Here is a 60948-nt window from a genome sequence, read left to right on the forward strand (position 1 = left end):
CTGAGTAAATCTGCTCCCATTAGCACTCCTTAGAGTCAGAGGCTTCCCCAGGTCCTGGGGTTATTCACCTTTTGAAATTGTTTAAAGGACCACATCCGATTACTCAAAACTTGAAGGGAAATCTCAGACTCCTAGGAAAAACCGGCCAGGATTCCAGCAGTTAGGAAAAACCCTAGCCCAAATACACAAACCATCCTGTCTCAGGATCTGATCCCATTAAGCCACCCAGTACACCCACACTTTTCCGGAAACCTAGTTTGGTTAAAAAAAAAAAAAAAACTAGAAAAAGGAGACTTTCCAGCCCACCTGTTGCTTCTTAAAAAGAGATGGCACTTCAAGAGATGGAGGTTGTTTATTTCTAGTGGCATGGAGCTGAAAATTTATCATAAAAACATTTATATATACATTGGATATTCCAGATTGTGTGTGTGTGTGTGTTTTGTGTGGGTTTTTAAAAAATTATTCATTAAGTATTTATTGAGAATAACCTTGTCAGGCATTATTCTTTTGATTTTGTTTTTGCTAAGCACTGATTGTTGTATTACATTTCAAAGATTTAGATTTTATACAACCTTAACATTCAAACATGTAGTGGAACACTGAGGTCCTGCTTTGCCTTTATCTTGGTTTCTTCTCAAGGATTTCTGATCGCTACTTTGAAGGCATTTCCAATAGGCATGTATAACATGAATGCATTTCTACCCTTTAAAATGGCTTTGTGATTTTTATATCACTTTCTGAGATTTCTGGTTTTATAGGTCTTTGTAAAAAATCTCACTGGTTAATATTCAGATTCTAAATATTAGAAAATTTCAAAAATAAAAATGCATCACAAATTATTTATGAATTCTTATATTTGAAGTGAAAGCATTAGTGTAAATCAGAGCTCATCCTATTAAAACCAAATTCCCTTATGCATATTCCATAATGTAGTACTCTTAACAACTTAACTTGCTTCTGTAAATTAATAAAATTCTAGAATAAAATTTAGCATATGATACCTATGAAAATGATGGCTTTCTCAGAAATTTCTGTTAGGTAGCAAATAAGTTAGATTTAGATACAGCAAACGGAAAATTATATTTTGGCATGTGGTAGGAAAATACTGTGTAGTTTGAAATTTTATCATGAACTTTTCATCATCTAATCCTAAAGAGATACTAACTTTTGAAACTAAAGAAGACCCAAAGTGATAGAATTTATTACAAATAAATGCTTAATAAATTTGCTTACATCTTTCCACCTCATACCCTTTAGATTAAGCAATGATATTAGCAAGAGAAGTGTTGTAAACCTTTATCCCCTGGAATCAGCAGAAGCCTTAGAATTACAAGATTCTGCACTAAAGTACGTTTACCTTTTAATGACAAAAACAGACTCCTCCTTTTTACATTGAAGCATTTGTGCTTTAAATTCCCCTGCTATCTTTTTTCGTCCCTTGTTCCTACAGTGGTCAGATTCAGCTGGAGACGTTGCCAGGGTGTGAGGTAAGGGTGCTCTCAGACTAGCCAGGGCCTGCCACGGAATTCTGGCTGCCACGTTCCCTGAAGATTCATGGGTGGTGGTGGTGGGTCGGATGGAATGGCCTGTCCTTCTGGTGTCATTTTTTTGTAAGGCTAAAACTTCTCTGAAAATCAAGTTTATTATTACTTAAAAAAAAGAAAAGAAAAGAATATATCAAAGAGAAACTACCAGAACTATCTGAGAACAGGGAAAGGGGGGTTTGGGAAAGTTACATGAAGTAAAATTTGAGTGGCTGTGGAGAAGGCAGTTTTGACATGAAAGTAGGGATGAACCTAGAGGGGCTTAAAAAGATGAACTTACCCTGGTCATAGGGAGGGAGGTTTGAGTGAGGAACACTCTTTAAGTCCCTTCTTGTCGAATGGGCTTAGAGTGGCCAATGTCAAGGCGGGATTGTGCACAAGCCAAATTACATACCCTGAGGTGTCAGTCCATGTGCAGTCTCACACTGGTAAGTCTCTGTGCTAAAGAAATAGGAGAAAAGGGGGCAATAAAGGTCAGAGCCTTGTCCCCTGAGAGTATGGGTTAGTTGTCGAGCAGAGTGACTTGCAATTGCTTTGGGTATCAGTCATTCCCAGCTCAAGGGTTTACCATGGGCCAGTTAATTGCCCTCATTTTCTGTTAATTGGGGTGAGAATAACAGCTGTTATAAAAATGGAACGAGATGATGCAGGAAGGGTCTTGCCACACAGGCCACACCATAAATGGTAGCTGTTACTGTTCTCCTGGTCTGTTATTGCTAGGGGGTGGTCTTAGACAGAATCCGGGCACCCCGCCTTTTGGTGGAGACGTTGCTGCATCACCCCATCATGGAACAGCAGAAAGCCTTTCATGTGCAGGCTGCCCTGGGCCCACTTCATCAAGCTCTCCATTCCAGACACTGCTGCTGCTGATTCTGCACGGGCACATTTTATTTTTTAAGGACTTTATTTGGAAATCATTCTAAACTTATAAAAGATTGCCCCCCCCCAAAAAAAAGCCATTTCAAGGAACATTCATATATTCTTTTTTTCTATTTTTTTAAAAGAGACTTAGATTATGCAACTGTCACATAAAAATGTACAGGATTCCCATATGCCCCGCTCCCCACCATCCATTTATTCTTTCACCCACATTTGCCTATTATTAACACGCACTCCATTTGTACTGCCATTTACTCCATCTCTACTTCCCCCTTCCCTCTCTTCTCTTCCCCTCCCTCCCACACCCACAACACATACACACAGAGTTCTTTTTCTAAACCATTAGAGGGTATGCTTCTTACACCACAGCCCTTTACTCCTCACCATTTCAGTGTGGGTTTTTTACTAACAGGCATTTTATCTTAGAGAGCTACCTTTCAATATTACCTTCATACATCTACATTGATAAAATACTTCCATCTAATCTTCCTTCCATGAGGAAGGAAGGCCCTTCTTAGCCTTGCCCCCTCCAGTGCTGGATCTAGTCTAGGGATTGGTGTTGCATTTATTGGGGGTGTAGCTACAGCTGTGGAGAAGTAGGAGCCTGTGACCACCCCCACCTGAGAGGAAAATTCCACAGCCCCCTAACCGCATATGCCTCGCTTCTGTAACAAGCTTGCTGCACTGTAAAACTTTATCTTAAGGCCTCCTCCTGTAGAAAGTGTCATCAGGCCCTAGACCAAACTGACTCAGACCCTTATAAATAACAAAAACTCCCCGTTTATCTCCCCTGATAGAATTCCCAGTGCTTGATTAACCGCAAACACCTGCTTCTGTGCGTGCTTGCTTGCTGAGCTATTGCCCCCTGCCCTGAGCCTAAAGGCCTATATAAGCAAACTTCCCCCGTAACCTGGGCTGCTCTCCCCTCTGCGTACGATGAGGCAGTCACTGCGCAGCTAATAAAGCTCTCAATTGGAACTTTATTCAGAGCCTGAGTCCGGTCGATATCGCTGATGTATAACATTTGGAGGCCCCAGTGAGACTGATCGATGAGATCCCCCACTCCAGCGGGGTTGATCTCCTCAGACTCAGGGAGATGGGTACGTTCTGGGGATGGACCGGCGTCTAGGGGAAGGCCTCAGAGAGACGTTCCTCTGCCCAGATGCCGCCTGGCCCTGGAACTTGTCTCCACCTAAATTCTATCTAGAGAGTGTCAGGAGTTCCTGGGCCCAGGATCAGCAAACGCAAAGTCCCTCAGTGAGTCTGTTTTCTGGAAAACCTCTGCAGAGTCTGTGGATTGTGGGGAAATGGATCTGCTGGATGCAGCGAATAGATCCACCCACCAGTCAGAGCAAGACGTCGCTCTTGACTGCAGTTCAGGCTGTCTGGTTTGTCTCTTCGTCTGTCTTAATTGTTTGTCTTTTTGTATTTCTGTTCTGTGTAATTTGTGAAGAATTATGAGTCAATTGTAAACTGTCTGCTTCTGCTAATGTGTTGTAATTGTTTTGTATTTATCTGTTTGTTCAATGTCAGTGTGTATTTTGATACCTCTGGATGGTGATATAAATTAATAAATAAAGATTTTTAAAAAGAGCTCTATTCAAATGGCCAAATATTAAATAAGCACTTATATTAAAACATAAGTTTGAATGTTAATGGGATTTCTACAATAACAAACATTGTAAGTCTTAATAAAATTACTGTGTCTTTTCATTAAAAAATAGTTCTTGACTAAATTAAAATGAATAGTTTATTTTTCCTCACAGAATAAAATAAAGGATGTAAAAAAATGAATATTAAAAAAAGTCAAAAATTTGTGGAAATGCTAACTGAAATTTAATAAGTTTTTCAAAAAGGTGTGTTTTGCCCTAAAATAGGATGGCTAATTTTCATAAACTCATGAAACTTAAATACATGTGGTGAATTGTAGAAGATATTGTGGTAATTTTAAGTAAGAAAATGTGTTCTGTGAAAATAAAATTTGTCTTAAAGTGATGTGGGCTATGGGTGGGAGGCTCTTTGTCTCTTCAGAGATAACCTTAACCTAGACTGTCTGTCCTGACTTGTGGATGTGGGACGGTGAAAGGCTGCAGTCCTGCCCTTGGTAACCATGGCAATGACTCCAGTCCCAGGAGGCCATTTAGCAACGCAAACTCTATACATACCAGTCAGTCCAGGGAAACTCTGGTGGTGGTAATGCCAAAACTTAAGGGAACTTGGACTTGGCCTCAAATAAAAAATATAATATAGCCTGTGCACAAATTCAAAATCATCTAATTCTATATCCAAGTGTGCCTAGTCTCTAGAAATCCAGTTAAGTAATATGGGCTTTGAATGTTCAGAAAAGATGTAAGACTGAATGTGTAATCAAAGTTGCATCCAGACGGAATGTGGGCAAGATGCTGATTCACGCTCACCTGAAGTGTGAGCACCTGCCTGGTACTCAGGCAAAGAATTAACTAACAAAGAAAATAGTTTTCTTTAATTAAAAGCACCATTTGACTCCCCACCCTGTATAAAAAGAACTTAAAAATCTTGTTCAGGGCTGGGGTTTGAAACAGAAAGCACCTGAGTCCGGCCAGCTGTCAATAAACCATTTTTCCTTCTCAAAATCATTCCTGAGTCCTGGCCTTTCTATACACGAATAATTGAACCTCTCTCAAATTCTACAACAAATGCAGTATAATTATAGTCTATATAGTTATAAATGATTATAAAAAGTTTAACGAAGCATTGTTTAAATTAAAATGTTTAAATGGCTAAATCCAGAAAGTCACTATTAAACAAAAACTGAATTGATAATAATAATAAAAAGTAATTTTATAACAGGAGGGCTTGGCGGCGGCCAGCCTCCCCTGACAACTTGCTTCAGGGAGACTGTTTCTGGTATTGCATGTTACTGAGTTTAAAGTGAAGAAAAGTTTAATGTTGATGGTAATTATAGGTTATAAGAAGTTTGCCTGGTAACTTATGTATGTGAGATGTATGGAATGTGTTTTTATTGTTAAGGAAATAGGAGAAAATTTTGTCCTGAGATAAAAAGATTGATTATTGAGAACAGTAGAGTGGGGAATGAAGCCTGGGTGAATGCAGAAAGTGTAGGTTTGTGAAGGGGAAATTTTTGTGATTAAGGTTGTGTGAGATTTGGTGGGTCTGTCTGTAAAGTTTTGAAAGGTTTAGTATCGGGTAGTATACTGATGCAAGGTTGGAAATTTTGTTCTTTCTCAAAATCTCTCAAGTGATTAGTCTGTTTTGGTAAAAGTTTTCTGAATAATCAGTATACAAAGAAAATCTGTTTTATCAAAATAGCTTCTTGTGCTTTAACCTCATCATTTCCTCAGTGTTTGAAGAAAAAAAAAAGGTCTTATCTCTTTTAAAAGAACATAATGTTCAAACCTTCTTTCTCAAAATCAAATCCTGAAAAATAGCTTTTTATTTCAAACTAATTGCAAGAGATTTATTCTTTTACCTTAAAAGAAAAATTAAAGTAATAGTTGAGTTCATTTAATATGTTATAAGTCAAATAGAAAGTGTTTAAAAGTGTTATAAAATTAACAGGTTTTTTTCTTTAACCCTCTGTTAAAGTTGTATAAGTAAAAGGTTCAAATGAATACTTAAGAGTGTATAAATTTACCAATATTTCAGCATAATACTAAACAGCAGTACAATGTGGTTAATTATGGTTTTAATTATTATAAAAAAGTATGTGTCACAGAAACAACCTCTTATCATAAATTAAAATAACACTGTAGTATGCAGCAGTCCAAATATTTCTAGTCTGTTGCAAAAAAGTTAATATCCAGCTGTATCGCTATCACTTTGTTTTAAAATTTGCTAAAACTTTCTTTAATGTCTTCTTAAACAAGTCAGGCCAGCCTGAATTCCTCTATCTGTGAAAAAGCCAACAGTGGACTTTTGCAGCGCTTTTCGGGGTTATGTGCATAGCCCAACCATCTCTCCTGGCATGGTAATAATAATCTGGCTGTGTAGAAAAAATCTGTGGCTAAAACCCTACTGATGATGATACTAACCAGTAATCCTTTTTTCAAAATTAAAGGAAACATCAGAGACAATAGTATCTTAAGAGCCTGAACTACGCAAACAATTAAAACAAACTGCAAAGTCTCTGCTGCTCTATCAAATTCTTAAGTGTTGTTTAGTTGAGTAAAATAAAACTATACTTTCTGCTGTAATTGATAAAGTACAATGTTTTCTCATGTTAATAAATTTGTAATATTATTAAAATACTAAAAATCTTTCATCCCTCATTTAGCTCAAATATTGAAGCCGTTGTGTGTATTAATTGGAAAAAATTCTTCATAAAAGTGGGAAAACCTCCAGCAAGCTGCTTTAAATGATAGAAAGAAAGGAAATTGTGGACATTAACTTAGCCTATAAATTAAATGTAGCAAGCACTGATATTTGGTTTGAGTGGAGTTTGTGGCAAAGGCAAAATTCCAAACAAGTTCCCCTTGGGTTTTAATCACAATTCGAGAAAGAAGCCAAAAGTACAATATAAAAAAAGCAATTATGTGCAGCATAAAAGGTACTGCTAAAAATAAAAGATTTAATCCAATAGTGCCTGGTCACTCCAAAAACTGCCATCCCTATCCAGGGGTGGATTGCAGGTACTAAAAGCAAGACAGAATAGTAAACTGTTATAAATCACCCTAAAATCTATGCAGGAACATCCGGGATGCCTGCTAGTGGTAACAGGTGACTGTCTGTCATGTCTCTGCCCACCCCACTAACATCCCTTTTAAAACTGTTAACGAGATGACTTTGTAAAGATCCAGGGCCCTACCGCTGAAACCTGGAAAAAGGCAGAGTGGCTCCACTGAAAAAACAGGCATCATGAGTACCGAACCTTGTGGTGTCTAGCCCGGCAGTTCTAGCTGCCTGTTACTCGCCAACGCCAATAACTAACATCGAGTCCCTCCTGCTCTTGAGAAGAATGAGCCCTCAGATAACCTGTGGCACTTGCTGCCATGCATCACCTTGGCTTTGCAGATTTCTGAAACTGTGAGCCTGCAGCTTGTGTCTGCCTGTGGGCTTTGGACCTGTGTGCTCTCTCCTTACGCTATTGTAGCAGGAACTGTTGACATTGCAAAGAAAGGTAAATACTGGCCCCTTGAACTAATAGCACTCATAATCATAACGTGCAGAAGAGTTTGTGGAAAATATTTCTTGGAATTGCCCCTCCGTATGAATGGCTAAAAAATAAAAATAAAACACAGTATTTAACCCTTAAACATATCATTTTAAAGCCTGTGTTAAAAATCCATGTGTTTTCATGACTCGTAAAGTAACTATTAAGAATAACTCCCCGCCGCCCGCCACAGCCTGCGGGAGGGACGCTCGGAGGCCGCTGCAGCGGCGGCTCCGGGGCCGGGACGGGCCTGGGCACCGGGCGGAGCTCCGCGGCCGGGCGGCAGTGGCGCCGAGTGGGCACGGCGCCTGCAGCCGGGCCCGGCCGCGGGGGCGCCGCCTCCGCCCGCGGCTTCTGCACGGCTGGGCTGCCGCCCCTCCTGCTCTGATGCCTGGGCAGATCCGGGACCCTTCCGTGACTGCGGGCTCTCTGCCAGGGCTCGGCTCAGCCTGAAACACGCCGACATCCGCAACAGCGGGGCCATGATCGCGCCCTGGCACTTCCTGGAGGTGAAACTGGGCAGGAGACCCCAACCCGTGAAAAGTGAGTGGTCATCCAGAAACGAAGAGAGGAGCCTGGCAGATTTTGTAGGACACTGGAGGAACTGTATGGGAGGAACGGCGGTTTTCCACCCTGGCCTGGGGACATTTACAATATACGGACATGCTGCCCGGAGAGTCTGAGTCATTTGGGCTGGGTGGGGCCAGCAGGTGGTTCTGACTCGCAGCCGTTGACTGAAACCCCTGGTACAGCAGAGACCTGTCCAGGTCTTTGAAGGAGTGAGGATATCTGGGTGAGGAGTGAGGACAGACGGTTCACAGGAGCAAGCTAGACGAGGGAGAGGAGCGAAGGAAACGGCGCCGGAAGAAGAACAAAGTCGCAGCTGCGCGGCGCCGGAACCGGAAGAAGGAGCGGACCGAGTTTCTGCAGCGGGAATCTGAGCGGCTGGAGCTCAGGACGCGGAGCTGAACACGCAGATCGAGGAGCTGAAGCAGGAGCGGCGGCAGCTCATCCTGATGCTGAGCCGGCATCGTCCCCCCTGCATCGTCCGGACCGACAGCGTCAAGACCCCCGAGTCAGAAGGGAACCCGCTGCTGGAACAGCTAGAGAAGGAGTGACCATGGGCCGGGAGGAGGAGGCGGAGGAGGAGGAGGACGTGTGAAGAGGGAGGAGGAGAGGTCCGGAGGGCCCCGCCTCGATCCGTGAAACACTGTACAGCGAGCCTCGGCCCCGCGTCGGCGGGCTTTGTGTGTGAGTGGAACTCAGATCAGCCGCGCCAGGGGCCCGCGGAGGATGGCCCAGCGGGACGAGCGCTGAGACCAAAGTCGACCTGCGGGGGGGGGGAGGGTGCTGGCCCGCTCGAGGGAGCAGGACGGGGCACCCCGCCAGGCCGCCGCGGGCTCTCCTCCTGCCTCCCGGCCGGGCACCCACCCACAGGACCCCCTGGCCACCGGGAAGAGCCAGGCCTTGGAACCAAAACGCAGCTGGGGAGGGGCCGCGGTGCGAAACTGCGACAGGCCTGCCCCCAGCCCGCAGCCCCGACCCCGATGCCGGGCTGGAGAGGGGGCGTGCCGCGGGGCCCAGCTCGGCCCAGCCCTGCCCTGCCCTGCCGGGGAGGCCGCGGTCCCGGGACGCCCCTTCGCCGACCCTGCTGGAGTTTGCTGTGGGCACTGAGGCGCGGGCGCCCTTCCAAAGCACATACTCACTCGAATGTTTACAGACTGGCTGACCTGGCACTGCTTTCAAATGCACATGTTTTTTTATACGTTTTTTTTTTTTTTTTTTTAATATTTTTTACCAAAAAAAAAGATTTTATACGAGCAATATATATATATGGATTTCTATAATCACTCGATGTGATACAGTATAAATATGCTATGGTTGGTTTGTTATGAACAGATAGATATCCACCAGTAATGGCCGTTGTGTGTAACTCCTAAGTACTGTAGTTTCTGGTGTCGGGGTGGCCGGGGCGGGGGTGGGGTGCAGTCCATCCTTGTAAACCCTTCATAGTACTCAGTCCTGTATCGCTCAGTAAACGTTACTCTTACTTAAAAAAAAAAAAAAAAGAATAACTCATTGTTTTATGAAAATGGTGCCTTGTATACATGTCTACCAGCAAGTGTGTTGCAGGATGGAAAAACAGTAACGATAGCCAAAAAAAGAAAAGGCATCTAAATACCTGTGAGAATAATGCAAATTTGGCAGTCATTTCCTAAAAGTCAGTCATTGCTACATATGGTACAGGAATTCTTAAAATAGACTAAATGCTTCATTGGACTGCTTACTATAAGCATTTTGAGACTGATTAGAATCATTACAGCTGCTGCTACTGCTATGGTAACTTTACGTTAAAGTACAGACTCAACCATACATGGCATGATTAGCATAAAATGCTAGTGATTTATAGCATAGCCAAGATCACATTAATAAACAGTTAAATAATTGAGTTAATGGATTAAAATTGACTGTTTTGCATATTGAAGATCAATTGTATAGTAAACTTGTTAAAAAGATTAAAGTAATTAAAATGAAAATTTCTGTGTAACTATCTGCATGTAATTCATCAGATACAGTATAAAAAAAGTTGAGAATCATTTGTTAGGCCATAAAAGTAGTATCTCTCTGAAAATAGTGGAATTACAAAGAAAAATATTTTAAAAGTCTCAAAATCAAATTCATGTAGCCAATGGTAAGAATATTTTCTCAGATATAATTTCACATATTGCAGGGTTTAACCCAGGCGATTAGTGGAGGTCATGGCATTTCCTGTCAGCTTTGAAAATAGGGCTGATCATGTTTGTTCTGTTGCTCATAATTTTCACCTGTGCCAGACAGTGTTTTTGGAGAAAATTGCAAAGAGTAACAGCTATGGAACATGTAAGTGATCTGGTGCTAGCAAAAGCACTTCAGTAACTTCCCCAAGTCAAAGAGTTGGCTGGTAGTCAATGACGGGTAAGACTCTCAAAGAAGGGCAACCTAAGACAGGCACGGTCGCCTTGACTAAAACAAAAAGGGGGAAATATTAAAAACTGAGGCATAGTGGCCCATACATTACTTCTCTCAAAAAACTGAAAGAAAATATCTTGAAACATCGAGTCTTGAACACCACTGGTACAAGAGGGCCCTAATCCTAGTTCCCCTTCTAATTGGGCTGAGCATTGCTGAGTCAACTGCCTTAAGATCAGCAGCTCTCATAAAAAATTCACTCTGATGTCAGCCAATTGTCAGCCCTAGTTACCCAGGACCTCAAAGACCTTGAATATCAAATTTCACATTTAAAAGAGGCACTTAATTCCTTAGCCGAGGTAGTCCTCCAGAACCAGCGGGGACTGGATTTATTATTCCTCTTTTTAGCTTTAGGAGAAATGTATTGCTTTTTTTTTTTTTAATATTTATTTATTTATTTAATCCTCCCCCCTCCCCCCCGTTGTCTGTTCTCTGTGTCTATTTGCTGCGTCTTGTTTCTTTGTCCACTTCTGTTATCGTCAGCAGCACGGGAAGTGTGGGTGGCGCCATTCCTGGGCAGGCTGCACTTTCATGCTGGGCAGCTCTCCTTACGGGGCATACTCCTTGCACATGGGGCTCCCCTACATGGGGGACACCCCTGCGTGGCAGGGCACTCCTTGCATGCATCAGCACTGCGCATGGACCAGCTCCACGTGGGTCAAGGAGGCCCGGGGTTTGAACCGCAGACCTCCCATGTGGTAGACGGACGCCCTAACCACTGGGCCAAGTCCGCTTCCCCATATTGCTTTTATGCTAACCACGCCAGCATCATTAAAAAAAGGTTAAACTTAGTCTGGAAATGATTGAAAAAACGAGAAAAGGCTCAGTCAGCCACCAAAAATTAGTAAGCTTACAACCCTTATCACTGCCCTTTCAGGCCCCTTACTCCTCCTATTATTGCTGTTAACCTGCGGCCCACTCATAATCATTTAGTTCGATTTATCCGAGAGAGAGTGCAAACCATTAAGCTCTTAATCCTAAACACCCATACCAAAGCTTACCTATGCAGGACACTGGAGAGTACTCAGATTCAAAGATTTGAATCTCCCCAAAAAAGAAGTAGGGAATGTGGAGAAGTAGGAGCCTGTGACCACCCCCACCTGAGAGAAAAATCCCACAGCTCCCTAACCACCTATATCTTGCTTCCGTAACAAGCTTGCTCGACTGTAAAACCTTATCTCAAGGCCTCCTGTAGAAAGTGTCCTCAGCCCCTAGACCAACCTGACTCAGACCCTTATAAATAATAAAAATTCCCCAACCACTTATCTCCCCTGATAGAATTCCCAGTGCTTGATTAACCGCAAACATCTGCTTCAGTACGTGCTTGCTTGCTGAGCTATTGCCCCCTGCCCTGAATCTAAAAGCCTATATAAGCCAACTCCCCCTGCAACTCAGGGCTGGCTGCTCTCCCCTCTGTGTAGGACAAGGCAGTTGCCACATGGCTAATAAAGCTCTCAATTGGAACTTTATTCAGAGTCTGAGTCTAGTCAATATCGCTGGTCTATAACACAGCCTCCTTTGATCTGGAACATACTACAAACTTTAACTTTTGTGACCTTGAAATTTTGAAGGACACAGTCCCTGCTCTCCCCCACCCCTTTTCAATAGAATGTTCCTCATTTTATGTTCGTCTGAGGTTTCCTGATGATTCATAATTAGATTGGGGTTCTGCACTCTTGGTTGGAAAACTGCCCCGGGGTGCCTCAGCTGGAGGCCTGCCACACCCATCTACCCCTCCCTGGTGGTAGTAATTCCTTCACCTGGCCAAGGTGTGGCCCGATTTCCCCACTGGGTAATTACTGCTTTTTTAATCCTCCCTTGCAACTCATAAGTCTATGGGGGATGTTTCCACACCAAGGTAGTATCCTGCTGCAGACATGCTTTTGACCTCACCAGACAGATGCCCACTGATGAGCATGACATCAGGAGTCCCAGCAGGGCTCAGAGCCTCTGGGGGAAACAGTGTGTCCACTCCATCTCAGTGTACAATTGGAGGATCATCCAGGATCTCCAGTGTCTTCCGCTGAAATGCAGGTCTTCCTGATTGTGAAACCTGCCACGTATTGAGGCCTTATTGCAACCTGACAGGGTGTGAGGTGTTTGACACATGTCATTGTTACCCCTTTCATTCAGCACATACTTACTGAGTATATACCATGGCACCCAAAGAACTAGCAGTGAACTAAGCCAAGGTCCTGCCCTCAGGAGTTCAGGATCCAGATAAGGTATTAGGGAAAGGTGGGCGTTATGAGGCACAATCTACAGGTGCAGGACCTGGAGCTGCCAGAAGGGCACGTGCTGGCCTGGGTGACTTAGGTGGTAAATGGCTGGGCCCTGCTTTTCCACTATATCATATTGCCTCTGCATGATGTGGACTAGTGGTGATGTACTAAGCCTTGTCATATTTAAAACCTAGTGGGACCCGAATAGACCAATCCTTTTCTGAACAGCTAGTCTCAGCAGGGGTAGAGAGCACATGTGTCCATGATGATGCATTTTGCCTCCTACCAGGAATGCAGATGGGGAATGGAAGGAACAGGGGTGGGTATATCCTGGACTAAGTACTGACTGACCCCAGGTCAAATTTTGCCCTGGTCTAGTCTTCATCCATCATTTAATCCAAGTAACTCTATACTTGAGTGCTTTTTGTTGATGCCGTGGAGCACTAGTCAATTCCAATAGTTATTAAGAACTTCTACTAAGGTTGGACATCTCAGTGGTTAGGAAAGAATATTTCAGTGTCACATTCTCTTGATATTTGTCCAAGATTGTCTTAATGTTGAACTTCCTCTCATTTTCCCATCAGCAAAGGTGAGTTATTTCTCTGCAGTCAGTTCTAGATTTTCCCAGGGGATTTTTATTCTCTTTATTGATCTCTTTATTTTTCCTGTTCTTTGCTTTTCTCCCATTGTTTGACACAAGCACAGACATTTAGGGCTTCCCCTCTGAGTAGGGTCATGCACAGTCGCTAGCACACAGCCAGCAGTCCCTGAGGGCTTATGGAAGGAAGAGAAAGAGAGGGGATCTGATGATAAGGAATGGACTTTGGGAAGGAGAATTTCAGTGTCCTGCCCATTCAGTGGAGAGAGCACTGGGTTTTCACTGATTGCTGAAGGTACTCCATCATTTAGGCACAATTTATATTCTATTCTTGTAATGCAGTTCCTTATGCTTAGCAAAATTGAAACGCATCTGGAATGTTTCCATTTGCCCATAAACTTCATGGGATTTTCCCAAAGTTTGACTGTTTGCCATCATTTTATTATGTGGAGAATCCTAGTGTCATCCCAGAGAAGGATATTTCAGTTCCAAGTAAGGTTTCAATCCTTCAGTAAGTTCAGTCACCGCCCCCCTCCCCCCCTTGTTTAAGCACCTGCTTGAAATGTCCTTGAGCTTTCCCTCTCATAGAGTCTCAAAAAGAGATATACCTGTGTACCTGACTTCAGGAGATTGGGGGAAACACAAACCCTCTGGGAAAATACCTTGAGTCCGTCTCTTAAGTATGTTTTGTGTTATGTTAATTAATTCAAGGTGTTTTTCCCCATCCTTTTTGTCTTCCTTCTAGGGCAAGTCACCATCTTTGACTAGATGCGTGTTCACGATTTTAAAAAGGGAGGTTGGATTAGCTGGGTCTGGTGGGAAAAGGAAGTCACAAAGAGCAGGAAAAAGAAAAGGAAGTTGTGCCTTGGCAAGGCTGGCAATAACGATTATGCAGAACTTAAATATGTTTCTCATTTATGATCTGGTTATTTTCACATTCTCTCTTTCATCCCATTTGGGAAGAGAGCAAACCTTCCAGGATACTCTTAAGTCAACTAACCAGTATCTCTTGGTAACCTGGAGTGGCTTCAGCCTTGTTCTGGTGTAGAGGACTGGAATATGAAGGCAATAAAGTTGTCATCCTGAGTCTGCCTTAGGCACTTAAGTGGCTGAGGATGGGATAAGGAGTTTATGGAGAGAGGGGTAAACTAGGCTGGTGGGGTGGGGTGGGCTTGGATTGGTAACTGGAGGCTGTGTTGAGCACGTGTGCAGGAAGCTGCACCGTGTGTAATGGTGTGGGGCCCAGTTAGATACGGGGAGGCCAAGAGCGTGAGGCCGTTTGCCATTGGCAGTGCTTTCTCTGGCTTTATACTCACGTTTGATGACTTTCCACAGCAAGTTTCGGTAGCCTTGGCATCCATTCAGGGAGAACTGCAAATGACCTTTCTGTATATAAATAACAGAGAATGAGCTGAAGGGTTAGGGGGAATGACCAGAAATCAGAGGGGAAGGTGTTGCTTATCATGAGAACCAACCCAGAAGTCAAGTTCCTTGTTGGAAGTTCTAACAAAGCCACTTAACTGAATAGGGAAATTAATGACATTTTCCCCCCTAAACATATATTCTGGTTTTGACATAAACCCAAAGCTAGAACATTATATATATATATAAAATATTTATTTTATTTATATCTCTCTCCTCCCCCTCCCCCCCCCCCCCGTTTTCTGCTGTGTCCATTCCATGTGTGTTCTTCTGCATCTGCTCGTATTATCAGGTGGCACTGGGAAACTGTCTATTCTGTTGCATTATCTTGCTGTGTCAGCTCTCCGTGTGTGCAGCACCACTGCTGGGTGGGCTGCGCTTTTTTCACATGGGGCAGCTCTCCTTGCAGGGCGCACTCCTTGCATGCTGGGGCTCCCTTATGTGGTGGCGCCCCTGTGTGGCATGGCATTCCTTGCGCATGTCAGCACTGCACATGGGCCAGCTCACTACACGGATCAGGAGGCCCTGGATATAGAACCCTGGACCCTCCTTATGGTAGGCAGATGCTCTATCAGTTGAGGCACATCCACTTCCCAGGAAAAATCTTAATACACAATTTTCCAACTATCAATGATCTTGTTTTTAAATTCAACTTCTGATCACTCATTGCTAATATATAGAAATATAACATTTTTATATTGATCTTCAATCTTATGACCTTGCTACTTATTTGTTCTAGTAGCTTCCCCACCCCCACCCTGCTGTTTTTGCTGTCTGTCCATTTGCTGTGTGATCTTCTGTACCTATTTCTCTTTTTGTCTTCTCTTCTCGTCTTTCTCCTCTAGGATTCACCAGGATTCGATCCTGGGAACCTCTGATGTGGAGAGAGGTTCCCAGTCAATTGTGCCACCTCAGTTCCTGGTCTCTGCTGTGCTTCACCTTGACTCTCCCCTTCATCTCTCTTTTTGTTGCGTCACCAATTTCCTGTGTGACTCACTTGCGCAGGCACTGGCTCACTGCGTGGTCACTCAGTTTTCTGTATGGGCACTTGGCTCGCCATGTGGTCAGTGGCTTGCCACGTGGGCACTGGTTCACCACACAAGCACTCACACAGGCACTTGGCTCACCACACGGGCACTTGGCTTGATGCACAGGCACTCACGTGGGCACGCAGCTCACTGCACAGGCACTGGCTCACCATGCAGGAATTAACACCGGCATTTGGCTTGCCATGCGGGCACTCACGCAGGCACTCAGCTCACCATGCGGGCACTTGGCTTGCCACATGGGCACCCACATGGGCACTCGGCTCACCACATGGGCGCTCAGTTCACCACACAGGCACTGGCTTGCCACACAAGCACACTTTCTCTTCTTTTTCACCAGGAGGCCCCAGGGATCAAACCCAGACCCTCCCATATGGTAGGCAGAAGCTCTATCACTTGAGCCACATCCACTTCCCTCTAGTAGCTTTAAAAAAAATTGTGGATTCCTTAGGATTACATGTGAATATAGTTTTACTTCTTCCTTTCAAATTTACATAACTTTTTTTATTGTTGTTACAAGGGCCAGGGATTGAATCTATGTGGGAAATTGGTGTTCAGACACTGAGTCAAATTGGCTCCCCAAGTTGGTGTTTTCATTTTGTTTGCTTGTTGTTTGTTTTTGTTTTTGTTTTTGTTTTTGTTTTTGTTTTTAGGAGTCACTGGGAACCGAACCCTGGACCTCCCATTTGTGAAGCAGGCACTCAACTGCTTGAGTCCCATCCACTCCCCTAATTTGCATAACTTAAAATTTTTTTCTTGCTTTATGTTGCACAAACTAGAACCTCCAGCCAAATGATGACTAAAAAGTGCTGGAGTATCATTGCTTTTCTTGATCTTAGGGTAGAGCATTCAGTTCAGTATTTCACCACTAAGTATCATGTTAGCTGTAGGATTTTTTAAGATGCCCTTTGTCAGAATATATAAAGTTCCTTTTATTTTTAGTTTGCTGAGAGTTTTTTTTTTAATCATAAGTAGGTATTGCATTTTGTTGATATTTTATTTGCATTTATTAGGATGATCCTATATTTTTCCCTTTTACATGGTTAATATGGTGAACTGCATTGGTTGATTTTCCCAATATTAAACCAACCTTATATTGCTGAGATCAGTCCCCTTCAGTCATGATAATATTTTCTTATATATTGCCAGTATTTACTCAGAAGAATAAATTTTTTCTTCCTTTTTTGAAAAATTGGATCTCAGGAGCTAAGAGGTAAGTTATTTATACTTCCCAGTCCTTAGTATGTTATCAATATCATTCTGAGCACTATGTCTGTCTTGTGTATATTTTTCCCTTCTTATTCCCATCTCCTTTGTTTTTCCCCTTCCTTTTCATTTTGTTGTTGTTGTTCTTAAGCTATATATTTATCTTTGCAAAACACATGATGTTGTCTTGGGTAAGTTTTTAAAATTGACACGTGATATTATGCTACTTAACTTTTTGAACTATGATCAAGTATTACTTAGATAAGTGGAAATTTTTGAAAAATCTTTTAAAAATAAATAGAAACAAAATCTCAAAGATGGGAATAAATACAACAAGAAACCACTGAAAATGGAAAGTGGCTGTCCCTGGGATAGGGCAGGAAAATGCTCATTTCATTATAAGCCTTTAATATATCAGAATTTGATTTTTTTTAAATGAGGTGCACATATTGTATTAATATAAATATTAAAAATTAAACCATAGGTACAACCAGCAAGATGGTGGAAGAGTAAGGAGCTACTCGAGTCAGCTCATGCTACAGGGCAGTTAATAATCACCCAGAGCTATCTAGAGCACCTGTTTGGGGGCTCCAAGAGACCAGAAGAGCATCCTGACACATCCCAGATGGAATGGAAGAAGAAGCTGCCCATCTCAGAGAAGACTTGTAAGTAGAGCACTCTGCACACCCCAGAGGCCAGTGTCATCCTCCACTGGAGGAACAAGCTGCCTCTGGAACTGTTCCACAGTGGAATTGGAAACTCCACTTCCGAAAGACAGGGGAGGAAGAGATGGTTAGGCACCAACTTCAGCTACTGATGAGTAAACTCAGTGGGTTAAAGGAGTTGTCCTGGGGGGGGGGGTGCTGCAGGGACAGTTACCAGGCATTGTAGGTCCTTCCATGGCCCACTGGATGGAACGTAGGAAAGGGTAGGCTATGATGTGGACCATTGACCATGAGGTGCAGCGATGCTCAGAGATGTATTCACCAAATGCAATGGATGTGTCATGATGATGGGGGAGAGTGTTGCTGTGGGGGGAGTGGTGGGGTGGGGGGGGTGGGGGGTGCATGGGGACCTCATATTTTTTTAATGTAATATTTTTAAAAATGAATTAATAAAAAAAATACTTAAAAAACAAAAAAGTATAATCCTGAGAATAGCTAAAGTTTGAGCCTGTCCAAATCAGAAAGAGGCCAGGAGCTGCCATCTAAACTCTGCGCCTGGCACAAGGGGAAGTGAGGTAGACTGAGAATCACAGTACTGGTGAGGACTGGCTTCTTTCCATCCAGGTCAGATTGCAGCTCTAGCCTAAGCCCCAACCCTACCTCCAGCAGGGAGGAAGCTGCAGGAACCTGCACCAGCCTCTCCGGGAAATTACCAACCAAGCCACAGAGGCTAGTGATCATCCTACACTGATGGCACAGCCACCCCAGGAGCTATTCTGTGGCTGGAATAGGAAGCTCCATTTCCCAAAAACAGCAGAGGAGGAGACAGTTGGCCACTGATTTCAACTACTGATTAGTAAAGTCAGCTGGTTAAAGTATAACCCTAAGAACAGCTACAGTTTGAAGCTGTCCAAGTCAGAAAAAGGCTGGTAGCCACCATTTGACTCAACCCTCAGCCTGAAGGGAAGCCAGGCTGACCAAAAATCATAGTGATGGTAGGGACCAGCTTCTTTCACCCAGATCAGCCTGCAGCCATAGCCTAGGATTCAGCCCCGCCTCTGGCAGGGTTAGGGAGTCTGGTGGACCCTGCACCAGCCTATCAGGTAACTACAGGTACATTTGGCTGACACAGACTGCATAGTCAGAAATCTACCTAGGAAACTGTGGTCATTTTGAACCTACATAGCATAGATTGTTGTTCACACCTGTAGCTCCATCCCCATCCCAGGCTGGGGAGAAAGGGGCATGAAGTTTCATCAGTCTCTCTGGGCAACTACAGTCTAGGCCTGCATGACTTGGATTATTCCACACAGCTCTGGCTCTGTCCCTACCCCTGGCAAAGGAGAAAGGTGGGAGAAGCTTCATTGGTCCCTGGGGCAATGTGGGCAGCTTGAACCTCCACAGCTTATAGCACCAACTACTTCCTTGGCTCCTACTGCACAACCAGCAAGGGAGAAAGGGCAAGAAAGTCCTAAACTAAAAAGAAAAACTGCAACTAGAATAAATACATCTAGTAAACTAGATGCCAAGACACCAACAAAAAATTACAACCCACACTAAGAAACAGGAAGATTAGGCCCAGTTAAAGAAACAAGATAAGCCTCCAGGTGACATAAAAGAGTTGAGACAACTAATCATAGGTGTTCAAACAAATCTTCTTAATAAATTAATTGAAATTGCTGAAGAGATTAAGGATATTAAGAAGATATTGGATGAGCACAAAGAAGAATTTGAGAGCATACATGGAAAAATAGCAGATCTTATGGGAATGAAAGGTGCAATAAATGAAATTAAAAAATACACTGGGATCATATCATAGCAGATTTGAAGAGACAGAAGAAAGGATTGGTGAGTTTGAATAAATGGCCTCTGAAAGCAAACATACAAAAGAACAGATGAAGAAAGAATGGAAAAAATTGAACAAGGTCTCTGGAAACTAAATGACAGCAAGAAATGTGCAAACATATGTGCCATGGGTGTCCCAGAGGGAGGAGAGTAGGGAAAAGGGGCAGAAGGAATATTTGAAGAAATAATGGTAGAAAATTTCCCAACCCTATTGATGGACATAGATATCCATGTCTAAGAAGCACAATGTACTCTCATCCAAATAAATCTGAATAGACCAACTCCAAGACACATACTAATCAGAAAGTCAAATGCCAAAGACAAAGAGAGAATTCTGAGAGCAGCAAGAGAAGAGCAATGCATAACCTATAAGGGATTGCAATAAAATTATGTGCCTATTTCTCATGAGAAACCATGGAGGCAAGAAGACAGTGGTATGATATAGCTAAGATATTGCAAGAGAAAAACTTCTAGGCAAGAATTCTATGTCTGGCAAGATTGTCTTTCAAAAATGAGGGTGAGTTTAGAATATTCACAGATAAACAAACTGAGAGAGTTTGTAGCCAAGAGACCAACTTTGCAGGAAATACTAAAATGCTACAGCCTGAAAAGAAAAGGCAGGAGAGAGAGGCTTGGAAGAGAGTCTAGATTATATTAGTAAAAGTAACTAAAAGTGTCAAGAGTGGTGTAAATAAAATATGACAGATAAAACCCCGATATTTAGAAATAAACTTAACCAATGATGTAAAGCTTTTGTATTAAGAAAACTATAACTCATTGTGAAAAGAAATTTTAAAAGACCTATATAATTGGAAGAACATTCCATGTCACAGATTGAAAGACTAAATATCATTAAGATGATTAATTCTACTCAATTTGATATATAGATTTAAAGCAATCCCAATAAAAATTCCACCAGCATTTTATAAATAAATGGAACACATGATTATCAAGTTTATTTGGAAGGATAAGGGGTCCTGAATACCGAGAAACATCTTAAAAAGAAAAATTGGAGGACTTTCCCTTCCAGACTTTAAATCATATTATTTAGCTACACTGGTGAAAACAGCATGGTACTGGCATAAAGACAGACACATAGACCTATGGAACAAACTGATGGTTTGGAAACAGACCTTCATATCTAGGGTCAAGTGATTTTGACAAGCCTGCCAAACCTTCCCAACTCAGGCAGAACAGTCCATTCAACAAATGGTGCTGAGAGAACTGGATATCCATAGCCAAAAGAAGGAAAGAGGACCCTTATCTCACACCTTATATAAAAATTAACTCAAAATGGAACAAAAACCTAGACATAAACACAAGAACCATAAACCTTCTAGAAGAAAATTTAGGAAAATATATTTGAGACCTGGTAGTAGGTAGTGGATTCTTAAAGAAGATAAGAGGAGGACTGAAATGGACTACTGATGTTTAATGTATGTAGAAGTTTTAATTAACTTTACTGTAAAAATGTGGAAATATATAGAGTTGATAGTAATACATTATAGTAACACCTGGTTTATAAGTGGGAATGTAGCTGAAAAAAGTAGTCTAGGAATGCAAATGCCAATTGACAGAAAGCTAGAGAATAATCTAGGGACTGAATAGCACAGTAAACCCATAGGTGGATGAGAATTGTGGTTGATTGTACAGAAGCAAGAGTGTCCTTCGTGAGCTAGAGCAGATGTGCATCACTTTTGTAGGGTGGTAGGAATGTGACGAAGCATAGGAAAAATACAACTGGAGTGACCTACGTACTGTGGTTAACACTAATAATGTAATATTCATGAGTCTATGCAAAAGATGTTCTGAGTTGATAATGGGGGAGTATGGGAGTATGGAAAAAGCATGTGAAATGTACTCTATGGACCTGGTAATAATCTGATGATATTATCTCATAATCTGTAACAAATGTTCCACAACAGTGTGGTGTGTTTGATAGAGGGGTATTGTATGGGAATTCTGTACATGTGCATGATTGTTCTCTAAATTTACAACTTCTGTCATAAAAATATATTTTAAAAATAATAATAGGGTAGGTTGGGGGGAAAATACACTAAATGTAATATAAGAACTATAGTTAGTTAGCTTTGATAATATTCTTTCATAATTTGTAACAGACATGTCACAATAATGCAAAGTGTTGGTGGTGAGTTGATGTATGGGACCCCTGTATGATGTTATACATGTTTGCTTTGTAAGTTCACAATTTTTACAACACACTGATTGCTTTTGTATGTTCATGTATAAATGATAAAAAATAATAATAGGGTGGGTTGGGGGGAAAATATACCAAATGTCAGATACTTTTTTTAGTAGTAATATTTTAAGGATGTTCTTTAATCAACGGTTAAAAATGTTTCACAACAATGTAATGTATTCGTGGTAGAGTGAGGTATGAGAGCCCTGCATGATGTTATGTATGTTTGTTTTGTAAGTTCACAACTATTACTATACACTTGTTTATGTATATTTATATATGAGGGATATTCTTCAATAAATTTAAAAAATAAATATAATTGTATTTTAACAAAATATCTGTTGCAACTCAACAAATATTATTGCATACCTTTGTGGTGTACAGGGCATAGACAGATGAGAGTGTGTTGGTAGTGAGGAAAAATGTAAGGGAGCCTAATTAAGCCTTACCATAACCTGCAGAATAAGCTTATTACTGGGAATAAATAGGCAACTATCAGAAGTAACAGTTCAAAGAGTTAAAAGTGGTTGTCTCTAAAAGCAGGACTAGAGGGTAGAGCAGAAAACCCCTTCTTGTTGTTCTTATTGTAGTTTTTGTACCATTTGACCTTTTGGGAGTATTGTCTAATGTTCTTTATATTCCAACTTGTATTCTTGCCCCCTTTATGGAATATTCTGTTTTATTACTTACTTCCCTTTATATAAAACATACACTGAAAAAGTGATTACAATTTACATTACATAAAGGTATATTGATAAATGTAAAACTCTCTGGTGGTAGGTAGAAGTCACAGCATGATTATATTTAAATCAAGTCACAATCTTGGCAAAATTTTTCACCTCTTCTAGTTCATAATATTTTACCAATATTCCACAAATCTCGAACTTCCAGGCTGGCTTTGGAAAAAATCTAGGCATATATTCAGCAGCAACCCAAGGCTTATATACTATTAGCACACTTTTCCCCAGAGGCAAAGGCTAGCAAGGTTTTGATGGAGTGTTTGACCTTTTAAACTACATACAGGGAAGCGGACTTGGTCCAATGGATAGGGCATTTGCCTACCACATGGGAGGTCTGCAGTTCAAACCCTGGGCCCCCTTGACCCATGTGGAGCTGGCCCATGCACAGTGCTGATGCGTGCAAGGAGTGCCATGCCACACAGGGGTGTCCCCCACGTAGGGGAGCCCCACGCACAAGGAGTGCGCCCTGTAAGGAGAGCCGCCCAGCGTGAAAGAAAGTGCAGCCTGCCCAAGAATGACGCCACCCACACGGAGAGCTGACACAGCAAGATGACACAACAAAAAGAGACGCAGATTCCTGGTGCCGCTGATAAGGATAGAAGCGGTCACAGAAGAACACACAGCAAATGGACACAGAGAGCAGACAACTGGGGGTGGGGAGAGAAATAAATCTTTAAAAATTAGAATAAATAAATAAATTACATACACATTATTTTAGAGGAAGTAAAAATTAACTTACAAGAAAATAAGTGGAGACTTTGGGGAAGATGGCAGACTAGAAAGATGGGATTCACTTCTCATCCAGAAGATAAAGCTAGAGGACAGGCTGAAACAGCCTGGAAAAACATCTTCTAGGCTTTAGGACACCAGGCTGGACACCATCCAAAAGAGAGAGGGACAAAGGAGGGGAATCTCGATGGCAAAACTGTGACTGAAACCAGCGGCTGCTGCTGCGGGCACCCTCCCCACACTAAGGAACTTTAGAATTCTCAGGCCTCTGGGCCTGCGGCTGCAGACAAAGGGGGCTCCAGGGAACCACCACCCCAGGACAGGGGAGAGGGAGCGACACAGCCTAAGGCTGAATCAGCTTCTGACCCACAGATTTGGTCAGCTGTGTCCTGTGAGCCCTTTCAGGCTGGGTAGGAACATGCTGTTGTTTTCCCTGGGAGCCAGCACAGGTGTGGAGAGAACCTACCTGCTCAATCTCCCTGTCTTCTAGCGGGGACTGATTGTTAAGAATGTACCTTGCAGGAAAGGGGAAAGAGAGGAACACAGCCTAAGAGCTCCATCTGCTGGCAGACAAGGAAGTACACATGAGAAAAGTAAAAATGAACATGAAATGCTTTTTCAGGCATTTATAGCCCCTCCCCAAGGCCCTAGGAAGCAGGTCTGTAACCCATTACTGGGTCCAGAGCCCACTTTTGAGCAACTAACAGGGATAATCCTAATGATCCAGTTCAAACAAAGAATCAAAGAGCAGCAGTAACACACAGTCTCCCTCCACTAAATGCCTATTGAAGAGAAAGAAACTGAGCATCTGAGAAAACTACCATCCTAATCAGATACCTAGACATCAGTAAAAATTATGGACCATACTAAAAAATGGAAGACATGGCCCAAGTAAAGGAATAGATCAAAGTCCCAGAAGAGACACAGGATTTGAGAGAACAAATTAACAAGATGCACAAATTTCCAAAAACAAATTAATGAGTTGAAAAACAATAATGTCTAAAGAAATAAATAACACCAAGAAGACACTGAGCAGGCACAGAGAAGAATTTAAATCCTGAATAGAAAAGTAACAGAGCTCATGAGAATGAAAGGCACAATAGGTGAGATCAAAAACACATTTGAGGGGAAGCGGACTTGGCCCAATGGATAGGGCATCTGCCTACCAAATGGGAGGTCCAAGGTTCAAACCCCGGGCCTCCTTGACCCATGTGGAGCTGGTCCATGTGCAGTGCTGATGCGCGCAAGGAGTGCTGTGCCACACAGAAGTGTCCCCCGCGTAGAGGAGCCCTACGCATAAGGAGTGCGCCCCGTAAGGAGAGCCACCCAGTGCAAAAGAAAGTGCAGCCTGCTCAAGAATGGCACTGCACATACGGAGAGCTGACACAACAAGATGATGCAACAAAAAGAAACGCAGATTCCCAGTGCCGCTAATAAGGATAGAAAGTGGTCACAGAAGAACACTCAGCGAATGGACCAGACAATTGTTGGGGGGGATAAAGGGAGAAAAATAAATAAAAAAATAAAAATAAAAAACGCATTTGAGGCATACAACAGCAGGTGCAAAATGATAGAAGAACGAATAAGTGATACTGAAGATAGAACAGCTGAAATTGAAGAGGGAAAAGAGCAGAGAGAGAAAATAATGTAAAAATTTGAGCAGGGTCTCAGGGTGTTGAATGACAACATGAAATACAACAACATATCTGTCATGGGGTTTCTAAAAGGAGAGAGAAGGGAAAAGGGGCAGAAAGAGTATCTAGGAAACAATAGCTGAAAATTTCCAAACTCTCACAAAAAAAATGAACGTACATGTCTAAGAAGTGCAGCATACCCCAATCACCAATAAATCTGAATAGAACTACTTCAAGACACAAACTACTCAGAGTGTCGAATATCAAAGATGAGGAGAAAATTCTGAGAGCAGCAAGGGAGAAGAAAACCATTACATACAAGGCGTGTCCAGTAAGATGTAGTGTGGATTTCTCATCAGAAACCAGAGGCAAGAAGATACTATTAGGATACTGAAAGAGAAAAACTGCCAGGTGAGAATTCCTTATCCAGCAAAATTATCCTTCAGGTATGAAAATGAGTATAAAATATTCACAATCAAACAGAAAATAAGAGGTTTGTAAAAAAAAAAAAAAAAAAAAAAAGAATCACCTTTGCAGGAAGTATTAAAGGCAGCCTTAGAGCCTGAAAAAAAAAAAGACAAGAGAGAGAGGCTTGGAGGAGAAACTCACCTTAGACCCAGGGATACAAACAAGCTGAAAATGAAAGGGTGGAAAAAGATACTCCACACAAAGAGCAACCAAAAAAGAGCAGGGGTAGCTATAGTAATATTGGACAAAACAGACTGTAAATGCAAAAAAAAGCTATAAGTGATACAGAAGGCCATTATATATTAATAAAAGGGACAATTCATCAGGAAGATATAACAGTCATAAATATCTATGCACCTAACCAGGTGAGACAAACTATGACAAAACTGAAGGGAGAAACAGACATCTCTACAATAATAGTTGGAGACATCACCACTCCACTTACATCATTAGATAGAACAACTAGCAGATCGACAAGGAAACAGAGAACTTGAACAATATGATAAATGAGTTAGACCTAACAGACATATACAGAACACTGCATCCAAACTCAGAGGGTTATACATTCTTCTCAAGTGCCCAAAGAGCTTTCTGTAGGATAGATCACATTAGGGCACAATGCAGTTCTCAATAAATATAAAACAATTCAAATTATACAAAGCACCTTCTGCTTTGGAATGAATCTGGAAATCAATAATGGACAGGAAAAAGGTAAATTGACAAATGTGTGGAGGCTAAACAACACACTTGTAAATAATCAGATGGTCAAAAGAAATTGTGAGTGAAAGCTGTAAATATATTGAAACAAATGAAAACAGTAGCACAACTTATCAAAACTTAAGAGATGCAGCGAAGGCAGTCTAGAGAGGTATGTGTATAGCCCTAAATACCTATATTAAAAAAGAAAAGGGGAGCAGATGTGGCTCAAGCAGTTGGGTGCCTGCTGCCCACACCAGAGGTCCCAGGTTTGTTCCCCATGCCTCTTAAAGAAGAAAAACAAACAAAAAGCAGACATCAAGCAAAAACAATGAGCAGACAATGAGCAAAAACAAAAGCAGGGAGCAAAAGTGGCTTAAACAGTTGAGCACCCACCTCCCACATGGGTGGTCCTGGCTTTGGTTCCCTGTGCCTCCTAAAGAAAAAACAAATAGACAAAGAGCAGACAATGAACACAAACAACAAGCAAACAGACTAGGGAGCCATGGAATGGGGGTTGGAAGAAAGAGCTAAACTTAAAGACTTAACTGAACACTAGAGAAACTAGAAAAAGAACAGCAAACCAACCCCAAAGCAAAGAGAAAGAAATCACCAAGATTACAGCAGAAATAAATGAAATTGAGAACAACAACAACAGCCAAAAATATATATATAGAGAGAGAGAGAGAAAATCAACAAAACCAAAAGCTGGTTCTTTGAGAAGAGCAATAAAATTGACTTGGCCCAGCATTTAGGGCATCCGTCTACCACATGGGAGGTCCGTGGTTCAAACCCTGGGCCTCCTTGACCCATGTGGAGCTGGCCCATGTGCAGTGCTGATGTGCGCAAGAAGTGCCCTGCCATGCAGGGGTGTCCCCCATGTAGGGGAGCCCCACACACAAGGAGTGCGCCCCATAAGGAGAGCTGCCCAGCGCGAAAGTGCAGCCTGCCCAGGAATGGCACCACCCACACGGAGAGCTGACACAACAAGATGACGCAACAAAGAGAAACACAGATGCCTGTGCTATTGACAACAACAGAAGCAGACAAAGAGGAAGGCAGAGCAGGTGGACACAGAGAACAGACAACTGGGGTGGGGGATGGATGGGAAGGGGAGAGAAACAAATAAATAAATAAATCTTTTTTAAAAAATTGACAAAGCCCTAGCTAGACTAAGGAAGACAAAATGGGAGAAGATGCAAATAAATACAAGCAGAAATGAAAGGAGGGAAGTTACAAATACTCCCACAAAAATAAAAAAGGATCATAAGAGGATATTATGAGAAACTGTATGCCAACAAACTAGACAGCCTAGATGAAATGGACAAATTCCTAGAAATGCACAAACAACTTACACTGATGCTACAAGAAATACAAGAGCTTAACAAACCAACACATTTAAAGAGATTGAATCCATCATCAAAAATCTCCCAGCAAAGAAAAGCCCACAATCATATGGCTTCACAGGTGAATTCTACCAAGTATTTTGAAAAAAATTAACACTATTCCTGTTTACACTTTTCCAAAAAATTGAAGAGGAGGAAAAATTACCCAACACATTTTATGAAGCCAACATCACCCAAACACCAAAGCCAGATAAAAACACTACAAGAAAAGAAAATTACAGACCAATCTCTATAATGAACATAGATGCAAAAATTCTCAACAAAATACTTGCAAATCAAATCCAACAGCATATCAAAAGACTTATACTTCATGACCAAGTGGGATTTCCTAGTATGCAAGGCAATGTAAGAAAAGCAATCAGTGTAATACACCACATTGACAAACTGAAAAGAAAAAAACCACATGATCATGTCAATCAATGCAGGAAAGGCATGCAACAAAATCCAGCATCCTTTCTTTTTTTTTCTTTTTTAATGCTTTTATTTATTTTTAAAAGATACATAGATCACACAAAATGTTACATTAAAAAAAATAGGAGGTTCCCATATGCCCCACTCCCCACACCCCCCACTTTTCTCCCATCAACAACATCTTTCATTAGTGTGGTATATTCACTGCAATTGATGAATACATTTTGGAGCACAGCTACCCAGCATGGATTATAGTTTACATTGTAGTTTACACTCTCTCCCAGTCCATTCAGTGGGCTATAGCAGGATATATAATGTCCTGCAATATCTTATTCAGGACAACTCCAAGTCCCAAAAATGCTCCCATATCACGCTACTCCTTTTCCCTCTCCCTGCCTTCAGCAACTCCAGTGGCCACTGGTCTCCTCATCAATGATATAATTTCTTCCATTGCTAGAGTCACCATATAGTATAGTGACAATAGTTCTATAGTAGAATACCAGTAAATCCACGCTAGTCCATATTTTATTCCCCCATCCTGAGGATTCTGGGATGGCAATGCCCACTCCACCTCTCAATTGAGAAGGGGCTTTCATCCCACATGGCTGATGGCAGCATCCTTTCTTGATAAAAGCACTTCAAAAGATAGAAGAAAAATTCCTCAATATGATAAAGTCATGTATGAAAAACCCACAGCCAATATTGTACTCAATGGAGAAATGTTGAAAGCTTTCCCTCTAAGATCAGAAACAACAGGGAAACAGACTTGGCCCAGTGGTTAGGGCGTCCGTCTACCACCTGGGAGGTCCGCGGTTCAAACCCAGAGCCTCCTTGACCCGTGTGGAGCTGGCCCATGCGCAGTGCTGATGCACTCAAGGAGTGCCCTGCCACGCAGGGGTGTCCCCTGCGTAGGGGAGCCCCACGTGCAAGGAGTGCACCCCGTAAGGAGAGCCGCCCAGTGCGAGAGAAAGTGCAGCCTGCCCAGGAATGGCGCGGCCCACACTTCCGCTGACGACAACAGAAGCGGACAAAGAAACAAGACACAGCAAATAGACACAGAAAACAAACCTCTGAGGGAGGGAAGGGAATTAAATAAATAAATAAATCTTAAAAAAAAAAAAAGAAACAAGACAAGGCTGCCCACTGTCACCATAGTTCTTCAACATTTGTACTAGAAGTTCCAGCTAGAGCAATTAGAAAAAAAAATAATAATAAAGGCATCCAAATAGGGAAAGAGGAAGTAAAACTCTCACTCTTTGTGGATGACATGATCCTAGAGAAAATTCTCAAATGTCTATAACAAAGCTATTTGAGCTAATAAATGAGTTTGGCAAAGTGGCAGGATTCAAGATCGTGACAGTTTGATATTATTTATGAATTCCAGGAAAAGATATTTGATTATATTTGTAAACTGATCTGTTCCTCTGGGTCCTTTGTTTTCCCTTGGGAAAAAAAAATAACAAAACCAAACCACCACCACCACCACCCCCACCCCAACAACAAACAAAATAAAGGAAAAAACCAACTTAGGGAAGCTGATTTTGTTAAGTGGCTGAGAGCTGGCTTCAGACATACTAGGTCCTGGGTTCAATCCCTGGCCTCCTATACCTCAAAAACAAAAAACACAACGCAATTTTTAAAATGGGCAAAAGACTTGAATAGACATTTATACAAAGAAAAAAATACAAATGGCAAAAAAAGAAGAAATGTTCACCGTCACAAATTCTTAGGGAATTGTAAATCAAAAATACAGTGCGATTTCATTTCACACTTATAAGAATGACCACTAATAAAAAGACAGAACTACAAGTGTTGGAGAGGATGCAGAGAGATAGGAACACTTATTCACTTTTGGTGGGAATGCAGAAGGGTACAGCCACTGTGGAGGACTGTTTGGCAGTTCCTAAAGAAGCAGTTCCTGCAATACCACTACTGGATATATAACCAGAAGAACTGAGAACAATGACATGAATAGACATCTGCACAGCAGTGTTCATAGCGTTATTCACTATTACAAAAGAAAGAAACAACCCAGGTGCCCATCAACCAATGAATGGATAAACAAACTGTGGTGTAGTCACAGTTTGGTGGAATATTATGCAACAGTAAGAAGAAATGAAGTCCTAAAGCATATGACAACATGGATAACCTGGAGGACATTAAATGAAGCAACCCAGACACAAAAGGGCAAATACTGCATGATTACATTACTATGAACTAAAGAGATTGTGTAACATACTGTATGGTTCCATTTTTATAAAACGCAAATATAAATCAATTTATAAAGATGGAGAAAAAAATAAGTAAATCCTCCCCATCCAGAGACTACTCTTTCGTACAACTCCGATTCTGCTGGAATTTTGTGTACTGTCTGCAAAGATCTAGAGCAGTAGTGTCTGTTTTTCCTCCAGCATAAGTAGTACATTGTTCCAGCACACTTTGATTAGTCCTTGTCCTCCCTCCCCCCACCACGATTTGTGAATATTTCTTAATCATATTTACTCTAGGATTTCTCTATACTTTCTGTCCTTGCCCCCGTACCACACTGATTTGGGTTCTAGTGGAAATGTGTTCAGTATGCTGGGGAGTGTCGTTCAAGAAAAATGGATAAGATGTGCACGGGCACAGAGGTTTATAAAAGCAGGTGGCTTGTGAAAAGCATGGGGTGGAACTATCTGCCAGCGCTTCCACGGGCACGTCGTCCTTTGGCGAAACCCTCACGCGACAAGACACGCCACCCACGAACGCGAGCGGACCGCGCCGGTGGGGTTGCCGCTAGGGGGGCGACGCGCGAGCGGGGCTACGTCACTTCCTGCGCAGCGGGGGTCCCCGCGCCATGGCCGCGTGCGCGGAGCTGCGGGGCCCGCGTCCCGGGGTCGGGGTCGGAGTCGTGGTGACCAGCGGCAGCCATCCTCGTTGTATCCTCCTGGGGAAGAGGAAAGGAACCGTCGGAGCCGGCAGTTTCCAGCTTCCCGGGGGCCACCTGGAGTTCGGGTGAGCCGCCGCCTGGGACCCGCCGAGGCGGAACGAGCGAGGCCGGGAGTGAGGCGCGCGGGTCGGCGCGCGTGCGCAGTGCGTGCGGGCCGTTTTTCGCGCGTTCGGCTCTCCTGCCTCCGTACCCCGCTGTGAGCCCCGAGTGCGCTCGGCCGCCGCCTGGGGTTGCCCTTCGGGCCGTGCCTTTTCTTGGTGCTGGTTCGCGGGGGAGGGCGAGCGGGCGCTGGTGAGCTCGGCAGCCCGCGGCGCCGGTGCCGCAGGCGTCCTGGGGGTTTCGCGGCCCGCGCCCACCGCTCCCCCGCCTCCCGGTTTGGTTGCGCTCCGACAGCGCACCCCGGCGAGGGAAACGGCGCCTCCCTTTCTTCATCTGTGAGGCGGGGAAGGTGGAGGAAGTACCTGCCTCATCCCTTGATTTGATGGTGTGTCAGACGGACGCGGGAAGGCGGGCAGTTCGAATTGGTTCCTCACGAGGGTGAAGGAAGCGTGGGGTGATGCCAAAAGGTGGATTCTGACGTGAGAATAAGGCGAAAACAGCTGACGGCCCTCTGACGCGGCGCTTGTCTTTATTATGGAACGCTTCACAACTACGTAAATGCAGAGAAGATGCCTGTGAATGCCGGTGTACCCCACTCAGCGGGCTCCTGCCTCTCCCACCCACGCTCCCAGTGATACTGAGCAAAAGGGGTTCTTTTCTCCCATTGTGGCTTTAAAGCCGATTTCTGGGGCACCAGGGTTTTAAAGAAAGAGTTTTATTGGTTGTGCAAGCAATGGAGCACAGTGACCTGGCCCCAAATTGCCTGCCCGATCTGCAGACATTCTAATATTTCATAACGTTGGGGTGCCAATGAATAATTGGGGTGGAGCCGAACACAGGTTTTTTTCGTTAATAAACATTAAGGGCCTAAATAGGACAGTAGCTGAACTCCCGCCTCCGTTTTGTAGCCCCCCCCATCCTGTTTTACAAGTTTAAAGTCTTATGATGGCTAGACACACCTCTGTTTATTGAGGAAGAAACCTGAGCCAGCCCCACCCCAATTACTCATTAGCCTAAACCTGCCTGTCTTTTGCTGCTGTTAAAGCTATCAGAATTTCTGCAGACTTTTAGGCTCTTAGGCCGCTGACCTCGTGGCTATGCACTAGCAAACTCTCTTTAAAACCCCTTTCTCGCAGAAGTTGATTAATGAGGTGCATCAGGCAGAGGAACCCACTTTTCCTTAGTACCAAGAATTTGCCTCTAATAGGCTTTTAAAAAACACATAACCACAATATCATTTTAACATAATTTTTATGTGCTATCATTTTACCATCATATCACTTTTTTTTCTATTTTTTTTATTTTTACAGAAGTTTAGCTTCCATAAATGTTACATAAAAATACAGGGGATTCCCTTACATCCTTCCCACACTCTCCCACATTAACATCTTTGATTTGTGTGGTACATTTGTTACAGTTGATGAACACATATTGAATCATTGTACTATCCAAAGACTAGTTTACGTTATAGTTTACACTTCGCACTGCACAATTTTACAGATTTTGGAAAAAGGGTAAAATAACCTGTATCCATCATTGCAATGTCATGCAGTACAATTCCAGTGTCCTCAAAATGCCCCCATGTTACACATCTTCGCTCAGAACCTCTGGTGGCCACTGTCTTTATATCAATGATACATGTTCTTCCCATTGCCAGAATAATCATAAGTTTACTTTAGTCCATAGTTGCTTTCCACACTTATGTTTAATTATTCTGCAATCTTGAGGATTTGGGGATGGTCATGCCCACCCAATCTCCCATTGAGAGAGGACTTAGATCCCATGGGGCAGATGAATGGAACTGTATTGCTTGCAGTTGCAGATGCTCTCCTTCCTGTGATGGGTGCTGTCCATCATCATCCTTTCGTTAGTTGTCCTGGGTGAGTCCAGTGAACTGGTAAGTAGGTGCTGCAGCTCTGCTCAGATTCAGGGCTCAATGGGCATATGAACAGACTGAAGGTTTAAGTCCCTGGGATATATATTAATATTTAACAGGTATTGTGCTAATTATAGGTTCAAATTAAAAGTGCAGAAGAGCCCTGTGTAAGGAATTAAAAATGAGTCTGACTCTGTTACACTGGGGAGCATATATTCCAAGGTAAACCGACAGGGTGCCGAATTCCTGAGATTGTCTGACCTGCCTCACCTGCCTAGATGCCTTTAGAGCAGCCCTCTTGAGCCTGCTGTTTGAAGCACTGTCATTATGACAGTCAGAGAGATCCTGCTGAGACCTGCCTAAGCGTAACCTCTGGAATAACCTCCCAACTCACTTTGAAGTCACTTAGTCATAAAAACACATAATGTTCCCTTTTGCTTTATCTTCAAAGAAGCTTTAGGTTACAGAAGAAAAGTCACATAGAAAATATAGGGGATTGCCGTATGCCCAAACCCCTCCCACTCTCCCACTCTCCCCTATTAATAACATTTCACATGTGTATGGTACATTTGTTACAATTCATAGGCAAATATCAAAGCATTGCTACTAATTTATCAGTGGTTTACATTATGGTTTATGTTTTGCCCCTATTCTTTCATAGCTTTTGACAAAATTTAAAATGGCCTGTATCTGTCATTTGCAAAATCACGCAGAACAGTTCCAATGTCCTTTGTTCCATCTATTCTGTTCTTCCCTTCCCCTTCCCTAGAAACCTATGGTAACCACTAAATTTCAATTTTTGAAGGATAAGGTTCATAGTTACATTCAATAATATGAGAACTTGACCTATTGATTTGTTTTCTTTTACTAGATACTGCCTATGTTCTCAAAAGATTCTAACCCCTCTAATTTAGAACATAACAGAACTCTCTAGGATGGAATTTTAATATTTTCTTGTTTATCGTGTGGGTCACTATACCCTGATATAGTGAATAATACCTCTATGAACATTGGTGTGCATGTATCTGTTTGTAATCCTGCTTTCAGTTCTTCTGGGTATGTACCCAGGAGTGGGATTGCTGGATCATATGACAGGTCTTTTTTTTTTTTTAGATGTATTTTTTTTCTCTCCCCCTCCCTGCCCGTTGTCTGCTCCCTGTGTCCATTTGCTGTGTTCTTCTGTGTCCATTTGTGTTCTTGTCAGCAGCATTGGAAATCTGTGTCTCTTTTTGTTGTGTCATCTTGCTGTCATCCGCGTGTGTGGTGCCACTCCTGGCTAGACTGCACTTTTTTTGCACTGGGCGGTTCTCCTAACGGGGCGCACTCCTTGCGTGTGGGGCTCCCCTATGCGGGGGACACCCCTGCATGGCACGGCACTCCTTGCGTGCATCAGTAATGCATGTGGGCCAGCTCACACATGGGTCAGGAGGCCTAGGGTTTGAACCCTGGACTTCCCATGTGGTAGGCGGACACTCTATCAGTTAAGCCAAATCTGCTTCCCCATATGGCATTTCTATAGTTAGCTTCTCGAGGAACCACCAAACTGTCCTCTACAATGGCTGCACCATTCTACATTCCACCAGAAGTGGTTGAGTGTTCCCTTTCCTCCACATCCTCTCCAAAACTTGTAGTTCTCTGTTTTTTAAGAGCAGCCAGTCTAATGGGTGTACAATGATATCTTATTCTAGTTTTGATTTGCATTTCCCTGATAGCTAGTGATGTTGAGCATCTTTTCATGTGCTTTTCAGCCATTTGTGTTTATTCTTTGGAGAAGTGTCTATTCAACTCTCTTGTCCATTTTTAAATAGGTTGTTTGTCTTTTTATTTTAAAGATACAGGATTTCTTTATATATTCTGGATATTAGGCCCTTATCAGATAGATGGCTACCAAATATTTTCTCCCACTAAGTAGGCTACCATTTCACTTTCTTAACAAACTCCTTTAAAGCACAAATGTTTTTATTTTTGAGGAGGTCTCATTTATCTATTTTATCTTTCGTTATGCATGCTTTGGGTGTAAAGTTCATGAAAACATTTCTGACTACAGGTCTCACAGATGCTTGCCAACATTATCTGTAGGAGCTTTGCAGTCTTTGCTCTTATATTTAGGTCTTTGATCCATCTTGAGTTAATTTTTGTATCAGGCGTGAGATGGTGATGTTCTGTCATTTCTTTTGGATATGGATAGCTGGTTCTCCAAGCACCATTTGTTGAAGAGGCCATTCTGTCCCAGTTGAGTGGGCTTGGTGGGCTTGTTGAATATCAGTTGACCATATATGAGAGGCTCTATATCAGAACTCTCAGTTCTGTTCCACTGTTGGTGTGTCTATCCTTTCCAATAATGTGCAGTTTTGACCACTGTAGCTTCGTAGTATGCTTTAAAGTCAGGTAGTATGGTTCCTCCAATTTAGTTTTTCTTTTACAAAATGTTTTTGGCTATTCAGGGACCCTTGCTGTTCCGAATAAATTTCCTAATTAGCTTTTTCAATACAGTAAAAAATACTGTTGTAATTTTTATTGGAATTGCACTAAATCTGTAAATCAGTTTGGTTTAGGACAGACATCTTAATGATGTTTAGTCTTCCAATCTATGAACATGGAATACTCTTCCATTTATTTAGGTCTTCTTTGATTTCCTTTGACAATGCTGTATACTTTTCTGAGTACAAGTCCTTCACATCAAATATTCCTAGATATTTGATTCTTTTAGTTGCTGTTGTAAGTAGAATTTTTTTCTTGATTTCTTCTTCAGATTGCTCATTATTGGTGTATAGAAATGCTACTGACTGTTGCATGTTGATCTTATATCCTGCCACTTTACTGAACTCATTTATCAGCTCTGGAATCTTTGTTGTAGATTTCTCAGGGCTTTCTATGTATAGGATCATGTCTCTGCAGATAGTGAAATATTTACTGCTTCCTTTCCAACTTAGATGCCTATTATATCATTTTCTTGCCTAAGTACTTGAACAAGTACTTCTAACACAATGTTAAATAAGAGTGGTGTATTAGTCATCCAAAGGGGTACTGATGCAAAATACCAGAAATCTGCTGGGTGTTATAAATGTATTTATTTGGGGTAGGCGCTTACAGATACCAGGCCATAAAGCATAAGTAAATTACTTCCCTCACCAAAGTCTATTTCCACATTTTGGAGCAAGATGGCTGCTGACGTCTATGAAGGTTCAGGCTTTCTCAGTTCCTCTGAGCTCAGCTCCTCTGTTTCCTCCACAAGGTCAGCTGTAGACTATCAGGCGAATGGCTCTGTTTCTTTTCCTGGGACTCCAGCTTAAGACTTCAGCATCAAACTCCAACATCAAAACGTCAACATCAGAAACCCCCAACTCTGTTCTTTGCCATGCCTTAATGCCCTAATCGTAACTCAGTCATGCCCAGGTGCAGATCAGAGTACAAACATAATCCAGTATCTATTTTTGGAATTCATCAATAATATCAAAATGCTATAAGTGGTAACAGTAGGCATCCTTGTCTTGTTCCAGATCTTAGAGGGAAAGACTTTAGCATTTCAGCTTGAATATGATGTTAGTTCTGGGTTTTCATACATACCCTTTATCATGTTGAGGAAGTTTCCTTCTATTTCCTCTCTTTTGAAGTGTTTTTAGTCAAAAAAGGATGCTGTATTTTGTCAAATGCTTTTCTGCATCAGTAGAGATGATGTTGTGCAATTTTTTTCTGTCGACCTGTTAATGTGTTATATTACATTGATTTTCTTATGTTGAACCGTCCTTGCATACCAGGAATAAAACCGACTTGATAATGATGTATAATTCATTTGATGTATTGTCAAATACAGTTAGCAAGTGTTTTGCTGAGGATTTTAGCATCCATGTTTATTAGAGAGATTGGCCAGTAGTTTTCTTTTCTTCTGGTGTCTTTATCTGGTTTTGGTATTAGGGTGATGTTGGCATCCTAGAATGAGTGAGGTAATGTTCCCTCCACTTGTATTTTTTAGAAGAGTTTAAGCAGGATTGGTGTTATGTCTTTCCAGAATGATTGGTAGAATTTGCCTGTGAAGCCGTCTGGTCCTGGATTCTTCTTAGTTGGGAGGTTTTTGATGACTAATTCAATCTCATTATATGTGATTGGTCTGTTGAGTAATCAGTTTCTTTCATTGTTTTAGGCTACTTGGGGGCTTCTAGAAATTTGTCCATTTAATTTAAGCTATCTATCTTGTTGGCATGCAGTTTTTCAAAGTATCCTCTTATGATACTCTTAATTTCTTTGGGATCAGTGGTGTATCCCCTCCCTCAATTTTTATCTATTTGCATCTTCTCTCTTTTTTTCTTATTAGTCTAGCTAAGGGTTTGTCAATTTTATTAATCTTCTCAAAGAACAAGTGCTTTTTTTTTTCTATTTTAAGGCTCCTTTTAATTTTTAACCAGTATGGTATATTAGTTATGCTTTTTAAAAATAATATATGAGTTCATACTGATATTTCTTATATATATATAGTTAACAAATCAATTTTATTGATACATATTAATATAGCATACAATTCATAGAAAGTGTCCAATCATTGGTATTTGGTATAAAACACTTAGTTGTGCATTCATCACCTCAGTCATATTAGAGCATTTTTATTATTTCAATAATAATAATAAACAATAAACAATCAAGATACGTTTTCCCCTTTCAATCTCTCTGTATTTCCTCTGCTGTACATGGCTGCTATTTCTGGCTATTCATGCACAATTATTTATTAAGCAGTTATATTGAGATATATTCTCATACCATGTGATATATCTAAAGTATATAATCAATAGCTTTTACTGTAATCACAATGTTGTGCATTCTTCATCACAAAGCTTTTGGTTTTGTTAAATTTTTCTAGCACTTTGTCTCAATTTCAGTTAGCTCTGCGCTAATCTTTAGTCTTTCTTTCTTTCTGCTTGCTTTGGGCTTGGTTCTTTTTCTAGTTCCTCCAGATGTGCAGTTAGGTCTTTGATTTTAGCTCTTCTTTTTTAAAATAGGCATTTATGGCTATAAATTTCCCTCTCCATACTGCTTTTGCTACATCTCATATTTTTGATACATTATGTTCTCATTTTCTTTGTTTCAAGGTAGTTAGTGGTTTCTTTTACAATTTCCCCCTTAGCCCACTGATTGTCTAAGAGTGTGTTGTTTAACTTCCATTATCTTTGTGCCTATTCTGGTTCTCTGCCCCTTTCTGATTTCTCACTACATTCCATTGTGATCAGAGAAATTACTCTGTATAATTTCAATCATTCTGAATTTGATGAGAGTTGTTCTGTGACCTAGTATGTGGTCTATCCTTGAAAATGACCTCTGTGCACTTGAGAAGAATATATATCCCACAGTATTTGGGTGTAATGTTCTGTGTATGTCTATCAGGTCTAGATCCTTTAATGTATTATTCAAGGTCTCTGTTTTCTTTTTTGACCCTCTGTGGAGGTGTTCTGTCTAATGGTGATAATGGTGACAATGGTGTATTAAAATCCCCCACTGTAATTGTGGAGGCATTTATTTCTCCATTTAGTTTTTCCAATGTTTGCCACATGTATTTTAGGTCACCCTGGCTAGGTGCATAAATGTTTATGATTGCTCTTTCTTTTTGATAGATTACCTTTCTATTGATACATAGTGTCCTTCTTTGCCTCTTACAGTAGTTTTGCATTTAAAGTCTATTTTGTTCAATATTAGTATAACTACTCCCACCCTTTTTTGGTTATTGTTTGTATGTAAAATAGTTTTCCAACCATTCACTTGCAACCTCCTTGCATCCATGGGTCTACGGTAAGTTTCTTGTAGACAGGTATAAATGGGTCATATTTCCTAATCCATTCTGCCAATCTTTGTCTCTTGCCTAGGAAGTTTAATCCATTAACATTCAATGTTACTACTATCAAGGCAGTATTTATATTAGCCATATTTTCTTTAGGTTTATGTATGTCATATTTTGTTTTAATTTCCCTTTTTATCTTTGTAGTTATTCTTAATAATCTTCTTTTCAACACTCCTCCAACCCTCTCCTGTTTTTTCCTTTCAACTTGCAGGTCTTCCTTTAGTATTTCTTGAAGGGCAGGTTTCTTATTTATAAACTCTCAGTTTCTTTTTATCTGTGAATATTTTAAACTCTCCCTCATTTTTGAATGCCAGCTTTGCTGGATATAGAATTCTTGGCTAACCGTTGGTTTTTTGTTTGCTTGTTTGTTTGTTTTTAGCAGCTTATCCATGTCATACTGATGTGGGCTACGGGTGGGAGGCTCTTTGTCTCTTAAGAGATAATCTAAACTATCTGTGACTTGTGGGTGTGGGATGATAAGGGGCTGCAGTCCTGCCCTTGGTGACCATGGCAAGGACTCCAGTCCCAGGAAACAGTTTAACAATGCAAGGTCTATAAACTTTAGGTATTATGGGGAAATGCAAACCAAATATGCTAAAAGCTTATCTAGAATGCCTGAAGTCCGTGCTAAAAGCTTACTAAGATGTGGAAGATGTATATGCTAATTCAAGCCTATTGAGAACTGAAACAAAAGGACCATTTAACCTTTCCTCTCTGTATAAAAGAAACTTGGAAGTCTTGTTCGGGGCTCGGGTTTGCAACAGGAAGCTCCCGAGTCCAGCCGGCTGTCAATAAACCATTTTTCCTTCTCAAAATCATTCCTGAGTCCTGGCCTCTCTGTACACAAATAATTGAACGTCTCTCAAATTCTACAACAATACCACTGCCATCTTACCTCCATGGTTTCAGATGAGAAATCAGCACTTAATCTTATTGAGCTTCCCTTGTATGTGATGGATCTCTTTTCTCTTGCTGATTTTATTTATTTTTTTATTTTTAAAGATTTATTTCTCTCCCCTTTCCCCCCAGCTGTCTGCTCTCTGTGTCCACTTGCTGTGTGTTCCTCTGTATCTGCTTACATTATCTGGCAGCACTGGGAAACTGTGTCTCTTTTTTGTTGCATTACCTTGCTGGATCAGCTCATCATGTGTGTGGCACTACTCCCAAGTAGGCTGTGCTTTTTTCATGCAGGGCAGCTCTCCTTGTAGGGCACATTCCTTGTGTATGGGGCAGCCCTACGCAGGGGTGCCCCTGTGTGGCACAGCACTCCTTGCACACAGCAGCACTGTGTGTGGTCCTGCTCACCACACAGGTCAGGAGGCCCTGGGGATTGAACCCTGGACCCTCCATATGTTGAGCCACATCCGCCTCCCTCTTGCTGCTTTTAGTATTCTCTCTTTGTCTTGAGTGTTTGACAATTTGATAAGTATATGTCTCAGGGTAGGTTTGTTAGGATTTATATTATTTGGGGTATGCTGCACTTCCTGCACTAGTCCCTCCATGTCCCTCAAGAGAGTTGGGAAATTTCCAGCCATTATTTCCTCTAACATTCATGCCCCCTTTCCCTTCTCTTCTTCCTCTGGGAATCCTATAATGCATGTGTTCGTGCAATTCATGTTGTCATTCAATTCCCTGAGATCCTGCTGATTTTTTTCTTTTTCCATCTCTTCTACTATCTGATTTCAGATATATTATCTTTGGTGTCACTAATTCTTTCCTCTGCCTGTTCAAATCTGCTGTTATGTGCTTCCCACATTTTTGTTTGTTTGTTTTGATTTGGTTTTTGAGGTAATGGGGGCCAGAATTGAACCTGGGACCTCATAAATGTCAGCTGCCCTGAATTGGTTTTTTCATTCATTTGCTTATTGTTTTTCTTTTTAGGAGGCTCCAGAACTGAATCGGGACCTCCCATGTGAGAAGCGGGTACTTAACAGCTTGAGCCACATACTCCGCTCTCCATTTTATTTTTGATTTTTTGCATTGGCCATTCATCACCATCAGATCCGTTATTTTTTTATACATATGTTTACGATTTCTTCGGTATGTTCCCCCAGTGTCTTCTTAATATCGTTTTATCTCTTCCTTCACCTCATTAAGTTGATTCATGGTATTTGTTTGGACATCCTTGATTAGTTGTCCCACATCCTGCACCACCTCCTGTTTTTTAGCTTGTTCATTAGACTGAGCCATGTCTTCCTGGCTCAGTATGACTTGTAATTTTTTGTCGATAGGCATCTCTTTATCTTGATGGGCTTAATTCAGATGGTTGGCTTCTGTTTCTATGCTAGGGTTTTTGTTTTGTTTCGTTTTTTTAATAATAAGTTTCCTTTTTCATTTTTGGCTCCTCTTATCCTATATCCTTGTAGTTGTCGTGTTCCCCTGAAAAAATATTAAGACCATAGAAAAGGAAAGAGAGAAAAAGAATAACAGTAATAATAAATAAATAAAAATAGAAAAGGAACCGTACAAGAGCCAGGAAAACAAATAAGTAATAAGAGCGAAAAATCATTAAAAATACAAAGGAGTAAGAATTTAAAAGGTGCATTAAAAATACGAAACAAGAAAAAATAGAAACAAGAATAGTTAAAGTAAGAGAGTGAAATGATGAGAAAGAAGAAGAAAAAGAAAAAAAAGGGACAACCAGCAAGATGGTAGTGGAGTAAGAAGCTCCTAGAGTCAGCTCCTGCTACAGGGCAGTTAGTAAACACCCAGAGCTATCTGGAGCTAGCTGAAGCACCTGCTTGGGGGCTCTAGGAGACCAGAAGAGCATCCTGCGATATCCTTGAAGAAATGGAGGAGACTGCCCATCTGCAGAGAAGATTTTTAAGTAGAGTGCTCCACGCCACAAAGGCCAGTTGGTACCCATTCTCCACTGGAGGCACAAGCCGCCTTGGGAGCTGTTCTGCAGCAGGAATTGAAAGTTCCACTTCCCAAAAAATGGGGGAGGAAGAGATGGTTGGGCACCAACTTCAGCTACTGATGAGTAAATTCAGCAGGCTAAAGTATAATTCTGAGAATAGCTGAAGTTTGAGCCTGTCCAAGTCAGAAAGAGGCCAGGGGCCACCATCTTAACTCTGTACCTGACACGAGGGGAACAGGGAGGACTGAAAACCACAGTGCTAATAGGGAACAGCTTCTTTACATCCAGATCAGATTGCATGTCTAGCCTAAGCCCCAGCCTGATCACTGGGAGAGAGGAGGCTAGGGGCACCTGCACTAGCCTCTCTGCAAAATTACCAGCCAAGCTGTGGAGATGGGTGATTGTCCTACTTTGGCAGCGCAAGCTGCCCCAGAAGCTATTCTGTGGCTGGAATTGGATGCTCCATTTCCCAAAAACAGAAGGAAGAGATGGGTGGCCACTGATTTTGGCTACTGATTAGTAGACTTGGCTGGCTAAGGTATAACCCTAGGAACAGCTAGGGTGTGAATCTGTCCAAGTCAGAAAGAGACTGGTAGCTGCCATTTTGATTCTGCCCCAGCCTGAGGGGAAGCCAGGACCGAAAATCACAGTGATGGTAGGAATGGGTTTCTTTCAGCCATATCAACCTGTAGCCCTAGCCTAGGATTCAGCCCCACCTCTGGCAGGGAGGAGTCTGGTGGGCCCTGCACCAGCCTATCCAGATAATTGCAGATACCTTTGGCTGGCACAGACTGAATCATCAGAAGTCTGTCGAGGCAACTGTGGTCATCTTGGACCCACACTACATAGATTGCTGCTCACACCTGCAGCTCCATCCCTGCCCCAGGCAGGGGAGAAAGGGGCATGAAGCCTCCTCAGTCTCTCTGGGCAACTGCAGTCTAGGCCTGCACGACTTGCATTATTCCACACAGCCATGACTCTGTCCTACCCCTAGCAAAGGAGAAAGTTGGGAGAAGCTTCATCGGTCTCTGGGACAATGAGAGCAGCTTGAGCCTCCACAGCTTATAGCACCAAGTACATCCTTGGCTCCTACTGCACAACCAGCAAAGGAGAAAGGGAGGAAGCCCTAAACTAAAGAGAAAAACTGCACCCAGAATAAATGCTCTGGTAATCCAGATGCCAAGACAACAAAAAAAAGTATAATCTAAACCAAGAAACAGGAAGATATAGCCCAGTTAAAGGAACAAAATAAGCCACCAGATCACATAAAGGAGTTGAGACAACTAATCATAGAATTTCTAACCAAGGGACCAGATTTTCAGGAAATGCTAAAGGGTGTGCTAGAGCCTGAAAAGAAAAGACAGGAGAGAAAGGCCTGGAAGAAAGTCTAGAAATGAAGATTATATCAATTAAAGTTTATTATATCAATTAAAATAAAATATGACAGGTAAAACTCAAATAGGCATAAACTTAACCAAGGATGTAAAGCACTTGTATTCAGAAAACTACAACTCAATCTTAAGTAAAAAAAGACCTAAGTAACTGGAAGAACATTCCATGCTCATGGATTGGAAGACCAAATATCATTAAGATGTCAGTTCTACACAAATTGATACACAGATTCAATGCAATCCTGATAAAAATTCCACCAGGAGTTTTTTTTTTAACTGGAAACATGATTATCAAATTTATTTGAAAGGGTAAGGGCTCCTGAATAGCCAGAAACATCTTAAAAAGGAAAAGCGAACTCTTATCTCCAGACTTTAAACTATATTACCTAGCTATAGTGGTAAAAACAGCATTGTACTGGCATAAAGACAGACATATAGATCAATGGAACCAAATTTATGGTTCAGAAACAGACCCTCACATGTATGGTTAAGTGATTTTTGACTAGCCTGTCAAACCCACACAGCTCAGGCAGAACAGTCCATTCAACAAATGGTGCTGAGAGAATTAGATATTCATAGCTGAAAGAAGGAAAGAGGACCCCTATCTCACACCTTATCCAAAAATTAACTCAACATGGATCAAAAAACTAAAAATAAAAGCAGGAACCATAAAGTTCTAGAAGAAATTGTAGGAAAATATCTTTAAGACCTGGTGGTAGGTGGTGAATTCTTAAAGGAGCTAAGAGGAGGACTTAGTGATGTTTAATGTGTGTAGAAGTTTTAATTAGCTTAAATGTAAAAGTATGGAAATACATGGAGTGGATGGTAACAAATAGTAAATAATGACTAGTTTATAAATGGAGATGTGGCTGAAAATGGTAGTCTAGGTATGTAAATGCCAGTTGACAGAATGCTAGAGAATAATCTAGGAACTGAATAGCACAGTAAACCAAGAGGTGGATGAGAATTGTGTTTGATTGTACAGATACAGGAATATCCTTTGTGAGCTAGAGCAAATGTACATCACTTTTGCAGGGTGGTGGGAATGTGGAGAAGCATGGAAAAAATACAGCTAGAGTGACCTCCAGACTGGTTAGCAATAATAATGTAATACGCTTGCATCTATGCCAAAGATGTTCTGTGTTGATAATGGGGAAGTATGGAAAATGTGTGCCAAATGTACACTATGGACGTGGTAACTATCAGGTGATATTATTTTATCTGTAATAAATGTTCCACCACAGTATGGTATGTTGCTAGATGGATGTTGTTTGGGAATTCTGCACATGTGCATGATTGTTTTATAAGTTTACAACTTCTAGCATAAAAAATATATTTAAAAAATAATAGGTTGGGTTGGGTGAAAAATACACCAAATGCAATATAAAGACTATAATTGATAAGATTTTGACAATATTCTTTCACTATCTGTAAGAAATATCTCACGACAATGCAAGGTGTTGGTGGAAGGTTGGTTTATGGGGCCCCTGTATAATGTTATGCATGTTTGCTTTGTAAGTCTATAACTTTTACTCTACACTTACTGTTTATGTATGTTCATATATAAATGATATAAAGATAATAATAATAGGATGGGTTGGGGGAAAATACTTTGTTTAGTAGTAATATTTTGACAATGCTCTTTAGTCACTAGTTTAAAATGCTTAACAGCAATGCAAGGTATTGATGGTAGGGTGAGGTATGAGGGTCCTGTTGGAGTAGAATTTGAGAGAGGTTCAATTATTTGCGTATAGAGAGGCCAGGACTCAGGAATGATTTTGAGAAGGAAAAATGGTTTATTGATGGCTGGCCGGATTTGGGAGCTTTCTGTTTCAATCCCGAGCCCCAAACAAGATTTTCAAATTTCTTTTATACAGAGAGGTAAGGCCAAATGGTCCCTTTGTTTCAGTTCTCAATAGGCTTGAATTAGCATATATATATTCCACATCTTAGGTAAGCTTTTAGCATGGACTTCAGACATTCTAGATAAGCTTCTAGCATATTTGGTTTTCATTTCCCCTAAATACTTAAAGTTTATAGACCTTGCATTGTTAAACTGTTTCCTGGGACTGGAGTCGTTGCCATTGTCACTAAGGGCAGGACTGCAGCCTCTTACCGTTCCACACCCACAAGTCAGACAGCTTAGGTTATCTCTGAAGAGACAAAGGAGCCTCCCACCCATAGCCCACATCACTGTATGATGCTATATATCTTTATTTTGTAAGTTCACAACAATTACTATATGCTTATTGTTTCTGTATGTTTATGTATGAGTGATATACTTAAATAAATTTTTTTTAAAAGGAAGAAAAGAAAAGGAAACCAAACAAGAAAAGATGGAATAAAACAAAAACAACACTAGAGGGGAAAAGTGAAAGAAAGAAAAAAAATTAAAAACAAAGGAGGAAAAAAAAGGAAACAAAGAAAGAGAAAAGATACAAAAACAACCCAGGAAAAACAGGCTTCCCTCTTAGGCCCCTAGGACCATCTCTTGCTGCCATCGCTCATCAGTCAATCACCTTACAGCTTGCCCTCCACTGGTAAGGTACTGGTAAAGTTGCAGCAAATAAAATAAAGAATTTTTTAATGATAAAAAATAAATGATCAAAAAACCTAAAACAAAAAATCTCAGTCTAAGTTCCCAGTCATAAGGTGCCAGCTAGGTGCCTGACAACCCGGTGGATCACTCCCTGGATCCCTTCTCTTATGAGGTCTCGAGCCAGGGACCTCATATATGTGCATAATTTTTATATCATCTGATACCCAGTCTGCACTGGGTTTTCCCTGATTGTCTTGAAAATACCTTTTTACTTTTGAGTTGTACCACTCAGGATCAAAAAAGGGCACATAAATGTATTTGGTTGATAAGTCTTTTAAGGCTCTCAGTCTAACAATAAATGACCCCTAACCCTTTTCATTCCAGTGCCATTTGTTGGAGAAACTGCCCTCAAAAATTTCTCATTCTAACTAAAATCTTCTAATCTACCTGTTTCCTTTAACTGGTAGATAGAAGTAGAGGTCTGATCCTGGTGCCTTTTAGCCAGACTCTGTCCTTTGTAAAATATGGAATTATGAATTTTAAGTATATGGAATTTTTTAAATGATCTTCAGAATTTAACAAAAGCATCAGTAAGTATCATTTTCAGTTAAGATAAAGCATCAGCTAGATTAAATATCTAGATTAAGAAGAGAATTGACACCAAGGAACTGAGAAAGTCTAGAGCTGCAGGCACGAGAGTCCCTCCACCAGCCGTGTGGGATCTAGGCCCCCACAATTGAGAGATGGAGTGGGCATCACCATCCCAGAATGGAGGAATAAAATATGGATTAGAGTGGACTTACTGGTATTCTGTTATAGAACTATTGTGACTCTAGCAATGGAAGAAATTATATCATTGATGTGGAGACAGTGGCCACTGGAGTTGCTGAAGGCAGGGAGAGGGAAAAGGAGGTGTGATATGGGGACATTTTGGGGACTTGGAGTTGTCCTGAATGATATTGCAGGACATTCTATATTCTGCCATAACCCACTGAATGAACTGGGGGAGAGTATAAACTACAATGTAAACTATTATCCATGCTGTGTAGCCATGCTCCAAAATGTATTCATCAAGTGCAATGAATGTACCACACTAATGAAAGATGTTGATATGGGAAAGAGAGGGGGGGTGTGGGGAGTGGGGCGTATGGGAATCTCCTATAATTTTTAACGTAACATTTTGTGTGATCTATGTATCTTTTAAAAATAAATAAAAAATATATTTTAAAAAAGAAGAGAATTGCCCAGATAAGCCTACTATATTATACTCTGTTGATTTTTGGTGGGGTTAACCAAACTTAAATCACGAATTTAATTCTAGTTAGCATGTATGATGACTAGAGCAATGGAAAGAGATTGCTATTTCAGCAATAGCACAAGCAAGTGTTAGAGTCTTGACTCAAATATCATGATAATAGCCAAATTGAACTTTAATTGTTCAATTAATTGAACTTTAAAAGTTCAATTAAAGTTGCTTGGTGCTAGTTTGCCAAACTTGTTCACATATAACTGGCATATTGAATGGGCTAAATTTGATGGGAACAGATAGGAACTGGCTTTATTTTCTCTTTCAAACATAATTTGTCTCTTCTCCTTAATGACAGCTCCTGCAAATTTTCTTGTTTTCCCAGCATTTGGTTAAAAAATAAACCACATTTTGGCCATAATGATTAAATTCCAAGCATCACAAAATCCAATTTAAAACTTCAGTCACACTTTCAGTTTAATCTCTGTCCTTGGGGAAAATAGGTATGATCCATTGTTTTACTCTTTCTCTGCCTTTTCTCATTGTTTTGGGGAAGGACAGGGAGACTTTCACAGGACCAGTGCTGCTCTGCTCCCCTCTGGGTGCCCTCTGGGTGCAGGTATCCACAGTGCTCCCTTTCTTGGGCTTGACATGGGTGACTATTTTTAATTTTTAATTTTATGTTGAAGTATATCATTTATACATGAACACGCATAAACAATAAGTGTACAGTTAAGATTGTGAAATTACAAAGTAAACATACAGGGAAACGGACTTTGGCCCAGTGGTTAGGGCGTCCGTCTACCATATGGGAGGTCCGCGGTTCAAACCCCGGGCCTCCTTGACCCGTGTGGAGCTGGCCCATGTGCAGTGCTGATGCGCGCAAGGAGAGCCGTGCCACGCAAGGGTGTCCCCCGCGTGGGGGAGCCCCACGCGCAAGGAGTGCGCCCCGTAAGGAGAGCTGCCCAGCGTGAAAAGAAAGTGCAGCCTGCCCAGGAATGGCGCCACCCACACTTCCCATGCCGCTGACAACAACAGAAGCGGACAAAGAAACAAGACGCAACAAATAGACACCAAGAACAGACAACCAGGGGAGGGGGGGAAATTAAATAAATAAATCTTTAAAAAAAAAAAAACAAAGTAAACATACATAACATCACACAGGGGTCTCATACATCACCCCTCCACCAACTCTTTGCATTGTTGTGAAACATTTGTTACAAACTATGCAAGAACATTGGATGACTGACTTTTTTATGACACCCACGCCCTTCCCCAGCGCTTGCTCTTAGCACACCACCCTACAGCTTCTTACTGCCAGGGTCCCCTATTGGATTTCCCAGCAACCTCTTAGGGTATCTGCTTGGGCCCACAGGAAGCACATGACATAAATGGTGGTTTCACCCTTTGTCCTTGCTCTGCCCTGGGTTACTCTAGGCAGCCCTGCCTTCCACATTCCCCAGGTAGGAATTAAGAATCAGCCTCTCCCCCCAGCATGGGACATAACTCCCGGAGATGAGCCTCCCTGGTGCTGAGGGATTACTACCAAGCACCAGCTGATGATGTAACTAGAAAAAGACCTTGATTAAAGGAGTCAACTCAGACTGGCAGAATAGCTCAGCCTACATGTAATATCAGGTGTTAAAAATTGCTTTTTGGATAAAAGGGGGAAATGGAAAGGACAAATGAGTTTATATGGCTTTGAGTCTCCAAAAAAGAGTCAGGAGGTCATCAGAGGGGTGATGCTTATGCACACCTCAGCAGAGTACAGAGACAGCCAAGGTAGATGGAAACCCAGATGCTGGTTCTCCTGAGGGCTACAGAGACCCACAGGTTCTATGGTCATGGCAGATGGCTCTGGAGTTCAGAGCCATGTCAGTTGGCCCTACTTTGGAGTTTGTGTTCCTGAGTGTGATAGAGTTGGACTCAGGTATGACCTTTCTACACATGCCTCTTCTGTTACTTTTACCAGACCTGTGGTTGGTGTTTGGGTTTGTGTATACTCAGGAGACCTGAATCTCTGGACTGTCCATGTGATGGCCAGGCCCTGGACCTCAGCAGACCTGTGGCTCCTACCCTTTGGTTTGTTGGACTTACCCTGGCCAGCTGACAGGGAGGTGAAGAGGGTCAACCACCACACCAGGGAGCCAAGAGTGCCTAAAGCTGCAAGCAGGAGAATTGCATCCATCATCTATGTGGAATCTAAGCCCCCTCTTGATGTAGAGGGGACTGGAAAAATAACCATCCCAGGGTCCACAGGATGGAGGAATAGAGTATGGATTAGAGTGGACTTACTGGTGTTCTGCTGGGGAACTATTGTGATTAGTAAGGGAAGAAATTGTAGTAGTGGTGTGGAGAGGGTGGCCACGGTGGCTGCTGATGGTCGGGAAAGGGAGGAAGAGATATGGTGTGGGGGCGTTTTCAGGATTTGGAGTTGTCCTGGGTGGTGCTGCAGGGATGGATGCTGACGTTGTGTGTCCTGCCATGGCTCACTGGGTGGAATGAGGGAGAGGGTAGACTACAGTGTGGACCACTGTCCAAGTGGTGCAGTGGTGCTCCAGAATGTATTCACAGGTGCAGTGGATGTGCTGCAATGATGGAAGAGGTTGTTGATGTGGGAGGAGTGGGGTGGGTGGGGTAGGGGTATGTGGGGACCTCATATTTTTTTAATGTAAAACATTTAAAAGAAAATAAGACAAATAAAATAAAATTTGAATAACAACAACATCAACAAAAGAATCAGCCTCTCTAGTCACATGCATCCCTAAAGTCCAGGGACACATTTCAGACTTTGCAAGAGCTCTGACCCTCCTACCACACTTGCTCTGATGCCTTGGGATAGGCCTGTGAGTTTCTGCACTGTATCTGGCAGGGATGTGACACACCAGTATCTCCTGCTGCCATCTCCAGGCTGTGTGCCTGCTTTTCTTGGTACACCTCTCACTTGGCTTGGGGGCAGAGGAAGGGAGACAACATGTATTCCTAAGAGGCTGAAAACTCACAACTTTCCTCCCTCCAAAAATTTTCTGTCTTTTTTATGTAGACTGGGTGAACTGAGGATAAAGGACTTGTCTGGCCTTCCTTAGCAGACCTTGAGCTAAGGGACACCTGTTTGGTCTTTGTACTCTTAGGAATGTGACATGGGTATTGCCTGTTGTCCGATGCTGAGACAACAGAGAAGGACAGTTCACTCCTTGATACATTTACAACCCCACAAGAAAGGAATAGTATTCTCTTTTTCCTTGTTCAAGGTAGAAAGTAATGATTTTCAAAATGGATCAAAGACCTAAATATAAAAGCCAGGACCATGAAACTAACTTGAAGGAAAGGTAGGGAAACATCTTCAAGACCTTGTAGGAGGTGGTGGTTTCTTGGATCTTACACCCAAAGTATATGCAGCAAAAGAAAAAATAGATAAATGGGACCGCCTCAAAATTAAACATTGTTGCACCTCACAGGACTTTGTCAGAAAAGTGAAAAGGCAGCCAACTCAATGGGAGAAAATATTTGAAAATCACATAAGGGCTTAATATCCAGGATTTATAAAGAGATGTTACAACTCAACAATAAATAGGGAAGCAGATTTGGCTCAATGGATAGAGCATCCACCTACCACATGTGAGATCCAGGATTCAAACCCAGGACCTCCTAACCCATGTGATGAGCTGGCCCACATGTAAGGAGTGCCGTGCCACGCAAGGGTGTCCCCCACATAGGGGAGCCCCACGTGCAAGGAGTGCACCCCATTAGGAGAGCCACCCAGCGGGAAAAAAGTGCAGCCTGCCCAGGAATAGCACTGCACACAGAGAGCTGACGCAACAAGATGACACAACAAAAAGAGACACAGATTCCCAGTGCTGCTGACAAGAATGCAGGTGGACACAGAAGAATACACAGTGAAGGGACACAGAGATCAGACAACTGGGGTGTGGGGGGTGGGGAGAGAGGAGAGAAATAAATCTTTTTAAGAAAAATGAAAAACAATATATAGACAGTCTGATTTAAAAATGGGCAAAACACATGAATAGACATTTATCCAAAGAAGAAATAAAAATGGCAAAAAAACATGAAGAAATGCTCAACATCACTAATGATGAGGGAAATGCAAAATAAAACTACAATCAGATATCATTTCACACCTATCAGAATGGCCGCTACTAAAAAGACAGAGAACTACAAGTGTTAGAGAGGATGTAGAGAGATAGGAACACTTATTCACTGCTGGTGGGAATGCAGAATGGTACAGCCACTGTGGAGGACTGTTTGGCAGTTCCTAAAGAAGTTGAATATAGAGTTGCCACATGACCCTGCAATACCATTACTGAATGAGAGCGGTCACATCTGCACATTGATGTTCATAGCATTATGCATAATTGCCAAAAGTTGGAAACTACCCAGATGTCCATCAGTAGATGAATGGATAAACAAACTGGTGTATTCACATTATGGGATATTATACAGCTGTAGGAATAAATGAAGTCATAAAGCATATAACAGCATGGATGAACCTGGAGGACATTATGTTGAGCAAAGCAAGCCAGACACAAAAAGACAAATAGTGTATGATTGTGTCACTGTGAACCAAATATATTGCGTAACATATTGTATGATTTTTTTAAAAATTTACATGTATCCAGTACATTTAATTGAGAAATGTTTTTATTTTTTTTAAAAGGCATTCAAATTGTATTAGAAAAAATAAATGTAATACCCCTATAAAAAAAGAAAGAAAGTAATGGAGTGGAATTCAATCCTAGATCTAGTTGACTCCACAGCTTTTGCTCTTCACTTATGTACTAAACTGCCTCCTCGCACACTGCTTCCAGGCATGGGAATTAGTGCTAAAATGGTTAAATGTCAGGTTTTTTGTTTAATATGAAATCTTTTTGGTCTTCAGATAACTAGATACAAGATATATAGAATGTCAAAGGCAGGGTTATTGGTTTACTGTTCAGAAGCCTGAACCAATTACAGTACTTTGGCTTTATTCCAGAAATTTCTGATTAAGAATTTCATGGGAAAATAAGTATATAATTAAACTTAATACAAGCTTGTGTTTCTGTTTTCCAGTGAAAGTTGGGAAGAATGTGCTCAAAGGGAAACCTTAGAAGAAGCAGCTCTTCACCTGAAAAATGTTCGTTTTGCCTCAGTGGTGAATTCTTTCATTGAAAAAGAGAATTACCATTATGTCACTATATTAATGAAAGGAGAGGTGGACTTGACTCATGATTCAGAACCAAAGAATGTAGAGCCTGAAAAAAATGAAAGTAAGAGAATTATATAATATACATTTTCTTTGAGGTGCACTCAAAGAGTCTGAAGGAATATCATATTATACTGTGAGTGAAGAAATTAAATTTATATATATATATATTGTTTTCTTTTGTATATACTTAATCCTGAGAGACATAAAGATGTTAAGAGAACAGGGGCTAGAGGAATGACTTGGATTTGTGTTTGGTTCTCCTTAGAGCTGTGTGTCCTTGGGCAAGTTATTTAATAATGTCTCAAGGCTCCTCTTTTCTCCTCTCTAAGAGTAGTAACTTCCTTATTGTGAGGAGTAAATGATCTAACACATATAAAGAATACAGTGCGTACAGTAATGCTTAGTAGATGGCAATTTTAGTGTTACACTTGTTTTTTTGTGGGTTTTTTAGCTTTTTTTTTTTGTTTTAACTTTTTATTTTAAGTAATTTCAAACTTACAGGACAGTTGCAAAAATGATGCAGAACCCCATAGGCGACTCCCAGCATCTCCCACCCACCACTCCAGATCTACCAGTTTTAACGTTTTGTCACTTTTGCTGTACCATTCTGTCTGTCTTCTGAACATTTGAGAGCAGGTTGCACACATCATACTCCTTGAACACTTGATATTTCTATATGTATTTCCTCTGAACAGTTAGTTATCAAGTTCAAAAATTCAACATTGATATGAAGCTTTTTTCTATATTCAATTTATGTCCCAGTAATGTTTTTTTGAGCCTTTCTCCTCCATTAATAGATTCCATCCAGTATCATGTATTGCATTTAAATTGTGGAATCTTATACACAGTGTAAATCTTCCCATCCCAATGCCTCACCAAACACACCCTTCAGTGGGATTAATCCCATTCACAGTGTTGCAGTACCCTCACCATTATCTATTATTAGAACTTCCTGCCACCCTAAACAGTGGAAACCCTACATTCACTTTGTATTAGTTCCCTGGTGCTCCTGCCCCCTATCCCTGGTACTTAACTTTGTGATTTTCTTTTTTTAAGATTTATTTTATTTATTTCTCCCCATCCTCTTGTTGTTTTTCACTTGCTGTGTCTGTTTGTCTTCCTTGTTTCTTTAGGAGGCACCAGGACCCAAAGCTGGGACCTCTGAAGTGGGAGGGAGGAGCCTAACCACTAGAGCCACCTCCATCTCCCTGCTGTTATGTCTCTTTTACTGTTTTTCCTCCCTACGCCTCTTGTTGTGTCATCTTGTTGTGTCAGCTCGCTCCACCTGCCCATCGCATCAGCTCGCTATCTTCTTTAGGAGGCATCGGGAACCTCTGCTGCCCACTTTGTTGGGTCTCTCATCATGGTTTTTCTTCTTGTGTCTCTTATTGTGTGAGTTTGCCATGCCTGCCTGTCACGCCAGGTCCCTGTCTTCTTTAGGAGGCACTTGGATTTGAACCAGAGACCTCCCGTGTGGTAGGCAGGAACCCAGGCACCTGAGCCACATCTGCTTCCCATACTTAACTTTCTATATCTATAACTTTGCATATTCTCTGATAGTTTCTTTGTGTTTCCCATGGGATTTCAATTTAACACCCTAAATACATAACAATCTCCTTTGCTTTGATACCAGTTTACCTTCAGTAGCATTCATAAACTGTTTCTTTACCTCTCTGCCCTTCTACCTTTATGTAGTTCGTTGTGTTTTTTTTTTTTAAGATTTATTCATTTATTTTTCCTCCCTGCCTCCCCCGTTGTCTGCTCTCTGTCCGCTAGCTGTGTGTTCTTCTGTGTCTGCTTGTATTCTCATGAGGCGGCACTGGGAATCTGTGTCTCTTTTTGTTGTGTCATCTTGCTGCATCAGCTCTCCATGTATGTGGCCCCAAACCTGGGCAGGCTGCGGTTTCACGCGGGTCAGCTCTCCTTGCACAGGGGGGCACCCTTACGCAGCGGCATCCCTGCGTAGGCCAGCACTCCTTGTGTGCAGCAGTACTGCGCGTGGGCCAGCTCACCACACGTGCCAGGAGGTCTGGGTATCGAACCCTTGGACCTCCTATATGGTAGATGGATGCTGTATCTGTTGAGCTACATCTGCTTCCCTATTTAGTTCTTGTTAAAAATTACATAGTTATAAGTAACTACAATTACGTATTTATATGGAGACATCCTGACTTCGTCGTGTGGCTTCAGTCAGTTGTCTAGTGTACTTTCCTTTCAGCCAGCAGGACTCTCTTTCGCCTTTCTTGTAGGGCCAGTGTCCCTCAGCTTTCATTTTTCTGGGAATGTCTTAAATCCCTCCCTCATCTTTGAAAGACAGTTTTTGCCAGATACAGAATTCCTGGTTGGCAGTGTTTTGCTTTCAGCACTTGGAGTATGACTTCCCACTGCCTTCTTGCCTCCATGGTTTCCAGTGGCACTTAATCATATCGAGGCACATTGCTTCTCTCTTGCAACTTTCAGCATTCTTGCTGGTAATCTCAAATCAGGCAGTATGCTTTTACAAGGCCCAAGATCCCTACCATTGAATCCCATTTTTCAGAAAGGCTTTTTCTTCCGTATTCCTTAGTAACATACCACAGCAGTTATTTTCACTTTATTCCGAGTTGAGAGCCCTCGCCTTTCAGATCGGCCTTAGCCAGCTGCAGCCTGGCCAAGGTGCGTGCCTCGGCGGGGCTTTGCTTCACTGACAGTATGGAGATAGAGTCTCTGGCCCCACTCCCAGGTTCCGGGTCTGGATATCCTGCTTCAGTCTCCTGTTCACTTCATCATCCCGCAAACATCCCGTTCTCACTAGGAGGATCAGCTGCTCGCTTCATTTTCCAGGGACAGGGGATGAAGTCCTTCCAGGGCTTGGTTGATTGAGCATCGTGCAGCACACAGCGGGCTCTTCTCCAGCTCTCTCCTCCCTCTTCCTGGCTCTGGTGCCTGTGCTTGGTATGTTCCCAGTGCATGTGTTCTTTGTCCCTACTTCCCCAGGATGAAATTACTTTTCTGTGTTTTATAGGCAGATAAATACACATGGGATCAAAAACAAGCACTTAGAACATGGAGTGTAGATCTTTTATTTTTTTAGGAGGTGCTGGGGATTGAAACCGGGGCCTCATAACTTGTAAAGCAGGCACTCAAATTCCGAGCGATACCCATCGCCACCAGGAATGTATATCTTAATATAATAATACTTCTCAAAAAAAAAAAATTCCTCTGTTTACTTTGCCATGCTTTTGTTATTTACATTTAACCATCAACAAAGAAAATGTCATCCCCTAGGATATTTTTCTAGGATTTTATGTAATTTGCACCTGATGGACACTGTTAAGTCTTTCCTGTTTCAATGGATGTTTTTGAAAAATCAGCTCCCTCTGCATTTGTCTATGTAAAATGCTCAAACACATATTTTCTTTATCCTCTGCAGAGATTCCATTACCTTTTTTTTTAAATTCAGAAAACTCTTTCATATATTCCTTTTATTTTATTTTATTTTAAGATTCATTTATTTATTTCTCTCCCCTTCCCTCCCCCCGCCCCGTTGTCTGCTCTCTGTGTCATTCGCTGTGTGTTCATCTGTGACCATATCTGTCTTTATCAGCGGCACCAGGTATCTGTGTTTCTTTTTGTTGTGTCATCTTGTTGCATCAGCTCTCTGTGTGGGTGGTGCCACTCCCGGTCAGGCTGCACTTTCTTTCGTGCTGGGCAGCTCTCCTTATAGGGCGCACTCCTTGTGCATGGGGACCCCTACGCGAGGGATACCCCCGCGTGGCAGGGCACTCCTTGTGCGCATCAGCACTGCACATGGGCCAGCTCCACACAGGTCAGGAGGCCCGGGGTTTGAACTGTGGACCTCCCATGTGGTAGGCGGACACCCTATCCATTGGGCCAAGTCCACTTACCTCCATTACCTTTTAAGAGATGGAGGATCACTTAAAAACTAGCATTCTACCTTATAGGTGAGGAAACTAGTTTATTTTAATGCAGTATAACCCATAGTAGATAAAGTTCTCTACATTTTGTTTGGCCCCTATTTAAGTAAACAGAAATGATACTGACTCTGGGTTTTACCATGATGTGGCCTTTGTAAAACTGATTTCGTGTTCATATAATAGTATGTTTGAAATGATCACCACTCTCTTCTTAAGATCTTCATTCTAAGTATCATCACTGCTACAGCTTATTTTACTAGTAGCAAATCATTTTAAAATTCAGATAATTCTAAGTGTAAATTAACATGCCTAGATAAAGCACCCTGTATTTCCTTCTGGCACATAAATTGATTCGCTATCCTTCTTTTCTAGATTGGGAGTGGGTTCCCTGGGACAAATTTCCTCCACTGGACCAGCTCTTCTGGGCACTGCGTTGTTTAAAGGAACAAGGTTATGATCCTTTCAAAGAAGATCTGAATCATCTGGTAGGATACAAAGGAAATCATCTCTAGTGGCCAAAAGGATTCCTTGGTTTTAAAAAATAAATAAAAATTTTAAAAAATATGAATAAGTAAGGTCTGGTTAGGAAATGAAAATGCATCTGTATTTCAAAGTTCCTCCATTTTACCTAAAAAGTTCCATTGACTTGCCACTTTTTTACAGTATTTTGATATACTTGCCTTCCTGTCAGCCAGCATGTATGAAAATTTTTTTCTGGGATATGTCACTGAATTATGTGTCAGCCACAGAATATGTCATAAATAGTGATTTTGTGGTAAATCTCCTCTCCATCTTATATATAAGAGGTATATTCTGCAGTTTGTCATTAGTAGCCTGCATAGAATAGGGAGATAGAGAATTTGTGTTAGTATTTCAGTTCAAATAGAGAACATAATTCAAATGCTAACATGCTGTGCCTGTTGCAGACTTCATCATGCTTGTTGATTTTCTTCTTCTCTTTTATTTAATAAAAGATTTGGTGATATATTGTGACAATCTTTGAAAGTGGAGAGAACAGATCAGGCCAGTAGGTATATTTCCCAAGTGTCTGATTGAGAACCAAAACCAAGAGAAGTAGAACAAAACATCTAGGATCTGTGTTGTACCAATAACAGGCCATGTTATTTTGGATTCTAAATCTCTGAGATCCAGTGTCCTTATGTGTGAAATGAAGAGATTAGATTAAAGCAGAGGCTCTCAAAGTGGGATCTGGGGTCCCCAAGATCCTTTTAGGTGGTACTCAAAGTCAAACCTGGTTTTATAATATTAAGACAGTTTGCCTTTTTCACTCGCAATGTTTCATGAATGTACAGTTTTCCATAAGCTGCATAATGTGTGATATTGTAATAGAATGAATGCAAAAGTAGATCGGAGAGCCCAGCTTTCTTCTGTGAAGACAGGAAAGAGATTTACAAAAATGTACAACAGTGCCACTCTTCTCACTAATTTTTGGGGAGTTTGGAAAATATAGTTATTTTTGATAAAAAATTAAGTTATTTCTTTAACATTTAATGGGTTGTTATAAATGAATTAATAAAAATATTCTTAATATTTCTCAGTTTTCATTTTGAATATGGTAAATATTGATAGGTAAAACCCTCAAAAATAAAACTTTGGGATCCTCAGTAATTTTTAATAGTGTAAAGGGGTGTGAAACCAAAAAGTTTAAGAATTTCTGGATTAGACCATGAGTTCCCATTCTTTTCTTTAAGAGCCCACTTCTGTGAAATTGCATGCTTGACCTGTAGTGGTTGCATTTGAATTTTTTCCCCTTTAAGAGACTCGAAGACTATTGTAATAGTTGCTATGAAGGCATCTTTCTTTTTTCTTTCCTTAGGAGGTACCGGGATTGAACCTGGAACCTCCTACATGTGAAGCAGGCTCTCAACCACTGAGCTACCCTTGATAGCATATATTCATGTCGTTGCATAGCTGTAGTCCACTCATTTTCATTGTGTGAAGTATTCCATTGTTTAAATATGTCAAAGTTGACCTGATCTAACATTGATGGTCATTTGGGTTGTTTCCATTTGGGGGCTATTACAGCTAAAGCTGCTTTGAACATCCTTGCTTGTGTTTTTTAGGAGTATGTCTATACCCACTGCTGTTGGATATATACCCAGCAGTGAAAATGCTGGGTCATGGAGTAGACATATCGGAAGAATGGCTGAAAGACGTTTAGATCCAAGGGTTTGGGATAAGGGGCTGTGGAGCTGTGTGTATAAATGTCAAGTGAGCATGTGTAAGGCATTTGTTTCTATGAGGTAATTACCAAATTCCCATTTTTGCCAAGCCACTGCCCCATTAATGATCATAAAAAAGGAATCGATCATTTCCTTAGTCCTCCTTTTTTTTCTGTTTGTGTTCATTTGTTATTATATCCTTTTCTATTTTGGTTTAGATATGAAAGCCCCTTGTGTTAAATCAGCCAAAGGGGTGCTCATACAGAGTACCAGAAATCTGTTGGCTTTTACAAGGGTATTTATTTGGAGTAAGAGCTACAGTTACAGGGCTGAAGAGTTCAGTCCACGACTGCCTTCTCACCAGTCTGTTGCCTTGTGTGGGAGCAGGATGGCAGCACCTCGGCATGGCCTCGCTTTCCTCCTTCCTCTCTGGCTCAGTGGCCCAGCTTCTCCCATCTCAGCTGCAGGCTGGGATAGAGCTCCTCTCTCTTCTCCAGGCTTAGCTGTTTGAGCCTTCTCTGTTCTGTCACACGGCAGGACTGAAATGACCAAGTTCTCTCCTCTCCCATGTCTGTGGCACTCTCCCTCCTTCTGTGTGTCTTCTGGAGGGAATGTTCGTGTATCTCTGTCGGAGTCTTAGTCGGTGACCCGAGGTATCAGGAATGAAAGACAATGAAAGATTGGGTTCAGGGGATCTGAGAGCATTGATTTCTCAAGCTCATCAGACAACTTTATTGAGTCGAGGGGCTAGTATATATACCCCTAACATACGTGACATTCAGCACAAAATCAAGTTACCTATTACCCTTACCTCATTCTATATTAACTAGTGATTGATGAACACCAACAAACTTTACTGGAACTGTTATTATAAAAATCAGTAACTATGCTCATAAATCTTGTTACTCAGGTTGTTCTGTTCTATATGTATTGTTCTGCCTGCAGGTGTCCTTTCCCAGCCAAGATTATGATCCGCACCGATAATCATAAGGGACAGTTTGACTCAGTGGTCAAGGAAGTAACTTGCTTCCATGGAAACAATATGCCTTTGTTTCCCACATATCTCAGCCCACCAAGGGGCAGGGACGCAACCCTGAGTCACGCCCTACTACGTGGTTGAGTCAGAGCCCTAATTTTTTCATCAAGTAAAGTTAAAACCTTTGAATTTAAGACAAAGGGTGTCCCACCAGAGGAATAGATGAGTTTACAAACATAATTTTTCTCTTCTTTGGGGATTCATAAGTAATATCAGAGTGCCACACCCCTGGAAGGAAGAGGGCAGTGAGGTTCTCGGGCGTGAGTGGCCGAGCAGGGCCCATCACGAAGGCCTCACAGAGGGCTCAAGGGCTCACGGCCTCCTGGAGAGACTCCGCCTCCTCGGGTAAGGAGCCAGTGCGCCAATCTGCCTTCTCACCCAGGTGAATCTCGTGCACGCAGCTTGGGGCCATGCTGTGAGAAATACCACGTTAAAGTCATTTTGGAGTTTCACAAGCTTCACAAATATGGCCCTTGGGCCTTACACGAGTCTAACATCCTTAATATGGGCCGTGCTTTTCCTAATGGCAATTGTAGGTCACAAAAGCACTTTATCTTAAACCAGGGACACCCTGGTCTGTTATAATAAATCTGATGAATTATCAGCATTACTATTTGTACTTCATCGTAATTAAATCTTTTTTTTTTAAGATTTTTTTAAAAAATTTCTTTCCCTGGCCCCCCTCCCCACTGTCTGCTCTCTGTGTCCATTTGCTGTGTGTTCTTCTGTGTCCACTTGCATTCTTGTCAGTGGCACCGGGAATCTGTGTCTTTTTCTTGCGTCATCTTGCTGCGTCAGCTCTCCGTGTGTGCGGCGCCATTCCTGGGCAGGCTGCACTTTTTTCGCGCTGGGCGGCTCTTCTTACAGGGCACACTCCTTGCGCGTGGGGCTCCCCTACGCGGGGACACCCCTGCGTGGCAGGGCACGCTTTGCGCACATCAGCACTGCATGTGGGCCAGCTCACCACATGGGTCAGGAGGCCCTGGTTTTGAACCCTGGACCTCCCATGTGGTAGGCGGATGCTCTGTCAGCTGAGCCAAATCCACCTCCCATTATTGCTACACAATAGAGAGGAACACCTATCCTCTTTGAGCACAGCAAGCCTACTCAGGTTCGGGGGAAAAATTTAATGGAGGGAATATTGAAAAAGTACATTCTTATAGCACTTTTAAAAAACATTGAATACAGCTTTATTTTCCAGAATGTACAGTTGGTTGTACCTGTTCATAATCTTCACCAGCAGATGGGGCATCTCCACCGTGTTTCTGGTATAAATTACTTGTTTGGAAACTGGCTTGCTAAGCCCTTCCCTGAGCAGCTCCTGAGGGCCGCCTGGCCAGGGAACTGCGGGTCTCCCGTCTCTCAGAGACCACAGTGGGAGTTAGAAGCTTGTAGTTGGGAACTTCCTCACAGAGTTTGTCCAGAGTGGCTTTGTCAGACAAGACTAAGTTATTGAGCTTGTCTCGAACTTGTCCTTTGCCCCGCTTCTTTCTGGTCTTTCCTCCAGCTTTGTTCACCGGGTCTTTGTCTTTCTTGGTTGACTTTCTGGCATCTTTCCTCTCCGTGTCATCCTTGTGTGGCATTGCAAAGCTCGGGGAGTTGCAGCCTTGCTAAAATCCTTAGGCATACCCGAGGGTGGTTTCATACCAACCTGCAGCAGCTGTGTTTCCCCTGACAGGGAAACTGCTGGGTGGTTTACTTCCTGGATGATTTTGTTATGAGAAAATAAAGGTGCTTTACCTGTGAACTATATACTGTTGGACACTTTTTTTTTCCTTCAGGTGGACTTTCTGTTCTCAGGCTGCTGCACACAATAGCATTGCATCAGGGTCAGGCGAGCTCATTTGAACAAAAGCACAGTAGTGAATCTCTGACTTGTCCTCTAAGTGCTCCAGGGTCAAAGAATGACCTTTTCACTGTGAAAAAAACAACAATCCAAAAGCGTGCCATTTCATGTTTTTGTTTTAAATGTA

General features: G+C 41.8%; 1 protein-coding gene, 1 long non-coding RNA gene and 1 pseudogene across 2 annotated transcripts; 2 read left to right on the top strand and 1 right to left on the bottom strand.

Moving 5' to 3' along the window:
- Positions 1-7716: 7716 nt before the first annotated feature.
- On the top strand, positions 7717-18075 carry LOC101415671 (jun dimerization protein 2-like; annotated as a pseudogene).
- Positions 18076-27911: 9836 nt separating this feature from the next.
- Positions 27912-31799, bottom strand: LOC131273469 (uncharacterized). The gene is made up of 2 exons (XR_009180712.2): positions 31260-31799; positions 27912-30795 (listed from the first exon to the last, which is right to left on the bottom strand). It is a non-coding gene; the product is annotated as an uncharacterized lncRNA (long non-coding RNA).
- On the top strand, positions 30706-60725 carry NUDT15 (nudix hydrolase 15). Its single transcript, XM_058276702.1, has 3 exons — positions 30706-30863; positions 51704-51900; positions 56129-60725. Exons 1-3 carry the CDS (start codon positions 30706-30708, stop codon positions 56266-56268), a joined length of 495 nt encoding a protein of 164 aa, XP_058132685.1. The 3' UTR covers positions 56269-60725.
- Positions 60726-60948: the final 223 nt, after the last annotated feature.

The sequence above is a fragment of the Dasypus novemcinctus genome, chromosome 15, assembly GCF_030445035.2.
Source record: "Dasypus novemcinctus isolate mDasNov1 chromosome 15, mDasNov1.1.hap2, whole genome shotgun sequence".
NCBI classification, from domain to species: domain Eukaryota; kingdom Metazoa; phylum Chordata; class Mammalia; order Cingulata; family Dasypodidae; genus Dasypus; species Dasypus novemcinctus.

Coding starts and splice junctions, on each gene's coding strand:
- NUDT15 (XM_058276702.1), top strand. CDS start 30,706: ATGGCCGCGTGCGCGGAGCTGCGGGGCCCGCGTCCCGGGGTCGGGGTC. Junction 30,864..51,703: donor GGGGGCCACCTGGAGTTCGG/GTGAGCCGCCGC, acceptor TCTGTTTTCCAG/TGAAAGTTGGGAAGAATGTG. Junction 51,901..56,128: donor AGAGCCTGAAAAAAATGAAA/GTAAGAGAATTA, acceptor CTTCTTTTCTAG/ATTGGGAGTGGGTTCCCTGG.